This window comes from Onychostruthus taczanowskii, unplaced genomic scaffold (genome assembly GCF_017590055.1).
Source record: "Onychostruthus taczanowskii isolate IOZ18803 unplaced genomic scaffold, ASM1759005v1 scaffold12, whole genome shotgun sequence".
In the NCBI taxonomy this organism is placed as follows: Eukaryota; Metazoa; Chordata; class Aves; order Passeriformes; family Passeridae; genus Onychostruthus; species Onychostruthus taczanowskii.
In genome coordinates this window covers 1,503,728-1,575,816 of record NW_024498351.1, presented here as the reverse complement: position 1 = coordinate 1,575,816, position 72,089 = coordinate 1,503,728, and the positions used below count along the sequence as shown (strand labels likewise).

The 72,089-nt window shown below is 39.9% G+C and overlaps 1 protein-coding gene across 1 annotated transcript; it reads right to left on the bottom strand.

Annotated features, from left to right (window-relative positions):
• Positions 1-13,019: 13,019 nt before the first annotated feature.
• Positions 13,020-71,214, bottom strand: EGF (epidermal growth factor). The gene is made up of 25 exons (XM_041395811.1): positions 70,603-71,214; positions 61,365-61,496; positions 57,735-57,934; positions 56,584-56,765; positions 55,065-55,295; positions 53,315-53,517; positions 49,066-49,191; positions 47,953-48,075; positions 45,626-45,748; positions 44,342-44,467; positions 43,167-43,303; positions 41,143-41,291; positions 39,439-39,543; positions 37,424-37,647; positions 33,986-34,153; positions 33,099-33,248; positions 32,474-32,620; positions 31,707-31,823; positions 30,563-30,688; positions 28,305-28,424; positions 25,981-26,131; positions 23,278-23,445; positions 20,266-20,368; positions 17,225-17,327; positions 13,020-15,792 (listed from the first exon to the last, which is right to left on the bottom strand). Exons 1-25 carry the CDS (start codon positions 70,727-70,729, stop codon positions 15,566-15,568), a joined length of 3,768 nt encoding a protein of 1,255 aa, XP_041251745.1. The 5' UTR covers positions 70,730-71,214; the 3' UTR covers positions 13,020-15,565.
• Between the last annotated feature and the right edge of the window lie 875 nt (positions 71,215-72,089).

The following is a 72,089-nucleotide window of genomic DNA, read 5'->3' as shown; positions in this document are numbered from 1 at the left end:
TTCTGAAGCCTCTTTATTATTGCATAGTATAGAAAACAGCACCCAGTGCATTAAAAATGCTTCTTAGACACCTCACAGCAATAACTAGCATTTTACATCTCTTCTTATGTTCAAAGCAACTTGCACAAGTTACCCAATTAACCCCAGCTCCTTGGGATTCTCTTGCCCCACTGCACTGGCCAGCTCTGTGCCTGCCTGCATGTCTCAGCAGCCCCTGCCAGGAGAGGATGGATGCTACAACCCTGGGCATGCTGCCCAGCTGCCTGGAGCCCACCTGGCCACCCATGGTGTTCCACCGTGCCACAGAAGACCTTTCCCAGCAGGTTTCTCCAAGCATGGCCACTTACCAGAAGCTGCCCCTCTCTGGGCTGCAAAGCACTCTGTAGCAAAACTCAACAGCAGTTTGCAGGACCCAGAGAAAGAGCAAACCTTTGTCCAAACAGCAAATTCAACAAATAGGGCAGGATGGGGTCATGTGTGCCCTGGTGCACTGACCCCAGATTATAGGTGAGGATGCCCCTGACAGCCAGCACTGAGGGTGCCTCCATGCGCTCGAAACACTGGAAGAGATCTTGGTTCCCTCCAAGCAACCTCACTGTGGGATGAGCCTGCAGTAAGGCATGATTTGAAATTCAGCCCATCTGAGACCACCCACAGTCTCCCCAAAGCTTTTGCCACTCTCACCTACCACTAAATACAAAGTTTCTTTTCCTATTGCAAAATGCTGTGATAAAGAGTTTAAGCCAAACAAAGCTCAAGTGTCCCTCCTGTCCTCTGTGGAGAGGGTACCAGTTTCTCCCTTCTTTCATCAAACAGACACCTTTGGACAGCTAAGTGGGTTAATGCACATGGCTGAACCACAGGGACACTCCATGTGGGAAAAGTGAAAGCAAAAGCTTTTAGCATAAACCTTGGCAAAGGAAGTTTTTTCCTGCCAGTGAAAACTTTGAATGTGTCCTACTGTCTTTCCTCAGTCCCATTTCACTGCCAGTTTGGCATGGGTTTGAAGCACTGCATAAAATACTGGTACAAGTCACTGATCTCTTCATTAAATACACACAAAGAGCTACAGAATTTTTTAATATACCAATTATTCCAATAACTGAATTGATAGCCCATCAAGGCCCAAGTTACCTTTGATATTAAAAGGATCATGGCTTCATGATATGATGATATGTGTTAATCTGTGATAAAGGTGCATGTTTTAATGAAAGACATCAGCTAAAGTAGTAACAGCTTATCTCTGTTCTCTAAAGATTCCTTAATAATGGGTCCCTAGATCCCTATTTTATGTGTTCTCACATAAAGAGCACTGTGCTGTTTCACCTCCCTCTGCTTTAATCTTCTGACAGTCAGTGTAGTGTAGTACTGTGAGGTTTTGGGGTGAAGGGGTTGTCAGTGTTTGGGCTCTTAAATTAAATAAACTTTTAATGTATTACAATCTAGGAATGTCTAGAAAAGTTATTTAAACATCCTTGTTCGTAAACAACTCAAGCTGCACTAAATTCAGACCTCAGATTAAATCCTGGAAGATTCCAGGGAGAGTTTCAGTTCTGACTGGCTCTGTAACCTGTTCTGCAGAGCAGATCCCAAACTCAGAGGTACACGTTCTGTGTACCCCAGCACACCAGCTGGTAGCAGCACCCCAAATACCCTGCAGACACTGTTTCAGAAGTGAGCCAAGTCCTATAGTAGGTTTGATGACATGGGGCCCCAATCACAGAGAGATTAAACTGTGTCCCTTGGTCCATCTCCAGAAGAAATGACCTTAGGGGCATTACACCAACTGCTCTTGAACAGATAGACTGGAGATAAATGTGCACACTGTTGAAATGTTTTAACTAGTTTTTACTCCTTTACTTACTACAAATTTCTTTCTAAATTAGTGCTTATGCAAACAGTTTTACATTCCCTGCTCTTTTTTTTTTTTATTCCAAACCAACAGCAAAGAACTTGATTTGAAACACAAGAAAGAGATTTCATTTTCCCTTGCTTATGGCAGACATACATTGCTTTATTCTTCTTCCAATTCACACTTCAAATTTTCTTTTCTTGAGAATGACTTTTTCTGAAGGTACAAATATGTCTGTTTAGGGAAACAAAATCATAGAATCATACAATACACTGAGTTGGAATCTGTTTTTTTGCCTTTCTCTCTCTCTTTCTCATTCTTTCTTCACAACAGGCCAACCCAAACCCCTCAGCTCAGGACCCTGAACCTGCCTGCAGCACCAGTGAAGAAGCTGCTGGCGGCGCCCAGAGCTGAACACCACCTCTGCAGGGCTGGGGGATGAGCCCTCTGCAGCTCCTGGTTTTCCTCAGCTCAGCTTGGCGCTGGCCATGGAGGGACGCGAGCGATGGATGGGGGCTGGCAGCAGCACGGCCCCACCACTCTCTGGGGACTGAGCCCTGCTCCCAGCAGGATGCTCCCAGCAGGATGCTCCCAGCAGGATGCTCAGCCACTGCTGTGCACCAGGCCCTTGGAGAGCTGCTGCTGCCAGCCAGGAGTCTCCCAGCTGAACCATGCTCCTTTTTAACAGGGCCTCATGTGTAACCCTAGAAAGTGCTTGCCAGCCCTCTCCTTGCTCACAGCATTTCGTGCCTCATGCTTTCCTTCAGGATGTTCCTTGCTCGTTGTCACTGGTGGGAGGGGCAGCTGCATCACTTCAAGAGACTCTTTACCAGACACCATGGGGCAGTCGAGAGGAAAATCATGAACATTTGCTTTGTGTAGCTCAAGAGCAGGTCTGTCCAACTAAAGCCTGATGGTAAGAGAGGACAAGAGCTCTTCATTGCAAATGTACATGCAATTGCAGGGGGTTCACCTGTGGCTTTCCTCCAGTGCTCCTTTCATTTGCCATGGATCTTTGCAAAGCAGAAAGGAGATGGATCAGGCCTGAAGGTACCATCCTGGGTAACAGGTCCAAATCTGGCTAACAGGAATTACCCACTTACAGCAGGTCTACACCAGCACAAGGATATTCAGCCTACCTCTGACTGTATTTCATATGATCTATAGATACACATTATATGCAGTTAATCGTGCTTACTCAGTGATACACAAAATACATTTCTTTATCTATTAAATCTTCACCATCTGTAATTATTCCCCAGAGTACAATAGATAGTGAGTCAGCAGGCACAGATTTAATTATCAGTTTTTACTGTAAGATGATGATGTTTATTGATATCACTATCAGACAGACACTGAAATGAAGCAGATGCTAATCTGAGGTTAAGCTCCAGGAGGCGCCTAGCAGTCTGACCAAAGGGACTGATGTTCATCAGATAATAAAAGAGGAGACCTCCCTCCCTCCCTCCCTCCCTCCCTCCAGAGGCCTGCACAGAGCTTACAGATGTACAGTCTCATTCTGCAAATTCCTCCTCGCACCATTTCCAGCCTCCTCTAACAAGCAGCTTGCCCCTTTTTGCAAAGCTTTCAGCCAGCTCTTAGCAGACAGTTTAACCCAGCATCTTATTTTGCTTGCACAAGAACTTTGTGGTTGGATTTGGTTTATTTTTCCCCAGTATATCCTAAAGGGTGATGCCAGAGAAGTTGAAGACAGACGTGAGGTGGTGACAAAGCTGCTGTGACATCACAGTTGTGAGCAGAGTCTGTCATTGATGCCCATCACACCAGTGCCTGCCTTAAGTAAATCCATAGCAAGGTAAAACACTGCTCCCAAGTTCATATGGAACAATGTAATGACAGCAGCTTTCCACGGGTCTCAGAATGCCATCACTTTCTAGTGTTGAGTGCAATAATGTGACAGCCTATAAACTAATGAAAAATATGCTGGCAGCTGACACTCTCCGAAATATATTAATGTTTAACATTAGAACTTGCAAAATGACTGGTGGGCTGGTGCAAATGATCTTTTTATAGGTATTTCAGTGGTACACTTCTTTCCTAGCAAGAGCATATCTGTCAGTTTCAGTGAGAGATAACAAACCCCACATGATCTCTTTTCTACACAGACATTCATGCTGCATCCTACAGCAACCCCGTAATTTTTATTATTACCATTTGTGAATCAGCAAGGGAATTATTAGGCCATACCCTGTTGCATTCAGATCCTTCTGTTCTGCTTTCAGCCCAGAAAAGGCATGGTCCAGCCTCACCCCCTGCCTGCCACGGCAGCTGAGTGATCTCCCTCTGGCCCTGGCTTTGGCTGACATGGACAAGTCTCTGGGCACAGGACTGCAGGGCATGGCATAGGCAGGCTTTGCCCCAGAGCTGATTATCTTGAGAGGTACAAACAAGAGACACAGAAATAAAACACCTCATTGACCAAGATCAAAGAGCAGTTAAGAGGTGAACCTGGAACCAGAACAGAGAGTTGCGAGATCACATTGATTCGTGCAGTCCCTCAGGTCATTTTTGCTGTTAAGGTCAAAGTCAGAAAGAATTTGACAGAATATGAAGATCCTCTCATTGAGGTTCTGCTCTGAACACCACCCCAGCTTGATACCTGGATGCAGGACCCTCAAAAAGTTTACAGTGGTATATGTTTAAGTTAATGTACAAGGGTTGCTTTAAATGACTAGGAAGAGAGATTTAATACCCTTAGAGACTAGCAGAATTAGTGAGATGGGGGAGCAATGATCCTTTTTTTCAATTAAAATCAAAAAAAGGAGAGACCAACCTCTGGAATTCAACATATGAGAAAAGGTCATTTGCAAAAGAGTCACACTCAATCTTGGTGCCTAGCTGAAAGGAATTTGTGGTTTCATTTCAGGCCCTTTTGGACTGTTTTTCATGTCAAAATTACATGTTCGCTATACTTTGTCGTTCTTCCAAGACTTACTGAAACAAAGGAAACATTCGAATGAGTTTTGAGACAACTTCTTTCTCACCTGTCAGGAAGGTAATCCCCAACCTTCAGATAAATGTGGGCATGTGGTTTCCAGTATTCTCACTCCATATGTCTTCACAAACACCAAATAGATCTAAAGTAAAAGGACAGGTTTTTCCCGCCACAGATCAAAAGGTTAAAGTGATGGACCTCGCCCAGGGTGATCCAGACTTTCTTCCAAATAATGCCTTCACTTTCACTCCCTATAGAAATACAGACTCCCTGGCACAGAAATTAGGAGAAAGAGTGAAGACACCAGCCCATTCCAGCACTACTGATCTCAGCAATTACTGGAACAAAAGCATTATGCCCAATTTAGGAATTGATCCTTACAGGTGAACCCCTGCAACATTTTGACCACTGAAATGAGGTAGACACTAAATTGTTGTTGTTTCGTCCTGACTCTCATCCTTGAAGAAAAATGGTGCTCAATGTTTTGTGTCAGCTCTCTTCCTCCCATATTTTGGTGAAAGCACTGTACACTAACCACTATAAGTTCTAACATCTCCTGCTCACATGAAACCTTGTGCGTTTGAAATCTGCCTTCATGTGCTCATGTTCCCACTGGATTTGGGGAAATGTCCACTAAAGCAGAGGGAAGGGCTCCAGCAAAAAAGCAAAGAGAAAAGGTGGACATAGAAAGCCATGTTTGCACTACACATCCCCATACACTACACGTGTTTGCACCTCCATCCCCAGTTAAAGGAAAGCTTAGTCTTCACTTCTGGAATTTTTGCTCATAGAGCTGTTTCAGTCACAAATCACATCTCTTGGCACTCTGGCCACTGTTTATACAGTAGGTCCAGCCCTTGCCTTACCCCAGAGGCAAAAATTTCCTGTGCTATAAAATGTAACACAGGGTTAAAACTTAAAGCGACAAGCTCAGGCAGCCTGGATGCAGCCAAAGCCTCCTTGTTTCCAGTGTGAGCTATTGGGTCTGGCACTGGCATGGACAGGTCAGGCAGGGAAAGCAGCAGCTGGACTGACATCTGCCCAGCTGGCTCCACCACTCACTGGCTGGGAGTGCATCTATGCCTTTGCTTTTACTGCTACATGGCTGGACAGGTTTCCAGAACAAGGAAATAGTGGGAGAAAAAAATAAGGGGGGGAAAAGAGTGCTTTACATGGGAATTTTTCATTGGAGAAGGATGTGGATGTGCAACTAGTCCTTTCCAAGAAGGCAAAAACTAAGCTAGACAAGACTTTATCCGAAACCCCATTAAACACCAATACAACATTGAGCATGCAACATAGGAAAGTCTGTGTGACACACTGTGGTGTTTCTTTCTGACATGAATGGACAGAAGTTATACATAATGCAAATCCCTAAATGCTGACAGACATTTGGAAGAATTTTACATTTATTTTTCATAGACCAAAGAAATCGATCTCTAAGGACATTTCGTGAGAGACTGCATTTGGCCCTGAAATACTGTCCTGGGAGAGCGTGTTTCTGTCTTCCATCTGACACATTTTACAGAGGGTATCAGCCTAGGGATTTGCACCTCAGCTGTGTCATGAGCAAAGAACTGCAATTGTTTCAATATGCCACGCTGGGACATTTAAACACTGATATTGTGAGGCACTACTTTACAATTCCCATTAGGTTTGGTGTAAAGCACACATTTATGAAACAAAATATTTCTGTACTCACTCATAAAACTCTATGTTATAACAGTATTGAGCATCTGGTTTGAATCAGAAGTCAGGAAATTCACTGTTCTAGCTGGAACTCCAACCTTTCGTAAACTCATTGTGTTTAACTTCTGCGATTCAGATGTGAACAGGTTCTTTAAAAGTCTCACTGCCCCTACTGAAAGATAAGCACAACAGGCATAAGGATTTGGAATTAAATGACATTATCAGGGACATTTCTACTTTCTGGGTCTTTCTGATGGAGCAGCTTGAACAGTAGTAGTAAAGCAGAACAAAAAGACCACACAGAACATCATTGCCAATAGTCTACAAAACGAGTTAATGTTATGAAGCAGGCACATTTGAAGTCAATTTTCAAATCTAAACTCTATCTGAAAATGGTTTATTACTTTTAAAGATTCTGCTTAAATTAATTTAATGCTTCCTTTCTCTGAAATCTCATTAGGAATTTTGCCAATAAAATACAATCAGGATTGAGAACCAAAATAATCTTTTTTTAATGCAAATCTATTCTAAATCATTTTGTGCATGAGTGAATCAAAAATCCATAGATGGAAAGAAAATAAATTAGTCCAATACCTATAAACAAAGTTGTGGAAATAATGAACAAAGAGTTTTGACTGCACCATTTAATAATTCTCAGTTGATCAGCTTTTCTACTGAATAAATGAATTTTCATTTATGGGGTTTCTGTAAGTGTTCTGCAATGTATCTGGTCTTCTCTCATTCATTTCAGTCCTTGTTCTTGAGGTTTTCTCTTCTTCTACAGCTAAATCATACTATCAGCTACAAGTTTGATTAAAAATTTGGCCCCTAAGCCCTTCCCAAGAAAACGGAGCATCTAAGTATAGTTGAACCTTCAAAGGTTCCTTTCAGCTGTGATGCTACACATTCACATAACTCTTCTCTGAAGCTTAGCCAAACTCTTGTGATCTGCAAAGTTCTGCGAGAAAAATCTTTTCAGAAAAGCCTGAAGGGGCCCAAAAAACCCCTGCAAAACTCCCCTGGACATCTCAGATGCCGCAGGACTGGAGCTGTGATTGGAAATCTTGAAGAAAATTAGCCACCCTCTCAATTTTTTTTGATTAGAGATATTTATCAGGAGGGGGATGCTATCTCAAGCTCTCTATCACTTCTCAATCCAGCAGCCAAGAAGGCAAATTGTACACTCACAGTTATATTTATTTCTTAGAGTTTTAAAGAAATATGTGTCATACTGCTCAGAGCACCGGTAGTTGGATGCTGCTTTCATCTAACATCTGAAACACTGAAGCATTTCACTGCTGTGCCCCTTTCACCTGATAGGGCAGAAAATAGTAAGTTACACATTTTAACTAACTCACAGTGTGGTAATGTAAAGATAGGAACACACTAACATACAGAAGAGCCTCAAAACATTGTACTAGAAATGGTAGCTTCACAAATGGAGAGAACAGGAGAGACCTGTAAAGAAGAGCTTACATTAATTTATGTCACATGAGATATGATTTAGGTTTGCCTCTGCAAAGGCTGTTCTGATTAATCACTACTGTTTCTTCATCCCTTCTGTCTCTTTGAGAGCATTTACAGAACAAAAACCACTCCTATTTAATTTTTATGATGAGGAGATTCAAAACCTGCCAGCCATTGTCATTTGTTTCCAGTCCTTGTGGGCATTTGTTTGGCTTTTATGTTTTTGAAATAGCAGACTGTGGACTCCTGCTATCTTTGCACAGCATGCAGGATAAATGCAAATACTTAGTGGTGCACCAAAGACGACCCTTTGATTTTGCAGATGGGAAGCAGAGGAATACTACCCCTGTTACTAAGCCATCCAAATGTAAGGCTGAATGACCTGTAACAGAACAATAGTTGGTGAAAAAAAAGTAACAAAAACCAAACCAGAAGAAAAAATACATATTAAACTGGAAAAAGGTGAAATGTGAAATCTATCCCTTTTCTATAAACACATGTGGAAAGAATAACACCTAGCCTTTTTTATTCTTGGCTTCCCCCCACCACCTCCTTTACATTCCAAGAGAAGATCTGCCAACTTTTGGCCATATCCATTTCTGCGCTGCTGTTTGCCAGTATTAGTGCACTCCAGCACACATTCCTTCCTAAGACTTCAAACACGAGCCATTTGTTAGGTCCAGCTGTGAAGGACCCAGCTGCCCTTCCCTCTTGTGCTTGGAGCAAGCTGGGTGGTTCCCAGGCATGCACATCCTCCCAAGGCTGGCACGCCCGGGTTTGGCTGGGACCTCGACTGAAAGGGCTCCTGAGCCAGACTCCAGAGTGTCACTGGAGATCAGGAGACCTTGCACCAATACATCCAGGTGCTCCTAATGCTCCCTCTGTCCCTAAGGGCACACTGAGGCAAACATACCTGTGCTCTGCTTATTGAAGCTCCTCGTGCGGGCCTCCAGGACTTCTGTTCTGTAAAACATTTTGAAAATCTTATATCTGGATCTGCTTAGCATTGCATATATAAAAAAAGGGTGAATTCACCTCTGCACTACAGTTTAGCACAGTATTAAGATTTGAGTTGGACTCTAAGGCTCTAAACAAAGGGCTGAGTTTTTACCAAGAGAGATTAATTAACATAATTTAAAAAAAAATATATTGAGTAGGTTAGGTTGTACTGTACTCTCTCTTTGCACATAATAACGTGAGAGGGGGGTAAGATTCAAATCTCATGTAAAATGTGCCAACGCAACATTGCCAAAGCTGCATCCACTTCAAACAGGTTTTAGTCTGTCCCTGGAGAAGAAAGAAATACAAATCTCAACCAGCTTGATTCCAAGCATACTGACTTGAATGTTAGCTTTGTTTATAAGAGTAGCCCTTCTGTTGGAATTTCTTTCTGGGATTAAAAAAATGCCAACTATCATACCAAGAGCTATTGCAATATAGGCAGCAATTCTTGTGTCCTTCTTTCTCTCCCTCCCACCTTTATTTCTTCTAGTGGAGAGGAAGCTTGCAAGGACCTGCTGAGTTGTTTGCCTGATGTCATCCCTTGAGCAGTGGAGCGAGGAACAGAACCAAGAGCTCCTGAGTGCTCACAACCATCTCTAAGGCAGCAGCATCCTCAGCCACACAGCCCTGGATTTGCATTTTGAGGGAACATTATATGGGGTGCAGAAGAAGAGTAGTGAACCACTGGCTGGATGAAGACTTTTAAGTTTGGTTTATTTTTGCATTCAGCCACAAGACAAGACCCAGATCCAGCTGCCTCAGCATTTGGTAGTGTTCAGCTCTGGGGTCAAGATTGCCTCTCTGTTATGAAAGTGGGCTCAGAGTGTGTTTTGATGTACTTCCTACAATTCATACAGATTATTAAGTATGAGAAAAGAGAAAAGAACTACTATGATTACAACATATAACAAGCACTAGGGGGTGTTTTTTATATATATCTCTGTCTGCTGAAGGTGGTGTTTAGCACATTTCTGTGTTTGGGCCAACAAAACTCTCTTAGAGCTAAAAAAGCATTGTATAGTGATTAAAGACATTGACAACTCCCAAAAAAATGGACAGTTAATACCATGTTTAGGCTCTCATTTAAAAGATTTTGCAGAGAAGAGTGTTACTTAAAACTAACTGCTGCTGACCATTGGAGAAATGAGGAAAGATACTATAATCTTATGCAATCCCAGTTTTGGTCTGTTCCCTTGACCTGGATTAACCTTTTTCCTTTTATCTGTATTTTAATTCCAAACACCTCACTTAAATGCAACTGTATCCAGGTCTCAGCTAAAAGCTTTAATGAGCAACACTAAGGTCAGCGGAAATGTTTGAACTTTATTATTATTTCATACAAATGCTGTAGGGATCCCTGAATCTCCCACACTTATTTTGGTCTCCAGTGAGATGTTCAGCATCTGGCTGTACTAGTTTATTGATTTCTTTTTTTAAATGGTTGTCTTTCAAGAGCCATTTAAAATACATGTTTCTTCTTCTTAACATACTTGCAGACACACACACTGAACAAAGGCTGCATGGAACTGGGTCCAAATTTCTTTTGCAAAGAAGAAATAAAGAGCAAAATGGTCTTTATAATCTTAGTGTAAATATTTCTATTTCTTTCTTTAGTGAAGAAATTATAATTTTATACACAGCACACTTCCACTACTTTTACTACATTACGGTTAACTGCTGTTAATAGACTCATGAAATATCAACTGTGCATTATTTCAATTTATTGCATCGCAATCAAATGTATTATTTTGTGAAATCAATATTAACAAAGATCATGTCCATTTAAGTGTGCACACTGTTTTCCAGGTTGAATGTAGCACATAAAACTTGTTGTCTTTAATCAATAGGGACCCCAGAGCAGCTAATTGTTCTATAAATTATTAAGTATTCTTTTCATTTTCTGCATCCTACTAATATCTAGGGAACTTATTACTGGACCAAGACTCCAGCTGTTCTGTTTCCAGTATCTGCTCACACAAAAGTGAGTAATTCCCTTACATGGTGTCTTTTGACTTTCTTTTATAACCAATCCAAATTGGTATGGATAAAGACCACATGGGTGAGGTCAATATTGCAACGAGGATGGAAAACTGGCTGTCAGACAGGTACCAAAACCCACGTTAGGGGTAGCAAGGACAAGACTATCTGTGACCTGAAGCTGCAGCAATGTATGTGGTATAAAACTGGGTTCTTGGGAAGGTAACAGTGTCATGCTGCAGCGAGTGCGAGCAAAAACAGTTCTAGGACTCAGATGTTCTTAAAATTTCTCTTGGAGATGATATCCCAACTTCTTACCTGGAAAACAGACAACTGCCAGACTGCAGGGTCTTGATCTATGAAGTCTAGATATTCCTTTTAAGCTTTGGGCTAGCTTCAGCTTGCACCTAAAAGAATTGAAGAGCCACAACCATCCTCTCCAAAGAGGAAGTGGGCAAGGAGAAGATATTTTGGTTGTAGCACCTACAAATATTAACCTGGAGGAGGAAGAGGTGACAGTAGCCACAGACCCACTATAAAAGGACTTCTGCATCTTTACACATGATTACTGCAGCAGTTGCCTCAAAAATCAAGTTCCAAAGTCTTGGAGTTGTAGGATATTAAAGCTCCCTAGGTCTGGTTAGAAGGGACTAAGGCTTTCCACAGGTCTGAACCTAGTCCCCATCGGTACTGTCTGAATGTTAATCCCATGATGAATGGTCTTCACAAAGTCAGCTGGTTCTGGTCCACATCAAAACTGGCATTAAACAGCAGTCTCAATAAAAGATCAGAGAAACATAAGCGAAATTAGGCTATCATCCTTGGAGATTGTGTTTGGCGTGCATTCCTGGGCTCTGGGGGAGGCTTCTAATGCCACTAACTTTTTTCCTTTTCACATGCACAGAGATAAAGATGGCCAGTTATCAGAGAGTGAAGCAATAACACCAAGTGTGTCCTGAAGACTAATGGAGCTCTGTAGGCATCACCCTGAAGTAACATGAGATAAAACTACTCTCAATATGACAAAAACACTATATGTATTGAGAAGGCATAGGTTTCCCCTAATTAATCCAATTCTGAATAACTCTCCACTTTTTTCATATCATTTTTTTGGGGAGGGTGGGCAGAGGGTTGGGCGGAACGTTTTAATTCTGGAACAGATCAGCAAGATGAAAAATTCTTGCCTGAACAGATAAACCTCCTCAAACCTGCAAGGGACTGAAAAAGGGATGTAAAAGTAAATGTGTCATGCAGTTCTATGACTAGGACCCATTGCATCCTGTGTCCCTTACGAATGAGCATGAATCATTCCTCACTTGCTGACAATGAAAATATAGCTTTAGAGGATTGAAATGCTAATTCCTACAAAGTCAAGATTTGCTGAACTAAACAGAGTCACTTTGCTCTTTAAAATGACCTATGGTTTTCTCACTTTGGACTTGTCAATCTTATCACCCAATGTGTTTCTAAATTTCTCTTTTACAGCTTAATGTAACACAGGATCATTTCATTTTAAAAAGTCAGAGTATGCCAGTAGGATTTAAGATCAATACTAAGTTTGCTACATACACAGAAATTCTAATAATTTTAAAAAGCATATTTATTGAAGAAAGTTTAGCCAAAAAACTGAGCAACCTCCAGGATTCCACTATTTTACTTCAACAGACCTCCATGTAAAGCCTGAACAGAACATCTTGGCAACCAATTTGAAAACATATTCTGAAGTCATGGATAATATTCCCAGATGAATAAGTAGCAGCATTCCTAAGAGTCATTTAGATGTGAACAAAAAGGATTATATGGATTTTATCGGTTTATGGGAAGATATAAATAAAATATAAATGAAAGCTTGCCATATTCAAGGTGGGAGCAAGGTGTGAGCTGCAGCAGATAATCCTCATTAGTATAGATTCTCTAGATGGAGAACAAAAAACCCACAGCACCTGCATGTGCTGCACCAACACGTTATATACCATGGCTGTATGAAACCAGTGGAGCTTTCAGCTTGCCTGACAGGAGTCAACTGAAACCAGAATTGTGCACTCTCATCTCTTAAAACAAGAGGGACACCAGGAATTTTGTCTGGTATTTTTTAAATTTTATTTTATAAATCAATAACTTTATGAACATACAAATAAACCAAATATATTATATTTGTATTGAAATATCATTTCAAGTTTTTACACTAAAGATTATTTTGAGTTTAGAGCTGAGTTTAGGAAACATTTAAAACTCCAAACACTCTAATTACAAAAACATATCAGCTTGGTTTCCCTATCTTATTCTGTCGAATACTATCGAATTTAAAGTTAGATCCTTGGAAGGAAAGCAAAGTAAACAAAACAAAACAAAACAAAAAAAAAAACAGGATAGAATAGCAAACTAATTTTTAAGTAGTCTGAAACATCTTTATTCAGGCAAGATTCAAAGTTACAGATCTTTATTCCTTTTGGTTGGGGAAGCTTCCAATGAAATGTTGACTGTCATTTGACACAACACTTGCATTTTAAGCACACAAACATACTTCACCAGAGAAACTCAAAGTGCAGGGATCAAAGTCTTTTTGCTGGGTATCTCTCATGGGAACAAAATGCATTTTTGAACTGGGGCCTTTAGACCTGGACTCTCTTCACATTAAAATAGAGAAGATCAGTAACTGAAAGACCAGGGAATCCAAGCTAGATGCTTTGAACAATGTTAGTGAAATTAAACAATACCAAACTTAAAATCAAATCTATCAAATCCTAATGATCCAACACAGTTGTTGCCTGCTCCTGAACACAGTTTAGTATGCCAACACCTCTCAACCATTTCTCTTTCTGTGGAAATACCCTTGCTACCATTCACACATGTGAATGGGTCTTCACTGCTGGTAGTTCCAACTCAGCTTTGGAAATGAGTATTTTACAAGTTTGTTCTGAATCCAGAATTGATGTGGTTAGAAAACAGACTCAAAAATTCAAAATCACTTTAGAAGTTAAATAATTGATGACCCTCTACAAAATCAGGACTCAGTGTCATTACTGTTTCAACAACATGAAACAAAACTGACTTCACAAAGTTACTCCAGTGTATAACTAGTTTGGATAAGAGGTAAGAGCCTTTCATTACTCTTTCCCTTATTGGCCTACAGAACTGGTAAAAAAAAAAAAAAAAGAAATACAACATTCCATACCTTTCTGGCAGGACTCAAAAGGAACCCAGAAAAGCAGAATAGTAAACACAGAAATTAGTAATATTTTCCACTATCCTTCATCTTATGAATTACAAGGAACATTAGTGGTGGGCATCATAGCAAAGTTTAAAGGTTACAACAGCAGGCTTCAAAAACAGAGGACTGAGAGATCCCCCACAAATAATAAAATCACTATTAGTAATTCAGCTGATGTTCAGGTATCTTCCAAAACGTTCTGCAAACAGCCTTAGGAAGTCAAGACAAGTCGGTGAAAATCACTTGATATCACTGAATGTTCTGGGTTGGAAGGGACCCACAGGATCATCAAGTCCAACTCTGAAGTGAAAGGCCTGTACAGAGACTGAACCCACAACCTTGGTGTTACCAGCGCCAGGCTCTCACCTGCTGACCCCAGCTCTGCATACTACAGAGCTTTACAAGAGAGTAGATAACCTGAAAGGCGATAGGAATCCAGAAAAATTGGTTCAGTTTTCCAGTGGTTCCCTCAGATTCAACAGGCAGTTGAGTGGAAGTCAGTCGAAACTGAGGTGGCTTTTTTGTGGTTTTGTCTCACTCCTCCTGTTCTTCTGGAACAGCAATTGGCTGGACTTCTGTCCTCACACTGAGTCCTATATAATGGACCAGGTTTTGGTGCCAGGCACCAAAAAGACAAGGTGCTCCACTCTGTAAGACAAGGACAGCTCCAGCACATGCCTCTCTGCAGGGCTGAAGACAGACACAAACCCACTTCCTCAGCCCAGAAATAATCCTGTTATGCTCTGAAGGACAAGTGTAGGCTGGGAGAAAAATGGAGGAATCACCTTTCCCCTCAAATGCTGCCCATGATTAATAACATGTGCCTCCAGTACACAAAACCTGAGTAATTCAAGATCCTATTCGGTGCTTGCTAGACACAAGAACATCTCAGGTGGAATCCAAGAAGTTGGACTGGTTTTCAGCAGCACTGGGGAGAGGCATATAGTGTCCATAAAATCTTTTCATAGTAAGATTATTTTGAACTAATTTTTATGCATTATCCTCCATTCCTGTTTCTCTGCAGCTGTCCTTGTGTTCCATTTTCTAGGCAGTTTCTAAACTCTGTGTGTGTAAAGATCACTACTTGCAACAAGGTCCCTTAGAAAATACTTATCACTGATTAATCACCCACTTGACTCTCTTCCTGCCAGTGACCTTTCAGCAGGCAGCTAATGAAGTCAGCAGCAGTGATACTTATAGAGTACTCATTGCCAACACGTTGCTCACAGTAGTTCTTCCAAGCAGGGATGACAGGGAAGGAGTGGCCAGGACTTCTCTGTTTTGTTCTGAATAATGGTGGGTTTTTTATAAAGCAGATTTTAATGAAAAAAAAAATGAGTGTTGCTTCAGTGTTTGTGAGTTCACATCCTTTGCTGACATCTTCCTTTTCCCATTCAAACACAGACTGCTTCTAGTCTGGCTGCATCAGCAAGCTGGCTGGGGCAAGATTGCAAGGCTCCCTTTCCGGCAGGGGATTGGGATGGATGCTCCAGGGAGCCTGGGAAGGGCACTTCACTGCTGTTGTGGACTGGCGCGATTTCTCATCAACAGGATGATGGCCTTTTTGGTGGCCTTGTTCTTTCTCCTCTTCTGCCAAAGTCTCTGCTGATTTATCACATGTTACAGGCTGTTCTTCCTCTGGAGAAAACAAATATGTGTTACTGAAAGCCATGTGAAAAGATTCACAGCAGCTCAGCTAAAAGAAATGTAGTGACAGCTTTGAGAGAAGAAAACTGTGAAAGAATGCACAGAATTAGGTTCAATACCCGACAAAAGAGCAAAAAAGCAGGCAAAGTCAAGAACTTCCTTCAAATTTTAAGAATTGGTTGTCCTAGGCTAGATTCATGGTTTTCTCTTTTAATACATAAGAGAGAAAGGCATGCCAAGACTACCTGCCTGGCAAAATTAAAGTCTCTGCTTCAAAGTTAAAAGATCTTAGAATTATTCATTGGCATGGCATAAGAACTTCCCTTAACATGGTAAAAAACAACACCAGATTATTTACTGATCTTGTTGTCTAAGAGGGTGAAACCACTTCTGCTAAAATTTTTATGAAAAAATCATACACCTGTCATGGGAAATTTCTGTTCCAATACCTGTATCTGATAAAGCTGTAAAAGAAAAGAGAGTCTCTTAATGGAAAACATCAATCTTCCTTTGCTGGACAGTAAGGTTCTACACATGTTCCCAATATTAGTGCATCAAGTAGTGTGAGGCACATTTTCTACTGATGAATAAAGTGACTTCTCAGTGTATGTCTAAGGACAGGACTGGCAATTTTGAAAATCTTGCAAGATGCCTGGATCTTTATATCCTCAAACATTTGTATTTGCATATTTCTAAGGAGCTGAGGCAAAGTGGCTTCTCTAGTAGCTTCTGCAATTAGGAAGTATATATGTTAAATAAAACAAATGTCTTAGGGAATTAGTCTTTCTCCATCAGTTCTCGCCATCTGAGCAATTAACAGATCCAGCTGCCCCTAAAAGGCAGTAGTTCCTAAAAGTCAGTGTGGTTCAGCTGGTAATTTGAGAGCCATGGTAGCCCATCCTATGCTTCTGTGCCACCTGCTGCCTTTGGACCAGTGATGGGAGGCACATCTCCTCCATTCATCTCATCTTTGTTTAAGCACCAAACACTGCCCGAGCAGTGAAACACCTTGTTTAACACAAAAAGCAGAGCTGCAGTTGCTGCCATAGACTCTTCACACCTTTCCAGTTACCCTGCCTGAATGTATAAGGACTGTCAAGGTGTTGATGTTCCATGGACATCCATTCCCCAACTGTATGATGGGCACAACTTCACCTGCAAAGCTCTGCAGGTCTATATTAATGCAAACATCCGATATTACTCTATCACAAGAATCCTCTGGCTTGTTCTGTGTGGAAGCACTGTTGTAGTGCAGTTTCTCATGATTAATCTGCAAAATATAGGACTGAATGGTCTCTTCACATCAATACAAACATGGGCTCTGCCAGAAATAAAATCTGGATTTCTCTGTGTCCTCTAGCAGCCACTGCTCCTGCTGGTACAAGGTGAGGAGAGATCTAATAAGGAAGGACATCCTACTCACCAGATTCTGAAGGAAAGACAGGATGAAGATCTGCTGTCTCACACTCAATTAGATCAACTGCTTTAGTCTCCAGAGGACTGTTACCCTCCTTAAAAACCGCAAACTGCAAATACATACAATATGCACAAAATATGCAGAGCCCAGATTAATAAAAAAACAAGCTGGTTTTCTGAAACCCAAGAGGCAAACTAAAAGGGCCACACACATCAACCACAGAACAGGGAAAATGGTCATCCTGGCTTCTGGAATGACCCCTCCCTCTGCAGGTAATTAAACATTTGAGTTGATGACAGCCCGAGCCTTTCTTTGGAAAGCGCACAGTCTCAGTTTAGCTAAGAACTACTCTCTTCCTTTGCAAATCAACATCACCAATGGCAAGGACAAAAGTTAATGAAAATCAATCCTCTCCATAGTACTGAGGACCATTTTAAAAGTATTAAAGATATCTGCAGGAATCTAGACATCAGGAAACTCTGTCAAACACAGGGAAGGAAGCAAGCCTCCTAGCTTCCTAGCTCTCAGCATCTCCTGCAGGATGTGGTTCCATCACGCCACAGTGACAGTGGAGGTCAGAAGATGAGACCCTCTGGGGTAACATGCTGAAAGAACCAGGGGGAAAACAGAAAAAATAGGGGCAGAGGAAAGCAATGTGAAGCACTATGATGAAATTGTACAGAGGGAAAGATGAAAAACCAGTAAAGGGGGGAGGTTTAAAGAGACAGGGAAGAAAACATCTGTAAATAAGATGTACCAAACAAAGCACTGCCAGATTCAGAAGACCAGGTGGATAACTGGTGGATTTAAGTGGATAGAATAGACATATAGCAAGTGCACCTATTTAGGCATCAGTTTATTTATGTAAAATCTGTACTCTTACAGCTGCTAAACCACATGTGACTGAACCCCGGCAGAGATTCAGCTGCACACAGTTCTGCAAAATATATTTGACTGTGCAAAGCAAAACAGTTGGTGGATGAAAAGTCTCAGAATAGCATCAAAATCCAGGCACATGCAGAAGTTTACCAAGGCTTACATATCAGTAGGACTAACCCAGCCTGGCTCATGGAACTCCAATATGAACGTAAAAACATATGCAGGCATGCACTCAGCTAATGTATCCTCAGCTAACTGCACCCTTGCCTGGCAGAAAAGATGTAAAGGGAAAAGTGAATGATGCTTGGTCAATTGGTAGGTATAGTTTCAGTGTCATGATACCTAACTTTTGATGTGTGTGATAGCACAAAATCTTGTTATCCTCTGCATCAACCCAGACAGGCAAGAACAAGCAAGTCTTTGCACTCTCTCTCAGCAGCCTCACAAATGAGCAGTGGCAGTGAGGACCACCAAATGTGAAATTCATGAGCTCCTTATAGTTACTGCATACACAAGATACAGTCCCAACATGAAATCCTTTGTTAAGATCATTAACATCGTGTAGCTCAATAGTACCCAAAAACCTTAGTAGTTGAGCAGCTATAGTTTTCTGTCCCTGATGTAGTATAATTTTTTTTAGTTTTATTTTTTTTTTTTTTTACATAAAAAAAACAATAATCTACTTGAAGTGAATAGTACAAATGGACAACTTCCCGCAGCTTTTTGGCAGCTCTAGATGTTCTAACCTGAGTGCATGCATGCATGAAGCTCTGGTGAGCTTAACAATCAATGGCTACATCAGCACAGAGAAAATCACATGCATGAAACCACAGCAATCGTTACTGAGTATGCACCAGTAATTAGCAAAGGGTCAGTGATTTCCTCTTCCAGTGTGCAACAAGCCATTGCAATAAATTATTGACGTATTCAATGTCTCCCGGTGCATAGTGAAATGTAACACAAATGTATAATAGATGTAAAAGCTTGATTTGTTTTTGTTGATTCAGTCCATTGCTTAGCTGTTTGGTTACCCTCTATTCAAGTAAAAGTGTCACTGGTGACCAGCATTAACTGCAGGGTCAGCAGAAGGTGGGCACAGAGCTGATGGGCTGCAGGCCTCACAGAGCACAACTCTCAGGCAGTGAACTGTCCCAACAAATATTTCTGCTTTTCTCAGCTTCAGGTATTTTACAAACTGTGGATTTTACTTCTGCTGTGAACAAATTATGGCATTGCCATGTCTCAGCTCATATGCTGCCCAATACCTGAAGGAAAGGTGCTGATAATTAAACGTGCGTAAGAAATGCAGCTCACCAGCTAAGGAACAACGTGCCACAACCAGGGTCAAGTCGACTCAGTACTACCAGCATATGTTTGACAGTGTGCTGCAGTGGCTACCATCACAGGTCCTGCCAGACACTCTCACTAAACCATTTGCAAGGCCGTTCTAAGAGTCTCAGACCGAGCACAGAAGCAGCCACAGATGCCAATTATGTCACTTGACAACTTCAAGTTCCAACTGCAATCACCCAGCAGTGTAATGTTATTCTAATGCCAGTCAGAACCAGATTCTTAAACCAGATTTTATAGGGCTAAACACAGCTTCAAAAACGACAACAGCCACAGGCCTGTACAACCAGACCGTGTCGGCATTTTTACCTACACCAGTGTAAAACTGGAACTTTATATATCCTACCAAGCTGCCTGATAAAATCTTGGTTGTTTTTCTTTACAAGGCAGCAGCTTCTAATACAAGACATTTAATTTCATCAAGCCTCAAAATAGAGTTCAACTTCTCATGTAGCACACACAATACTTGGCTTCCAAGAAGGCATTTTTACAGAGGGCATACTTTCCTGTGAAAATAACTGTGTGATATGCCATGTCATCACATTGCCATTTCCTTAATTTAGAACACAGTTCCCCAACTGTTGTGTTCAAAGCTAACAATAACACTGGCTAATGGTTGCAATACATCCAGGCAGCTGTGAACTTTGAGGGATAACAATGAGGTAAGATGAACTAGGGTTCACAGCAAAGCACTTGATGACTCTAGCAGTTATTTAATGTATTTAAGATGTGAATTATTTGATGGATAATCTCAAGTGGATCCCTAACACTCTTTGATCCTTCCTGATTCCCTCTCCACTCCACATTAATATGGTTACCAGAGAGTTGTTGCCAGTAGGTGTTACGCTCTCGTTGTCAGCGCGGCTGCTGGCAGCTCTTATCGCTTCTGCACAGAGATTCTTCTTATACAAATTCTGACTTCTGCAACAGAACAAAAGCTGAAGCCAATTATTTTGCTTTGAGAGGAACAGATGCTTTTTTCACACATTATTCTATCAGTATTCACAGAAGTACATCTATTTTGTTTTCCCTCACTGGTTTGTGTATTGCTACCCATTACCACATAGTGATTAAAACAAATAGCTTGTCAGAAAAAGAAGTCAGTAAGAAGTGTAGGAATGCTTGTTCCAATGTGCCATCTTGTAAAGGGTCATTCATTGGAATGAACAATAGGCCTCATAATTTTAACCAGACCCTTCCATTTTCTTACACTACTCTAATTATAATACGTTTATCTTACAAAGATTTGTTTCAGCCAATGCAATGAAGAGTATTTGTGGGTGAAGCTCAGAAATAAAAAGCTGGCTGTATTTTTGTACAGTGTTGGTAGCTACAATCATGAAAGTCACTTTTGTATTCATCTGTATCATTTATACAAAGCAACAGTTTCAGAAGTTACTATGAAATAAACAAACTGAAAGTCTCAAAAAGCTTTAATAAGCTCTTCCAGGAAAAATTCATGACCCACAGAATTGGCTTTGGGGGAAAAAGCTATGGGTACAATCTGGAGCCAGAAAAGGTATGAATAATCAGCTCTAAGAGGCTAGTTCCATAAATTCAAAGACAGTTATTTTTGCAGTTAAACAGCAATCACTTATAAGGCAGTATTAAAAGCACATATGGGCCTAAAGAAAAAAACCTATTTTACTTCTCTTGAGATCTAAATCAGTACATTTTAATTCACTTTACAAACACATTTTTGCCCTTCTAAGCATCAGCTAAAAAAATTCATGCTATAGTCTTCAAATTCTGGAAGTTTGAGTTTATATCATCCCTTTGCTTGATCTATTTTAAATAAAATTCAGTAGATATTTACCAATGAAAATTTGAATTTTCCTTTTATTTAGGAACTTTCCTTTTATTTCTACATAGCTTTTATATACTAACTGAGAAAGGTCACATGGCATAATTGCTCCCTTCATGAAAATACAGCATAAATAAATTTTGCTTTGTGTGGCCTTGGCCAACTGAGGTGGAGGAATTGTCGGTGTTGAATCTATGCTTCACGTTTGGCACTTTTTTTTTGTGGAAAAGAGTTGTTTCTTTTCTTTCCAAGAAAGATAAGAAACTTGGCATACTGTACAGTCAGACTGCATAAACCTAACATTTAGAATCACACAGTGCTCTTCAGCAGACAGCAGTCACTGAACAAACCAACAAAACACTGCAGCACACTCGGCCTTCGGTTCCCACATTTTCAAATTGGCAGGTGTAGACCTCCAGCTTCATTTCCTTCAATTAAAAGGAGATTGGCATCTCCTTTTTTGCAGAGGAAGGAACAGGACTATCAAAGACTTAATCAGTACATTTTGAAATTCAGTAGATTATCTGAAAAAGTGCAATTTCAGAGTCTGGGTCCCAGACTCCAGTTAAACAGGGATTTTAGATCCGCGGTTTAATTTTGATCTAGTTATACTAGTAATTGCTGCAGTTCAAACTCAGTCAAGTGTGTAATTGAAAACCTGTTGTTGTGGTAAATAGTTATATTGATCAAAAGCATTTGGCAAGAAATAAACATAAATCTGGGAGAAATTACAAAAGAGAGAGGAAGGGAAGAAATTTAATACTTTCATACCTTTAGACAAATCATATTCTATTTTTCATAAGACAACATATGAAATATATGAGAAATATAAGAATCTCACAATTTTTCTGTTCTTTATATATCCACTGATCAAAATCTGAACCCCAGGTTATGAGAAAAAAAACAGGCTGCTCTTAGCTTTAATTATGGACCCCTATCACTAATTAATAGAAAAACAGAAATGTTGCTGCTTCCTTACCCTTGTGGACTAAATATGCCAAGAACCATTAAAAAAGAATGAAAAATACTAGCTTGCATAGTTAACTTCTTTTGTAACTTAATTTTCGATGTCTAGGAGAATCTAATTTTAAAATTGACCTAAACCACAAACAAAAATCCTGCATTTAAATCAGCCTCTGAGAACAGCTGTCTGCCAAGGTCATGGCCAAAAGACTCCAGCTTAAATGCTTAATACTTTCCAGTCTAAGGGACACCGATGACATTTAATTTCACATCAGACTGAGTTCTTAAATAGTGGCCATTGGAATTCTTTTTGCCGCAGGAAGAATCCCAAATCTGCGCTATTCATTTCAGCCATGGAAAATGCCAGGGAGTACTTTTACAGCAGATGTGCTTAGACTCACTCCCCTGATTTTACTCTCTCTACTGCCAGGAGAACTGGTTCCATGTTCACTGCTGGAAGCATCACTCTGTACGTTTGCCTTGGGAAGGTTAGTAGGCAAAGAAATTTTCAGGTGGAATTCTACACTCAATGGGAAACAAAAGCCAACTCATCGAATAGCTGGCAGAGAAGAGCCAACCCCTACCATGAGAGTTTCTGACATCTAGAGCTGTGAAGGGAAAGGCAGGGAAGAAGTAAATGGCATGTTCCTGAGCTCTAATAAAGCCTGTTCTCTTCATGAGACGATGAGAGTTTTAGATATTTAGAGCTGTGAAGGGAAATGCAGAAAGAAGTAAATGGTATGTTCCTGAGCTCTAATAAAGCCTGTTCTCTTCATGAAACCATGAGAGTTTTAGACATTTAGAGCTGTGAAGGCAAATGCAGGGAAGAAGTAAATGGCATGTTCCTGAGCTCTAATAAGGTCTATTATTCTTTCCAGGCATGTTTGCTCACTAACACCAGTGTGAGTTCTGGGACATGCCAGAACTTTCTGTATTATTCACAGAACCAGTTACCAAATAGGAAAAGCACAGGAACCGCCACCAGCTGCGGCTCGCGTTCTCGTCCCCAAGCCCTTGGTGAAAGCAGCAGCAGCAGCAGCAGCAGCAGCAGCAGCAGCAGTACCTGCGGCAGTAGGCTGCCAGCCCGGCCAGCAGCAGCAGCAGCAGGGCCAGCCCGGCGGCTCCCGCGGTGATGGCGATGCTCCGCACCTTCGCCCGCCCGGCGCGCTGCTGCTCCCACCACTCCAGGTCGCTGAACTGGCAGCGCTCCCCCACGTAGCCCGTCACACAGCTGCCGGGGAAAGAGGGCACACGCTGCAGGGGTGGCAGGGCACGGGCACGCACCGCCACCTCCGGCGCCTCGCGTCCATTCACCACCGACCACCGCTGCAGAAACATCTGGCTCGCTTTAGCATGGGGGAGACAAAATCACTTTAAAGGTATGCGGTTGAAACCTGTAGAATCCAGTATTAAAAGGTATTAAAAGTCTCTATTTTTCTTTTTTTTTTTCTTCTTTTTTTCCCCACCCCCCTGTACCGCTATTAGGTATTGAATCGCCGATAGAATTGTACAGCGAGGTTGTCGCTACCAGATTCCTATGGGTTAAAAAGTAGGGAAAAAAGTTTCTCAAATCCTGTAAATCCTGCTGTGTGATTAGTGTTTCCCTAGGATTTTCCATTAAATTTCTTTCAGCAGCAAGCTTCCCTTTCTTTAAAGGAGGCAGGACTGACTCATATTTTCTGAGTGAGTTGATTAAGAAATAACATTTTAATCTGAATCTTTACTGTAAAATTCAAGATGAATGAAAGTGTTTAAAAAACCCATGCATAAGAAATATCTTCATTTAGAAATATCTTCAAAACTTAACTTTTAATATAAGCTTCCTCTGTAGCCAGTTTTTATTTGATTGCTTTTACCACTGTAAAACCCAACATAGAAATATCCTATCGATGAATGAAACCCTCAAATCAAAATTACTAGAAAGTGAGAAATACATCAAAAAATAATCTCAGCCTAGTTTTGCTACACAAGGCAAGACATAAAGAATAAATGGAAAAAATGAAAAGTCTGTTCAGTTCATAACAATCCTTCATCAATGTAGGCTCAACTCATCACAATTCTAATTCGTCTAATTTTACTCAAGTCCAAAAGCTAGTCAGATGAGAAAAAAGAAGCAGGATTTGACCTGCAGCAGCTTTTACCTAATGTCATGAAAACGTTATATTAGCATCCATTATTAAATCAGGCACAAGCACTCTCATTCTGTTAAAATTTAGAATGCGTGTGAGCTGGAAGGCAGAAAAAATGCTAATTTTTTAATGCTAAATTACAATGAATTTCAAACATGCAGGCAGATCTACTTTCTAGTGTATGATCTTTTATTAATTAAAATACAAATCACATTTGGTATGTTATTTTTGCTGGATAACATTTTTCCATTCCTTCTCTTCTGTAGTTAATAAATCAGAGCCTACATGAATGAATGCTGCCATCTAGTGAGGATTCAGTAGGGACAGAATCCAGCAACACCCACACACAAATCCCAACAGCATAGTTGCTCTTAAATTTTTTAACAGTTTCCACTTCCAAAATTGAAAAATATGTAGGTTTCAATTCTCATTATGCACGAGCACCTAACAAATAAAAGAAATGTGATCCAATTTGAAAGTTCTGCAGGTTTAGACACTTTGATTTTTGAGAGAAGAAACTTCTGAAGTGAAAATAGATAGTTTACTATGTCTCTAAAAGTTACACTAAAAATTCAAAACCAGCACCAGAGATGACCATGAGTCTGTCTCCCATAATGTCTTTGCCCAAGAGCTTTGCTGAGCTCAAGAGATCCACAGCACAAAGCATCGACTTCATTCCCGTATATGCACATGAGACACATTCCTTTCATATTCTTATGGGTACAGAGGGCTGTAGGCAGGGGAGACCACTCATATTTCAAAATAGAAAAGGCTGAGACACACAGAGAGATTTCCCTACTCTGGAACAGCACCCACCCCCTGTACAGGTCCTCATTTACCACCTGTGACCCTGGGGGAGGAGGCAGGCATTGGATTTGTCCCATTACAAAGATTTTATTCTTGATTTTGAAGAAAGATTCTGAGTATGGCTTCAAATATAATCAGGTTACACACTTAAATGCCAGCACTAAATGTTTTGAAGAAATTATTACCCCATGGGACAAGGTTGTGACATTGACCAAGCCAAGGCTGACTTCTGGAGAGATGAGATTCTCCTTGCTTTTATCAGTACCTGCATTTGGGGAACCCAGAATTAGGCTTCACAAAATTATTGACAGGGTTAAAAATATTGACAGGGGAAGTTGGTCTCAAATTTGAGGTCTCATTGTAACCCTCCTTGTTTTTAAGAGGGCAATTATATCCTACTCATTTCTGGCTTTCTGTCATGGAAGATGCTGACACCAGAAGATTGCTGAGAAGACAGGACAGAGGTGTCCTTTTCCATCCCACTGTATGCTACAAGAACAGCAAGGCCAGCAGGACATGCACAGGAGAGAGAGCAAGGACCTCTTTCAAGTCATTTAACAACTTACCTCCCATTTCCAAAGTAAAGAATCAGGTGCTTAGGGAACAAATCCAATCCTTGCAATATTAATTGCTATGGGTGTGAATGGAGTGGCCATGCACTGAAAATTACACTGATCATTTATAGGAAAGAGGGGATTTGAATGCTAATGAGCGACATGATGGATGAACAGATCATTCATGGGCAAACTCTTCACTGCCTGCAGTAAACTGAGGGTAGCATTCCAAGGGTGCCATTCCTCAGCAGAGAAAATACAAATTTCTGTACTTACTTGCAGGCGTAGTCTTGTAGGTCAGAAACATAATTGCACACTCCACCATGGAGGCAGTATGACTCGTAGGAAGGAGGACATCCTACAACATCACCTTGCACAGCCTTTGTAGTGTACTCATTGCTCACAGCAGCTGGGGGAACAGTAGATTCTGAAACAGAGGGTTTCACAAGGACATCTCAAACCTTTGGCCTCATTGGCAACATAATCTTCTGAGAGAATTCCAGAACTTCAAGGTACGAAACTAGATAAAAATATCCAATTTCTATTAATTACTTGTGTTTACCTATTTTCTTATGCTGTTATCAAACTTAGGCAAGCAGAAATATAGATAAAATTACTACATATGATCTATTGATATATAAATATTATTTCTAAATATATAATATTATAAAATATTAATATTATTTATAAATATCGTTGTGTTTATATATTATATATAATTTATTATTTATAAATACTATCTATAAATATATAAATATACCATATTATTAGTATTATGCAATAATATATTAATATATTAAGATAATATATAAATATCTAAATATTTTATATTTACAGTGAAAGACCTATAGAGATGGACTGAGTTCTGTGTGTTTAGATGTATGAGCCCAGCCCTGAAGAAAGACTGCAATGACTGTCTAGATGCTTCCTCTGAAATGATTTTTGCAACTTATACAGCTTTGACATATCTCTACCATGCATAAACCACAGGGTAAGAGGTAGAGGTGAAGGGTGACTGTATTTCATGCACTTGGATCCCAGACTCAGAACTTTCCCAAGAAACTTGTCATTCTTATGCAGATTGCTTCTACTCTGCTGCCATTCAGCTAATTGCACCTAGGTGTGATGGCAGATCACATTTTTTACTGTTTCAGGCCAGCTCACGTACAGATAACAGCATCACTGGGGGAGCAGGGAGCCCTATGGTTCTACCAAAGCATTCTGCAGCCTGCTCTGAATCACACATCCTGCCACCTACACACCTCTCCAAACTACCTGGTTTTAAAGGTAGCACTAATATCTCTGCACAACATGACCACAGTGCAGACATGCCCTTACAGAAGAGGACTGCTTTCATGCCTACTTTGGTGCTACAACAAATCTATTTGTTCTGTTAAAACAAAACAGCTACATGGCAAAGAATTTCCAGCAGTATGGATTGGCAGAGACACACCTAATCATTCCCACACAATTATGGGGTCAGTTCTATGACTCACACCAGTTTTATTGCAACGTGACCTTCAATGGCATTTGGGTTTTAAAATTTCATTTGCAGGAGAGCTGCCATGGCAAAGAGCCTGAATGGAAAGGGATGAGTGATTATAGTGAACCCCAGGTGCGCATGCATTGAGCAAAGAAAATTTCATCTTGCTAAAAGAGCTTATTAAGCAAAGAGCTAAAACAGTGTGTTAACATCTATAAAGACATGGGATCAGACTGACACATGAAGGACCTAGGAAACATTACTTCCAAGTCATGCATCATTTAAAATCATAATTTCCTGAGTGACACCTGAAACTACTGAAAGATTAAGTGACTGAAATGGGAGTGGGAATCCTGATAGGTGCTCTGTTTAAGAAAGCCCTAATTTCCTTGTTTTCTGAAGAAACAGCTCTGTGACAATCACACAATGTCCCTCCATCGTCAGAAAGTCACTCTGGAGTAAAATTCACCCTGACCAAGAGGGCTGACACAGAGTAAAAGAATGAGTCACTTTCATTTTCAGAGAATGATGGGACCTCATTGAGGCACCAAAATGAAGGTCAGATAGTCACTAGCGCTGAACTTTTAGCAGTTCCCTTCAGTAAACTGATAATCAGATTTTCTTAGGAGTTTCAGAGCTCTTTTGAACATTAGTGACTGGAACTGAAAGACAAGCTTATACTGAAGAATCAAATGGCACATCATGTGCATTTCCTCTGCTTCCCTTCTGCAAAGTGACAGAAGGTACAGGGAGTTTGAAAAATGGCACAGACTGAAATTACCCTCAAAAAATGTTACTTCCAAGGAGCATTTACTTCTGCTGTAGATTGTAGATGACATTTGATAGATTTGTTGGTACATTTAGACAGTAAAAAATTTACATTTATATAGATTAATGTAGATATTTCCTTAATGTAGATATTTCCTTACTAAACTTAGATCTGCTCTCCGTAGTTCACCACAAAACAGCCTCCTAAAGGCAATGCTAAATGGATCCACAATCTGGTCAGGATGTTACTATACAGGGATCCTTTAGTTTCCAGGTATAACAATTTATCCAAGGACACAGCTCTTAACTTAGGGCCACTTTGTTTTATTTGCTCGCTCCGTTTACTCACTGCAAGCATCGCCAGTTCCAGAAGCGCAATCAGCACACGAGCAAGTGAAGTTTCCTTCTGTATTTGTGCAGGTCATGTTCTCTCCACAGGTGTGGGACCCCGTCTTGCACTCATCAATATCTGTCACCCAAACAGTCTGCAGTTAGAAGAATGAAATGCCTCAGAGCATCAGCTAAAAGGGCAGAAGTAGCAGCTCTTCTCCCCCCAGGCAGTGGGGGAAAACTCCAGAGACCTCTCCCTCTGCAAATATGCCTTCATGGAAAGCCTAATGGAAAAGCAACCAGCATGGTTTCTATAGCAAGAGCATGCTGTGATGCTGCAGAAGCTCACTACAGGGAGAAGGAGGGAAAGGCTTCCCCATGAAATGCAACAAGTACAGCAGAGTAGAAGAGGAGACTTATTTGTACCAGATGTATTCTCCCAGCATTGCTTAGTCCTAGCTTGCAGCCTGGATCCTTATGTTGGCATTCTTGCAGGGGCACAGCAGAAGGGTTTGGCAGTGGGGAGCTGCCCACCCCTGTACCACCCACTTAGTGCAGCCTAACAAGAGTTTGGGCAGAAGAAAAGTGTCTAGAAGCCTACAGGTCATTCAGTTTGTGCAAACACCTCAATAAGTGAGGTTTTGAGTGACTGTGAAGAGGCTCCCTGACTCCAAGAGTTTCCAGGCTCAGAGACCATGTTAGGTTCGTACACATCTCTCACCCCCATTCTGCTGCCCACCCTCCTCATGCCCCCACACTTTCTCTCCAAAGCCCATGGCAGCAGCTCCAGCAGGCTGGCCACCTGCACCTTGCTAAGTGCCAAAGCACCCCCCTCAAAGGTGAAAACTTTGGTTCACGCAGCAGAGTTTGGGAGCTTCTCATTCATTTTATGAACTGTCAGCAGACCCTGTGCTGGGTCTGCTTCAGGGAATCACAGATCTGCTACGCCAATTTTTGTGAAATTATAGCTAAAGGTGATGGGAATTTTTCTACAGTAAAATTAACACGATCTACCTCAAAACAGTACAGAAAATTCAGAGCACTTAAATAAAAAAGGTGGGGGGAGGGGAACACAACTGCTGCAGCATATTTCAAGAAAAGTGATTTCACCAACACCACATGAACTCATCGTGTGCTATCACTGAAAATACTGTCACATTCCTGGACACTGTGCATGCATGCAGGCGCTTACAGCTGAAGCACAAAATCACTTACCTGTTTCTGGCTTTCATAGCACATTTGAAGTCATCGAACACAAAACTAGTTTCAGTTATGTTTTCATCTTTTATCAGCTGAGAATCTATTTTCTGGCTTAAAGACTTCAGGAAAACAATAGACTGTTTTTCAATGACAGTGGAAGGTCATCCTGGACAACTATTCTGCAGTATAGTAGTAAGTAAGACAGTAAGAGCCCAGGGCTGTTTGAGGGCTTGCCTTCTAGGTTGTGCTGGGTCAGCAAGAGGACCTTGTCACTTCTGTGTTCATTTCCATCTGCACTTCCAGACACCCTCAAAGACATGAGCTCTGGATCTGACCCCTGCAGGCAAAAGGCCATCTCGATTCTTCTACCTCTGATACTGTCCACACCCTACCCATAATAGTGATATTGTTTTTAATTTTTCAGTCATCCTAATAAATGTTGAAGAACCAAGTCCAGTAAAGATTATGTAAGAATCGGTTCAAATTTATTGGGCTTTGAATTAGGCTATAAAGGAAAAAAAGGTAAAAGAAAAGGACAAAAGAGAAGGCAAGACTCTCATAAAGCTCTGAACAAACTGTGTACTAGTCAAATACTGGAGAGAAAAATCTTCCTGTTCATATTTACCACTAAAATGGATTAAGAATTTAAGAGACGTAGGGAATGAACTAAAGACCTGGCATTAGAGCTGGATGGGAAAATCAGTGGGTCTGATTATTAACAAGACTCTAAATGTACTCAAGTTGTCAGTGTCACACCTTGAACCTCATGCCTATTAAACAGACCTGGAATTATTTGATGAGTATTATGACACACTCAATACCTGCTTTCGTTTATATTCATGGCAACGATTTCCAATAAAGCTCTACTGCTTCACCTCCACTTCCCTCCTCCTCTCCCTCCTTCTATAGCCACTAAAAAGAGTGCAAACACTGAGAGGAGATATTCACTGACAACTACAAGCTTTGCATATTGATCAGTTGCTGATGTTACCACACTTCAAACAGGGAGGAAGGAACCACAGAGGCAGAAATGCCTCAACTTTCCAGAGAGAGCAGAGCCCTCCTACGTGCCCATACCATAGCAATGGACTCCATCTCCAGTGTAGCCTTCCAGGCACTCACAGACGTAGCCCCCGTCTGTGTTGATGCAGCGGGACATGCTTCGGTTGCACCGGTCCATGTGCGCAGCGCACTCGTCCACATCTGCGGGACACAGCAAGGGACAGGACACTCGGATCAGGAAATGGGTCACATCCATCAATACACTGAGACATCTGCACCACGGGTCTCCCTCAGGCTCTGCTGGCACTTGGCTTTGTGCGCATGAAGCAAATGGGAAGAGAAGGACTTTGTGGTCATTTTTGGAATGAAATTTGATGGGGGTGTTCTAAAATCCAAGAGAGTTAACAAAATCATATCACAAATATAATTTTCTTAAAAAAAACCTGTTCAGAGGAAATTATCTGATTCAAAAACAGCTTTATGTTATAGAATCATAAAATCTATTAAGTTGGAAAAGACCTCTAAGAGGATTTTGCAACTTTGTTTTATAAAAGAACACATAGGCTTAAAAAAGGAAAAAGTACTACAGTAGAAAAAATGTATGCCCATTTCAGCTTACAATTTTTTCCCTTTCCATAGTAACACAGATTCTTCTGACTCTCTTCATGCTTAGCCACCACATAATATTTTTTTCCTAACATCTTCCTCTCTTGACCTTTGTGAGAGCAAAACAGTTATTCCATTTATGTTGCAAAAAGTCCAGAAACTTAAAGACCACACTGAGCAATGTTTTGCATGGCTGTTAGAGTCTTTCTAGTGCTTGAAAGAAACGAGAGCAGCACTTTTATACAAGTAATACATCATGAATACTAATTTTGAAGAGATTCCTTATGTCTAAATTGTACATTAACTATCATGTCTATGGACTGAGCTTTCATATTTAGTCAATTTTTACAAATAAATACATTATACTTCTATTATCCATGTTATTGCTTGTTAATATTAATAGGATTAACACTCATGGCTCAAGGGAAAAAAAAAAAGGCATGTGATGATTAGCCACTTCATCTCAAATGTTTTCTGCTCATCATCCCTTTCATACTATTGACCTTTCTCTGATGCCTCACACAGCCCAGCTGCCAGTGTGAAAGGAGATAAATTTTCTTCCTCCCCCAGCAGTCTACAGTTTTTCAGAAGTTATAATAATGTTTTTTATTACCATAGCATGATTTCCCCTTCCTGGTAAATCCTTTCAAACACTGGCACATAGCACCATCTTCCAGCAAAACACACTCTGAATTGACGTAACATTCTAGTGCAGTGCAGTCATCTTCATCTATAGCATAAGCAAAACAAAACAAAACAAAAAAAAAACAAACCACTAGATGTATTTGGAAATATCAAAGGAGGTAGTGTGTATCTATATTACAGAAAAACAAACTAAGAAAACCAGAACATACAGTCAAAGTTTGAAACTTAGCTCTCCAGAATTAATAATGACAAGCCAATACAATCACTGCAGCTGTTCTCTTTGTCTAGATGGAGATGACATGTCACTTGGTATCATGATTTCTGAATATTTTATTCAAAACCTATTGTAAAAGTTAATGATCTAGTGTCATCAAAGATATGTACAATTCAAAGAGCTTATTTTAACTTTTTTTAAAGGAATGCAATATCCTTAAAAACCTAAGGGAGAGACTTTCTCAAGTGTTCCAAATGTCTCAAGTGTTAGAAATGTTTGCTCTCTAGACCAGGATAATGTCATCAATTTTTGTTGATATAGCCAAGGAATAGAGAAACAAACAAAAAAAAGCAGTCCTACCTGGAATAATTGCACAGACCCAAGTTCTTGTTAGAAGCTTAAGAGCATGAATACCAAGTCTCAACAATGAACCTTTCTTTCTTTAAGGTCTATTCTTTCTGCTCTATAAACCTGTTCAGAGCCTCAGAGTAAGCATAAGGAAGATAACCATCAGACTATACCTGATACCATGATTTCAGCAGTAAAAAAAATTATTTTCTTCTTTTCCCCATTGTCTGCATCCTTAAAAATCCCAGTGTTCCGTGTGTTCTGGAGCACAATCTCTGGTGGTGGCAATGGCATTACCTCCTTGCGCACAGAGACACTTCCTGAAAAAGACAAGAAAAAAGTGACATGGACTATTAAATCTACTGAAATAGCCATCTGATTTTCCAATACCTGTCTATTTTCCAATAATCATGGTGGTTTTCTTTTAAAATAAGCATCAGTATCCTCCCAGAATAACATGTTTCTGACTTCAAATTATTCCTAAAATTATTAGTTATTAATTCCTAAAATCATTCCACTGGTGAGTTTTCTCAAATAGAAAAGAGAAGAAATGTGACTCGATGCTCACAATAATTGTCAGCATTGCACATGCTTTTTTCACTGCTAAAATGCCAAGGGAAAAATTGCAGTGGTCAGACAACAGGTCTGTTGTCCTGTCCCAAAAACAACACTCCAGCATTTTCATTCTTCAGAGAAACCATCATTCCTTATGTTAGAGCAAGGTGAATTTTCCCAGTGCTATCTGCCAGGATCCTCAAGGGTTTGAGAGGGGGCTTTTTGGGAACTGGAGGACTGTACCTGCTGTTGAGTTGGAAGAATCCAGAGCATGACAGGATTTTCCACCGTGAGTTTTCACAAATCCTGGATGGCACTTGCAGTGGACAATTCCAAAACTGTTTTCACAGATCTGATCACAGCCTCCATTCTCATAAAGGCAAGGATTTGCCCCTAATGAAGAAAAACAGGAAAATTAACAAGCTGCTTCTTCAGTAAACATCTCTGTTTAGATAGGCAGAGTTGAAGCAGTTGGAAAAGCAATAAGGACTGACAAAAACTAGGATTTAATTTATTTTTTTTTATATAACAACAAATGCATATAGTAAAGCATATATATTATCACCTAGCCCCTGTCAGGAAAAGAGATTAATGTACTCTGTATCTAATGCATGTACCAGATTTTTAAATTTTATTTCCTTCATTGTTTCTCCTTTGATATTTAGAGTCCTAATATTTCAAGGACATAAGGAACTGTGATTACCTTCTCTCAATCCTGAGCTATTGAATTACTTGTTTTTGCTTACAGGGAGATTGTTCCCAACAAAAAATCAAATTGTTTGATCAAAAATGAATAAATGTCACAAAATCTTTCCCTATGTCATTTGTTATTATTTTGGTGGGGGGGTAGGGGGGTGGTGCTAATAGACTAGGATAAATAGGAATTAGAAGACTGTGGTAGCCTCATGGCAATTGATCAGCATCTATTCTTGGGCATGAACATAAATCTGTCAGCATTCCTGGACACATGCCCAGATGATGCTTTCAATAAATGCCAGTCTGACTATGCAAGGCTTTTTAAAGAGCCTATTTCTGAGAAGATAATCCTCTATCCAAGGACATCTATTCTACTGGTATCAGTGAACAAGAGGAGGCTGGAAGGGAATGACTGCTTGATTTTTGCAGTGTACCTGGTTTCGCCAAAGGATGAACTACAACCACTGATGAGGGTCTCAGCATGCTGCCTCGCAGACGTACCCTGTTTTGGCCGGTCTTCTTGTCCACCCTCACCAGTGATGGCCTAGCCCAGTCAGAAAACCACAGGTGGTCCTCAAACACCGCTACAGCAAAAGGGTGGCCTACAAAGACATTAGGTTTATCATTTCCACAGCTGTAGAACACACACAAGAAACCCTGCGAAGGAAAGCGTTGTCTGCACATAGATCAACTTCTAACACAGGGGCCTAGCCACAGCCAGTGCTCCCTTTGGTTTCCCATGGAGAGGGATAAGTGTCTGTGAACAATGGACCACAGGTTACTTGTGCTCTTAGCAAGGGAGTATGGGACACTTGCTTGGCTCAGTACATGCTCTGTACTTCTAGTGACTTCCAACCAGATCTAGTTCATAAGATGCTTCTACCTCACACATCACCTCACATCTTGAGGCAGCTTTGGGACCAGCCTTTCAGAACTAGAGTACCTCCCTCCTCTGCCACGACATGGCCTGGCAGAGAGCAGCTGAGGTGCACAGCCCCTTTGGCAGTCTTCACCTGACAAGGAGGAAGCATAAGCATAAGCATCCTGGCACGGGGCAGCCTGCGAGCTGCAGACCCTGCATTACCGACTCCTGCTAGGGCCACAAAGCCAGAGTGTGGCCTCTGCAAGTGCCAAAAGTACACAAAGTGCAACGCAGAGGGGCATACAGACAGCTAATATAAACCACAGCAGGCAATAGCTCATCCAGGTAACTTCTCTCTTTTCACTGATGACAACAGGATCCTAGACACCAGCTTCAACCAGGCATCTAACAATTACAGGACTAACTGTAGCTGCAAGAAATTCCACCCCAAGTTCAGAGCACAGGAACTTTTCCTTGGTAGCACAATATAATCTGTACTAGGAAAACTCAGATCCCTAGTTTGACCTCCAGACATAATCTCAGCAATTCAGAATCCAAAGGGCAATTTCATATAAATAATGGCAGACATAAAGATCTTTACAAAATGATTCTGACTCTTTTTAATCTCTCATGATAGAAAATTGTCATTAGTCCATATGGGACTATGCATTTTTTCTATACACCCAGAAATCTCCTGCTTTCAAGGTAGCCTTTGGATAAGCTTTTAGCAATGGAAGGTAAGAACACATGCTATTCTTCCATGGATGTATGCCTGGCTTCAGAGTGGATGGATCCTGGCTGAAGCAGGTTTGCTTTGTTGTGGTCCTTAGAGCCTCAGTGGCACTGCACTTTACCACTGCAGTCTGAGCCTCTCTGAAAGGTATGTTTTTTAAGCACATGATTTTTATGGTCTGTGATTTTTCTTCTTGATGTAGACCTCAACTATGCGGTGTTTAATTTCAGTAATGAAAATGGATACCAACATGTATTAGCTTAAAAAAAAAAATTAAAAATCAAAGGCAAGCAAACAAGAAAACAAAACAGATAACCAATACAGATAACAATTAGAACGGGAAAGGAGTATGTGTTGGTATATCTTAAATTCACCTCACAAATAAACTGAAAAACCAGTCCTCTACAGAAAGATTTCTAAGGCATTGTGTAAGTGTTGTTTAGTGTTATTTGAAGAGTGTATTACTGGCACCTAACTACCTCCACTGACCCATGCATAATCACTCATCTTGATTCTTACATTTTCTTCCCATTAACTTTGAACAACTAGACCAAGATCTAGATACTGTCCCTACCCAAACATTTCCTCACAGTTTTAGGATCTGTAGTTTTCACTATTCACAAACAGGGGCTTGCTTGCTACTTTGGCCAGCAATTTATTAACTTCTCATTTTGCAATAAAATCAGAAGCATAGTGTCAGTCAATGGATGCAGCAGTAAGAGTGGAAATACAACCCACTGCATAAACAAAAGGGATGTTTTCTTTGTTGCCTCGGGCAGGTTATTATGGGCTGTGTTACTTACAGCTGAAAACGGAGTTATGTGGAAGAGCAGAAATAATTTACCTGTTTTGCATGCAGCTCTACTGAACGAGCTCTCAGTACAGGAGCACTAGAGGGAGCTGCTGTAATAAAAATTCATGTTACAGCAGAACACCTATGAAGAGGTGCCACCTTCCCGTCTTCCAGTGTACAGCTGTTCAACAACAAAAACTGAATTCCAGTCTTCACTAGCAGCATTAGCAAATGATCAGGACATGCTTCTCTAAATTCATACCCCTACAGGCCTTTATCTCTTTTCACTTCCTTGCATACAGACGTTCATGCCCTTTCCTCTCACCTCCGTGGATTATGAGAAAGGAACTGTATCACTGCTCCTTTCTCATAATCCATGTTTCTATAGTGCTCCTAGTTCTCCTTCTCTGTTTTCTCCCTGTAAGACACTATCTTACTCCTCGTAGAGAAACAAAATGAAACTTTGATTAGATTTCAAGGTCCTCCTTTGGAGATCTGCCCCATTCCTGGCAGAGGCAGTCGCCACAGAAGCAAAGGGAAGAGAGAAGAAGGCTGGAAAGTCTCTCTCATCAAGCCTTTTGATGTCTTGTAAACTAGTGAACACTGATTCCTTCAGGACCTCAATTCACTCACCTCCAAAGGACTGGGAGGCTTAGGTGATGAACACAAGCCTTCCCAGAGAACAAACTAGAACAGAAGCTGCTTGACAGAGTATCCATAAGGTTACCCACAGCAGTCATGGTATTGAGCTATGAGTCCTCACTCTGCCCATGTCTTGAATTCACACCTACAAAATGGTCCCCAGAGATCCCATGATCAAAAAGAATTGTCCTCTCCAGAAACTAATTTGCCATGTTCAAGATTCTCAAACACGTGTTTTACTTTGGACGTGGTACACATCAGTTCCTTGTTGCTAACACCTCTGTTCTCTTGCTCCAGAACAACACAGTTATGTGTCAAGCAGTGGAAATCTTAGCCATAAAAACTATCAGCACATCATAAAATCATTTTTGATTTGGTATCTATTGTGTGTTTAGAATCCTTCCAGTGCTCAACATTGCAGATACAGGTTTGCTGGTCAAGGACCTTAATGACCCAGATTAATTCCCTTTCTTCTTATGTCAATATAACTCATTGATGCAATATACACAGCAAAACCTGAATTAAACTAAGCAGTCATACATGGGAAAAGCCAACCACATTTTAAATTTTTTTATTCTTTTCATTTTTCCGTGAAGGCAGAAAGAAGGCATCACGTGGAGTTCTCTGTGTCATGCAAAGTGACTTGTTAATAAAAGCAGAGAGTGTTAGAAAGGCATGCTTTTGCTAAAATTAATAAAAGTCAGTTGGGTAACAGAATGAAGAACCTCAACATAGCATGGGATATACAGCACAGCAGCTGGCCAGTAGTTTTCATGCACACATGCAGGTACACACATACACGGACAAATAACAGCAGGTAATTATCAACCCCAAAGCCTCACCTACATCATTCTGTGCAAGAATTCGACGACCAGAACCATCCAGGTTTGCAGTCTCAACCAGGGCCCGTTTAGCATCACACCAGTACACCTTGTCAGCCAGGTAATCAAGAGCTATTCCACTGGGCCACACCAGGCCAGTGCTGGCCACGACCCGGCGATCGAAGCCTTCTAATGAAGAGCTGTCAATCCGTGGATTGACCCCCATGTCAGTCCAGAATAATCTCCTTCAGAAAACAAAATGAATACAGGAAGTCAGTAAGTAAATGTTTGTCCTCCTCTCCATGGAGTTCTTTCAAAGCAGAAAGGTCGGGTCAGAGCAATACGGCCCTGACTCGCAGGAGGAAAAGTGCAAGCTTCAAGCAAACATATTGGCTGTTGATCTTTTCACGCTTGGCATAAGACTCCAGGTGATTGCAGTGATTATGCAGAATCCTCCCTCTGTTCGCTGGCATGAAACCTTTGGAAAACAACTCCTGACTATGTTAACTGTCACAGCTCCGCATATCTGCCTTTTGATTTTCCATGTGACAGCTGATGGTGTTTTAGCAAACCCAGACAACAGAAAATGATGCATTAGGCAGACTCTTGTCTAAAAAGGGGTACAACAATAAACAAATGAAACTAAAATTACCCATTACCCACAGAAAACAAGCAAAAGTAGGCAAGTTGTTAAAAAAAAAATCACCAATATCAGGTTCAGAATCCTTCTTCCTTTAATAAAATCGTGATTCTCAGGGTTTCCCTCTGGAGTTCTGTGTGTTACTCACTGAGTGTTAGCAGTTTTCAATGAACAGACAAGGCTAGAAGGCAACTCAAAATGGAGATAGCTATAATTGCAAATAATGTCTGAAGTTTGGGCTCATCTTCCCAGGCACCAATTGCCTCTGTCAGGTTTACTGAAGTAATCCAGGGATTCACTTAGCTTTAGTTACACAAGCAGTTTTGCTCTAACTAATGCAGGGATCAGTATTTTCAAGAATTCTAATTGTGTTTCATAACCCTCTTTAACATTTACAACTATGGTCATTGCCATAATGTCTGTTCATCCTTTCACCATTAACTTTCTAAAAAGTTAGGTTTTAATGATGTTTCCTCCTCCCTTTCCCCTTGCATGCTTTGCTTCTATCAGTAATTCTAGTAAACAATCTGACAGAACATACATTTCTTCAAAGTTTTTCTGCAAAATGTCTCTATAGCATTCAATCTCTACTGAAAGATTCTCTCAGGTCTTTTATGGGCAGAGGCAAGCTAGAAAAACACCCTCCCCAAACCTGCTTCTTTCTCATTTATCAGTACTTAGTTATAGCAGGATATGAACATCAAAACAAAATTTAAAGGACCAGATTTAAAATGCTCCTACTACAAGCATATTGACTAAAAATCTATGGCACTTTGCCATTGATTGAAACAGACAGAATTTCATCAAGAGTTTAAACACATGGGATCGTTTCAACACTAGTTAAGAAGATACAAGGTGCATTTAAAACAACAAATCTCCAGAACAGTAAACTAGGTTTAGTTTCCTCTGAAACTGAAACATGGACCAAAAAAAAAAAAAAAAACAAAAAAACCCCAAAAAACCCCCCCAAAAAACCAAACCAAACCAAACAAACAAACAAAAAAAAATTAAAAAAAAAAAAAAAAGAAAAAAAAAAAGAAAAAAGGCAGTTTTGTAAGCACTGCTGGTTAAAAGTGATTACCTTCTTCACACTACTAGATATGGAACCATGTCAAGGTTTGTAGTGTGGCACCTACACCTGTCATTTTAAACTGCATACAGTATAATTAATGCTCCAATTACTTTCTTCTAAAATCTATATGAGAAATGAACATGTCCCAGCTCATGAAAGAAACCCTGCAATGAAACATTACAGTTCACACAGCTCTGCAAGGCAATGACTAACCCAGCATGAGATTAATGCATATTTTGACTGCCAAAAGGGCAAAGCTTGCACGCTCATTTTTTAAAATCATCCACAAGAATTACGTGATTTACTGTGTTTATCACTCCTTACTTGACAAATGGGTGAATGGCAATCCCTCGGGGCTGGGAGAGATCCTCCCAGATGATCATTTTTCTTTGCATTCCATTCAGATTGCTCCTCTCAATGCACACCTTCCTGCAACACACAGAGCACTGTTAGGTCCTCCCTGCCATCTTTTTAATTACCTTCTTGGGCTGAATGCACTAAGATTTTGCATTGCTTTGGTTTAGCTGTAATAAATAATTTCACAGTGACAGGAAGTAGTCCTGCTGATGTGGGATGTCTAGTTGTTTTATCAACAAGTAATTCATGTTACAGCTTCATTGTCTGGTCCAGGGCATGATGATAAAATATCTGCTGGTCTGCAGAAGACATGAAGTTCTCCTTCTTTGGATGAATAATGAATTGCAAGTGAGAGCACTAATAGATAAATGCTAGCTTTCAAAAGGAGTCAGGAGGGAAACCAGCTCCTAACTGAATACCATTACAAAATGTATAAAGAATTTTTTTAAATAGTACTTTTACATAGCATTTTTCATCCAGAATTCAGTGGTCATTTTACATATTGCATCTATTTTGCAGGAAAGAATGAGGCTAAGGTTCTTAAGATTACTCATAAAATCTGTGGCCAAGTCAAGTATAGAATCTACACTGCCAATCTTTCAATTCATCTTTTTTTCCAGAAAACTGATTTTATTGCTGCAATATTCATCTTGCCAAACAAATATCAGGCTCTACCTGCAAGGAAGCCTACAGCCTTCCATGCCTCTTTGAACCTTCAAAGAAAGGCCCCACAGAGATGGAAGGAGGAATATACTCCTGCAAATGTGGAATACAAACTGGTAAATTCAGTCGGTGAGAAGGAATTTGCAGGTTCAAATTCTCATATTCCCCCTGAATATGTCCTGTCTTATGGAGGGAAGCACCATAATCTCCCATTTCACAAGAAACACTGGCATATTCCTACAGCAGCTCAATCATGTGACAATATTGCACCTAAAAGCAAGGGACTGGACTAGCAGAATATTTTAAATGGAGAAGGAGAGTGATCTAAACACTCAAAATTACTTCTTATTGACTAATGAATTATGGATCATGTTGAAAGCTCATGACCACTCTTCAAGGAGTCTTCATTATCTGTTGTGATCTGAAACTGCCTTTTCATCAAAGGTCAGTTTTGTACCCTCTGCATATAAGGTTAGGCATCAGCTGGAAGGTGGTCACATTGTCTGGCAGCAGTCATTCCTCTTTTATCAGAGAGAATTGACAAAGACTCTCCAATAACATGAGTCTAGCTACCAGCAACACTGACTTCTGCCCAAGATGTACTCAGTACAGCATTACTCTTTTTTATGTGTATATATGTATATACTATACACACACTCTCACACAGCATATGTATATAAAAAAGTGTAAGGAAATATATTCACATGCACATGTGCACATGCATATATGTATATATGCAGTGCATGCTTTAGATTCCTTGCAACTGAGTCCAAACCCTCTCTTCTTAGAAAGACAAAGATAAAAATACAATAGCAGACTGCAAGTGAACTTCCAGCATTTTGGTTTTAAAGGACCTTCCAACTGTATATACTTGAGACTAAAACTACCCAATCAGAATGTGAAGCACTACTGAACTAGAGTGATATCTCAGCTATTTCTGCTTCACCAGTCATTTATTCCAAATATTTTATGGCGTGCTTCAGCATAAATGCACTGTGAAGCATGTACCCTCTGTCTGTCCAGTACAATTTACGGTTAATCCAGTCCACAGCAAGGCCTTCGGGTGTATCTATAGCTCCATGAATAACCTTTTCACGGTCTGAGCCATCCAGATTAGCTCGTTCTATCCATTTCAAGGCAGTGTGGGCAAAGTAAATCTGTGAATAAATAAGAGACAAGGTGTCATTAGCTCTCATCTCACTTTCTACTCTACCTCCTCAGTCTAGTAACTCCAGTTCTAAAATACCTTTTTCATCTGGAAAATTCCCTAAACTGCTTATTCACAGAAGGCTGCACAGGTAACCCATGATCCCTGATCAAATAAAAAGACACTTATCCTTCAACCAGGATGACTTCTACAGGCAGCTTGTGCTTAGCTGTAAATCCTGGTTGTCCTATATACAGCCCTCTGAATATCCTGTAGTTTTGTTTCAGCCAGCAGCTACTTCACATGAAGCACAGCTGAGGAAGCAAAAGTAGGAACAGGCAGAAAGAAGCATGTTGCCATTTCACTGGATGCTCATGTTGGAAAGTGAGAAGTGTGGAGAAGGTAGCATCACTTTATGTATATCAAGGAGCTGGGAAGGGGAAAAAGAGTTATAAAATTTACTTGTAGTTTTTCACTCTTTTATCCTGCAGCTATCTTAATTTTTTACTAGGTGTCTATTCTGTAAGGCTCCAACATTTCCAGAAGAAGTTTCTTAGTTTGGGGTCAAAAGTAAAGTTCTTTGCTGGTAAGGAAACCAGGTTTGCATTTTCCAAGGATGTGTGAATTTTATCTTGTATCCAAATGCCAGAGGGAGGCAAACATTGCATGGCACAATCATACCCAAAGCAGTGCTGAGGCTTTCTTTGGAAACAAATAACGTTGCTTTGATGCTGGCCATGAGGTCAAACAAAACAGGAGGGAGCCTCTGGCCCTAGCCCAGCTAATTCAACACCCTGGGAGCACGAGGGGGGCTGCCTTGCCACTCAGCTGACCCCACCAGGCTCCTGCAGCCTGGCTGGTCCCTGTCGCGTCCCCCCACCTCTGTACTGCCACCCAACACCGCAGGAGGGGATCCCAGGTGTCACCAGAGAAACTGGCACAGCTGACCCACACTTGGCACCCCACAGGGCAACTGCTGCCTCTCCAGCAGGGCCCTATTTCGGGAGCAAGTGGAGATGTTCCAGAAGTGCCTGAAGTGCTCCTCCTGTAAATGCAGATCTGGTAACATTCACATTTGTTTAGCTGTGCCCATCTGGGCCTTGAGGTGCTTCCAACAACTTAACTGAGCCCCTCATCAGCTTTCACTGAACCATCCAGTATTTCTTTGCAACACTTTTACAGTGGAAATAAGTCTCTCCATAGGAAAATGTAACTTTCTGACACGACAGGTTTAGCAAAGCACAGCTGAGCTCCTATTCTTCCCAATTCTGCAGGCAAGGAGGATGACATTAGGATGTGGCCACACAGACTAATAGGTCTTTATACAGAGAAGATTCCTGTTTCCAACAGCACTATCTAGTATGTAAGGAGTGCATTTTAGAAGAGAATAGGCTCTGTGAACATTCAGCAGTTTTGCTCTATAATATCAGGACATGGGAAATAATTCTTGTTAAGATTTCTCCAACATTTAGTAGGGATCCTACAGACTTAGCTGCTTAGGATAAAAGATACTTTTGCTTGTACCACTACACAGTGAAAAAACTCCACAATATGTTTCCAGAAAACAGCACTGCAGTCTTAATGGAGAAAACTTATCAATCACACAAAAGTTCTTTAAAATTTAAATCATGCCTGAAGTGAATTTAGAAATCCAAATTCTCAGTGAATTATCATTTTCAATGTACAAAAAATAAATAATTCAAGGATGAAACTCTCCAACTAATGTTTGGCAGCCTTTACCAGTTGTGCTCCTAGACAGGCGACAGAACAACGATCAGCATAATGCGTAATCCAGATCACTGACAGAGGAAAGGTTAAGGCACATGAAAGCTCAATCCTTTTGTCCTTGCAACACTCCAGAATCCTCTCATTTTTAATGCCTTACCTTATTTTCCACCGGGTCAGAGTCCAGTGCTAAGACTACTCCCATCTGCCAGTCAAGTAAACTTGTGTAATCTGTTCCATCAAAACTGATCTGGCGGATATCTTGCCCATTTGCAAACAACAAAAATGGCTTAGGACCTGTCGATTAAAATTTGCAAGTATGTTAATTGCTCTAAGTTCAAACTGATCCCTAACTTGAATTACTACCTAAGTAGTGTCATAAATAAGTAAAAGACAAAATGAGAAACCAAGGCAAAAAGAAATTACCGCAATTTTCCTACACTCCGCTTGCCTAAGAAATTAAAGATGAATGTGAATATAAGTTTACAGCATCAGCCTCAACATTTCTACAAAAGCAGTCACTAGTCCTGCTGCATTTCACACTGAGTGCCTTAGCCTTGAAGCAATCATCTCTCTACATTTCACAGCATCACCATAAATGCCAGAATATCTTGAATTTTGCATATGGAAAAAAAAAACGTAGTAAAAGCAAGAAAGATGCTTTTTCCCCCAAAAAAAAAAAAACCACAAAAAAACAAAAAAACAAAAACAAAACAAAAAAAAAACAAAAAAAAAAACAAAAAAAAAAAACCCCCAAAAAACCCCCATATCTTTCCCTTCTTTCAGGCACAAATCAAAAACTTCCTTTTCCTCCTCTCTATTTGGCACTTGCTCATACCTTGCTGATCACCTGCCCTTTTCTCAGACGGAACAGAAGGGTCTGGAATCCAAAAGGGCACATCAAACACCTCAGCTTCTCAGCTTCCTGGGGCCAGTGGGGAACAATATCCTCATATGGAAAGTCCTTTAACAGACTATTCCCTACCTTGTTCACCAAGTAGAGAGACTTCAGCCCCAGTTCTGTAACACTGGGCAGGAACTATGCCCATTTATGCGAAGGCACAAAATATTGTGTACTGCAGGACAGACCTTCAGTATGAGAGCCCAGAGTGCAATGCTGAAGATGGATCACAGATTGAACTTTTTGTGAAGGAGACAGAACCATGTACTGGTTTATTTCCAAAATAGGTTGTTTTTCGTAACAACTAATACTTCCCAAGTCTCACAAAGTAACCTAAGATCAGTGCAAAAAGGAATCCCTGTTGATCCACCCTAAAGAACTCAAAAAAGTTTGCTTTTACTGGCAGAAATATGCAGGCATACCAAGACACCAACCTATAGCAGTGCAGTGCTTTCTGTCTCGCTGAAGCTTATATCCAGGAAAACAAGCACACTCCCAGGAGGATGGGCTTAAAGAAGAGCATATCTGACTGCAGCCACCATTATCTGGAGATGTACAACCTTAAACAGAGCATTTGTAAAATTTTACTGTGCCGTTCTAAAAAAAAAATAAAATACAATAAAATCAGAGGTATAAGAGAATGGTTCACTCTGCTCAGGATTTCTACAGTGTAAATCATCTTAGTGACTGCTAGATTTACCAAAAGGCCTCTTGCTGAGAGCAGGAGCCAGTGAAATGGAAACAAATTAGTAATAACTTGTTCCAGTTTTCCTGAAAACTTACAACACAAGATGTTGTGTTGTAACACAAAGTGGGAGGGTGGGATACGGAAAGAGGAGGGTCTTTAATGTGTTTCAGGGCCTCTTCTCCCATGCAAATCTCATCCCATCTACAACAGAGTAATAAATTTTATCAGACTTTGCACTCCATGCAAAGAAACAGCAAATTAATGCAATTTTCTCCTCGGAAGTTAATTAGGCTAGGAAGACAAATTGATACTTTCTAAGAAAACAAACCAAGATGTAAAAAGAAACCATTTTTTTGTTATTTTTTCTGTTATATTCTCAATACCAACATGAGCCAGCAAAACAGAAATAATGACTGAATCTATGTATAAAGTACAGTCCACAATATGAGAGTGATTAAAAGGGAAAGAGGATTTTTCACAGCATAAGGCTGTCAGTAATGGAGCTATCTTGACCCCTAAGACTGAAAAGATGCAGTTGAGAAGCTGCAGTCCCCTGAATTTGGAAAATTGCTGAAGTGGGGAATGACAGATTGAGTGTAGCATCTTCAAGTATTCTGACTGCAAAAATTCTATCTGTGGTAAGTTAGAGTGACTCTGAACCTGGGCTGCACAAAGTCACTAAAATTATCTTCAGGTTTCATCCAAGCCTTAATTTTGTACATTTATGTTCCTCCCAAGTATAAATTTTAGATGTCTCCCACAACAAAAATCTGAGACATGCCTTGTTCTGTGCTGACAACAAAAGAACTTTGCCAGCAAATATTGGATGTTGCTGCTACTAAAAATCTATTAAAAAATGAAGATTAATACTGCTCATGTCAGCAATCAAATCAGCTTACATTCTATTATCTTGTGCAATCATTTGCAGCTGTTCAAAATTAGTATGAAACGCCTTCATTCACTTCTGGCTCTTGGTGCCAAGAATAAATAGAGCCTGGCAGCCACTACAGCCAAGAAAAATGTTCCTTACCTGTGCATGTTTTGCCATCCACTTTGAGCACAGATCCCTCTGGGCAAAAGCAAACAGGGCCTTTAGATGTTTGAAGGCAGCCGTGACTACACCCGGTGTCATTACTTGTACAGGTGATTAGCTCTGCAGTAATTTAAGGAGGAAAAAAATTCCTAAATGGTGATAACAATTTTTACTAAGCCTCCAGTAAGAGATGTTAACACCTTCTTAAATAGCAAAAGAAGAAGTTAAAAAAGTAGAGAAATTAAATATAAAAATAAATAGAATTGTGATGTTTAGAGTAAAACACTTCTGCAGTCTTTCTGTGATTTTTTATGTGTGTTTCTGTTTTTCTTTTCCAAATTTTTTCCACGCCTCTTCCTAATTACAGCCCAGGAGAAAGCCAAAATTGCTGAATCCTGAAGCCATTATACTTATCAACTTAAATTTTCCAAAATACTCTGAAGATGTCTTATCAAAATTGAAGTAATTTTGAAAAATTTCTTTTTAGTACTTCATCAAAAATAGATCAGGTTCTAAAAACTACAAGGAATCTATACTGAAAGAATAAGTATAAAAGACCAAGAGAATGGGGAAGTACTACTTTCCTACTATTCCAAGTATAAAAGAGCTAAGACCAATCAAACAGGAGATGAACCTTCCAGAAACAAAACTATGTTCCTTAGAGTCAATTTTAGAAGGTATAAGGGCAAAATCATCTGAGGACTTGGCAATATCATTCCTTTACTTGCTATTAGAAATACTGCAGTGCCAACCTTTTTTCTAGTATTTCTATAATGCAGTTTCACATGATGTGCTCCTTCCACCTTCTGCATTGCAGTACTCCCTTTGTCCCAGTTCTAGTGCCATATGACTGGAACCAATACAAGATTTCCACAAGATTTCCACTGCCTCTGTGAATCAGCTGCACACATTGGCCTAAATGGTTCATATCTCTTGCAAATATTGCTTCTGCAGGACAGCTGCATTCTGGACTGGACTCTGCTAACCACTTCAGCACTGAGAATAGGGTCCAGAAAATTCCTTCTGACCAGAGCTTGTGGCTTTACATGAAGAGCTCCATAAAGGACTTGGAGGACAAAGCATCAAAATCTTTGGCCAGCATTTGGACTTCTCATCTTCTGTGTGTCTCAAGCTGCATAGTTGGTGAACATCTGCCTTGTGCGGCAGGTCACACTGTCCATCCTGCATCCCTAGCCTGTGCTAGAAAAACATTATTTTCTATCTAATTTGAGCCACCCCAAATGTAGGCATACAGTTCAAGCTGGTCATCCAAAGTAGGACTGAGTTGCACAGTGTCTAAATGTTGTTTTGGATGCAAAATGATATCCCGTCTCCCAATAACCTCTGGCTGCAGCCCTCCCATATTTCTTCTGCTGCTGTTGGCTGCCTTCTGCAGGTCACACACATCCTGGACCCCCATGCTGGGGTCACTGAATCCTGCTCCTGGCTCCCTCTTAATAAAGAGCAAGAAGTGGCTCTTACAGAATCACAGAATATCCTGAGTTGGAAGGGATCCATGGAGAACATCAAATCCAACTCCTGGCCCTGCCCAGCACTCTTGGAGTCCAAAATAGACTGACTGCTAGAGTCTGTTAGATTCTATGGCTATATTTACTCTCCTGTAGTGATATTTAATATACCCTAGATCCTTTTCCTGCCATGATCCACACAGAACTCATTGGTGTGCACTGGCACTCCTAGTTTGGCCTTACACCAATGTTTTACTTCAAATAAACAAAGTAGAAGGACCTTTTTCTGTGCATAAGCTTCACTTCAAAAGTGACTGATAATATTCCAAGACCTCAAAACTTGGAAGCTTTCCACATTTTATGTTCTAGACTTATTCCAGAAAGCATTCATTCATTTGTAGACTGAGCATACACATTTAATTCCACTTATGTCATATATATCAGCAATGCTGTCGGCCCTGATCTGAAAAGAAAATACATGATGCTGTGAGCTACTCTTTCAGAGACTGGCCACATCCTTAGAGAGTGAGCCAAATTCAGAGATCACATTTAAAAATACATAACTGCTTTTCCACCTGGAATGTGTCACTGGGTCTAATCTGAGAAGAGGTCTCTGGAGACATGACTTGTATGTTTTTTCCTCCTCTGAAGAAGTGTATACAATTTCTCACGTGTAACTTCTGTTTCCTTAAACACGACACCTGAAATCAGCTCACTCACTTTAAGCTGATCCTGCTTACATAACATGGGATTGGAAGCAAGCAACGCAATGCACAAAACTTTCGGCAGCTCCAGTGTGAAATGAGGACTCTCTCCAACAGGATATTCCAAGTGTTTGTGTATTCAGCTCCTTACCATGGCATGTTTTCCTATCAGGCAGCAGAACAAAGCCTCTCGGGCAGGTGCAGTAATAGGAGCCAGGGATGTTCACGCAGCCTAAAGTGCAGCCGTGATTCCAGAAGCCACATTCATTAATGTCTGAAAAATAATGAACTTGTTGTGTCAGAATAACCTCATCAGCCAATGTTAGGGAATAGATTAATGGAACAAAGTAACAGTCTGAAAAAGTACATCCTTTTTTTACATTCATTTCACAAAAACGTGGTTTTCCTAATGAACCATAAGAAAACAAGCTTGCGGACCTCATTCAAATCAGTTAAAAACCCTCTAGCAAAACATACTCATACTTTGTGTGTCCAGCACAGATGCCTAGAGGACTGTCAAAAAGATGCCTTTCCATACAGACTCCAGTGCCATTTAAATTCTGTGCACATTCAAAACATGTACACTAAACACCATCTTAAAACAAAAGTTCTTTTTAAAAATTTGGGTTTAATGTGACTTTAGCAAAAGCCTCAAAACACAAGTGTATTAAAAGTAGAAATTCAGAAATCAAACCAGAGAATTTCCAGAAAACTGGAACTCTGATGCTCAGGCAAGTTTGTAAATCCTGTAAGCTAGGAATTCTGATGCCATTATGTCTTATAAAATCTGGTCATGTAGTAAAAGAGATGTTTTAAAAAGCATTATGGTATCTATTATTAATATAAATTTTAGATTTTTAATAAAACAATCCAGATTAAAATATTTAGAAGCATGTTAAGAATTTCTGTCTTTTTTTGAATGATAGACAGACTTGTTGCTGGATTATTCCATGTTTCACCTTTGGTGGTGCATCCAGTTTCATCCTTCTTTTAAAATTAAATTAGCACACATGAGCATTTCTACTTGTCTGAAGCTTCTTTACCTACTCAGACTAAGACCAAAATTTCTCACAAGAATAGCACGTGTGACACTTTCATTGGTCTCTTTTTAAATTATTTCAGACTTGGAAGGACACAAAATTGAAATGGCACACTGAAGTTTTTAACAGCTCATAGAAATTTTTCAAGATCAAGATACTAAGTAAAAGAATAGAAGAATTTTTTCATGTGATGGAATAAAGCGGATGAGAAATTCATGTATTACCTTCACAAAACTGTTTATTTCGACTTAAAATAAAGCCACTAGAGCATTTACACCGATGAGTCCTTGAGTCTGGCCTGCAGATTCTTCTTCTGCACTTTTCTCTGTTCAAATCACAGATTCCTTTTTCTGAAAGAACAATTACAGTGTAAGTACACTGGAGTTCTTATATTAACCCTCGAGTAGAAAGATGGTAAGGGATGTATTTTCTTCTCAACATCTGCGTGCTCAACCAGGCTGAGGAACTTCTTAATAATGCAAAATAACTTCATTTTTTTCCATTAGTAAAATCCGGCAAAAAACCAGTCACTGTAAAAATGAAAGTACTTGGAATATTAGGAGTAGGTGTGTCCAAATGATCATTTTGAGCTCTATGCCAGCACAAGCAGATTTAGAGAGAGCATGAACTAGGGAATGGTTTGGTTTGGGTCCATACCCAGAGTGACTATAAAAGGGAAAATTCAAGTTCCCTATGCGCCCAGTCTGCACAGTATTATATATTACTTTGTAAAACACTCAGATATAAGAACAACAGAGAGGGAGCATGTATGCAAAAAGGAGAGAAAAGAGAGATTTTTAAGACACAGCATACAAAGACTGTTGTTGTTGTTATTATTATTATTACTGAAGTATCATTACCACATTACTACTCATATGATTTAACAACAAAGATAACGGGAGGTTATAATGACCGTGTGCTTCATTTGGGCAAAAGGTATTAACGCATTCTAGAGAACCTTTGTGTTGGTGTGGCTCTATGAGAAATACAAGCATTATAAAAGTTGAGCTCAAATTTCAAACTCAGAACCTTTCTTCAAAGAAAGAAGAAAAAAAAAAAAAGTGCCCAAAGTTTTTTGTTGGTCCCCAGGAGTCTTCCTATTTCTCCTGCTTCACAGGAAAAGCTACTCCAGTACCTTTTCTCATGGGAAGGATTTGCAGAGTCTCATGTCTGTGCTCAGCTATCTTTCACAGACATGCAGCACTCCTGATTTTGTTTTTGTCTCCAAAATGGTTATTTTTGTTTGAACTGATGCTTCTGAGTGTGGGTGTACATCCACACAGAATGCTGTCTCTGCCCTGGCTCTGTGTGTAAGACATCAGGGGCTCGTACAGGCAAAGAAATGAGTACAGGACCAACTTTCTTCTGCTGTTTCCCATTCACAATCTAAACTCCAAGAGTTGGAAAACTGCATAATATTTAAGCTCCAAGTTTATTCTTCTGCCAGCCACAACAAAGAAAACAATGGCCCCTTGGTAGAAAGACAGACCACATCTATAAAAGTAATAATATATTTCCCAGAGAGCTTGGCTACAGGCACAGACACCTTGCACATATTTGGTTAACTGTTTAAGTCTTCTCTAGCAAAGGTCATACCATTAAATGCAAAATCGTGAATGGATGACTAGGTAGATATTATCTACGTTATTTAGCATGTTATCTTTTAAGAGACTAGAGTTTTGTGTGGTTTTGTAGAATTCATTTTGAATTGGACACAATCTTTTTCTACTCCAACTGAATCAAGAACACACAGTAATGGAGAGTCTAATCCTCAAATAAAGAAATCATTAGAATGACAAAAGTGCAAGTGCATGCAACCACAAAACAACAGAATCCCCAAACAAGACCACATTCAAGGCTGCATCATACGCTTATCATTGTTTCTGATTTTTCTCCCCATGGTTATACCATTATTGATCTAAGTGGTCAAAAAAAGATCTAAGACACCTGGGAGTTACAGAATAAATAACAGAAGCTGTAGTTTTGCCATATGGACAATCCCTAGAAGATAATAATTTTTAACTGATAAATATTAGAACTCTATGTAGCCATAACAATACATAAAAACCCAATCACATTTCAAAGCTTAATGGCGATTAAATTATGAATCACAAAGTTTATAATGTAATATTTTTTTGGAAGAACACCATTACAAACCACTCTTACTAACTTATTTGTGTTTTGCAGGGTTTTTTCCCCTCCCATCACCTGTCTTACATGGAAATAAATACACTCAGATATTAGCCTGATGCTTGTATCTTACACTGGAAAGAAAGGCAACATAATTTCTCAAAAAAAAAAAAAAAAAAAAAAAAAAAGAAAGAAAAAAATACAAGAGTACTGAATAGCATTAATCTGTTAGGAAAGATTCCTTCAAAGAATTCCAGAGGCAGTATTTGAGATTTTAAGGTATTTCAGATATTTTATGACCTGTTATTAAAAGTGACACACCAAAGTTGTTCTGTGGGGTTAAAACGAACCCATAGATGAATTAATGCTCTTCTCTCTGCTAATTGGCCCTGACCAATCCAAGGAAGTAGTTTAAAAGAGAAAGGGAAGAGGAGATCTGAGGAATTTAAGTAGCAAAGTAAATAATTCAGATGCCAATAAAAAAATAAAATCATACCAGTTGCACACTTCTAAGTTCCCTTTTCATCTGAAGGAGCTCACTAGTTATCTGCTTTAAAGAAGGCTTGATAATTCACAGCTGACACTACATTGCAATGTACATTTTCTTAGCTTGTACAGAGCATCCAATTAGTCTAGGTATGCTTTTATCTGCAAGTTTCTCTGTTGTAAGATCAGCTATAAATCTCATTTGAACTCCAGGCTCATTAGTCCTCCTTTCATCCCCATTCTTGCATTGGATAAGCAAAGCAATCCGCATACAAAGTCCAAAAGGTTCATCTGGATTCAGCCTCTTAAGCTTCTCTCTACTCCATCACTTCCCAGACATTTTACAAGAAGTTATTTGGAATTTTTTTTAAAAGCCTACTGCTGACAACACTTCCTATGTACAAAAATTTACTAAACATGTTGGAAATACACATACATTTAAAAACATTGGTAGGTCATATAGGAAAGAGAAATGCCAGAAAGCAGAATGTTCCAGTGGAAGAAGTGGAGTAAATCTTCTGAGAGGAGAATAAAGGCTAAGTGCCCACAGTCACTGAAATTAAGCGCACATTCTTGCCCTAGTTCCTCTGTGTGAGAGCACCAAATGTGTCAGTAGAAAAAAGTGCTTCCATTTGCCAGGACAGCCATTTTCCTCAAAGTAAGGACAGATCAAGTATTGTCTCTGAATAGAGACTCCCTGTGCTTACAAGGGTAAGCTTGATTTCCAGGAACACTCTCTTCTGCATCTCAACACGTCTTGGCACTGCAAACAAAGCATGTAAGGGGGAAAGTTCCTTTGAAGGTTTTGATTTTTCCCGCTCAGACCAGTCTTCAGAGGGCACAGACTGCATGGTACAGCTGTTGGTTGGCATGAAGAAAGACAAAGCCTATTTTATAGCAGCTATTTAGGAATAGTTCAAAGATACATTCACAGTTCGATTTTCGCTCATATGAACTAAAACAAGCACTATATCCTCCCCATACCTTTATACCTCTGGGAATCCATGGCTGCCTTCCCTTGGGAGCTGTGCAACCATTGCTTTGCACACAAATGCCTCCAAACTCTTTGCTCCATTGCTTTTATCCAAGAAAAACTGGCGACAAAAGCTATTCCACTAAAGCAAGAATGCTCTGCTTCCCAGAAATTAGAAGACAAGACATTATTTGCCTGGATATCCCCCACTTCCTCCTGCCTTAGCAGGAATCCCCAAGGAATGTGAAGTATTGATAGTGAATTACCGTCATTTCTGGATCCACAGTGAAAGGCAAGGAGATGACCAGCTCATGCTGTGGGCTGCAATTGGTGTCAATTAAAGAGGCAGGAGTCTCTTATCCTATAGTTGTTATAGCAACTTCAAGACTGCCTAAGACTTGCTGACTTTTAGTTGAATCATTTCACAGGAAAGCTGAGACTTATAGAACATACTGTGTGCTTAAAATCCTTCGCTGCAGTAATAATCAGAGCTGTTTAGGTGTGTTTTAGACTAAAACTTCCAGAATGAAGCAGACATTTGGTGAGGATAATGTAGACAGTCGGTTAAAAATCTGTATGCTTTGTGCATTTAGGAGGAAAGCATAAAAATATATTTGTGTAAAGAAGATGAGAGAATGAGAAAGGCACATTTATCTGTGTGTGTGTACAGATTAACGAAACAAGCAATTCATGCTTGGCATGCTTCTACCCTGATACTCAGGTGGAGCTGCACACAAGTGAAACTGTGGACCACTGAAGTGAAAAAAAAAATTTTTCCTTCATTTCACTGGGGCCTGGAATTTTGCCAGAGAAAATTCTCACTGCAGAGAATCAGAGTGTATGACATTATTATTCTCACGCATAGCAGCATTACATTTACTTACCCAAATCCTGAGAATCAATCCTTGCACCTGGCTGCTTAAATGGATGCACTATTTTTATCTCCACTGGTGGGAAAAATGATGGCTTCAGGCTAATTGTGACTACAACATTTCCAGTATATTTGTTGGCTCTCCATATCATGCCAGACTTCAAATCTGAGTAGTACAGGTGCTCAGCAAAGAGAGACATACCAAGCAATTGATGCCTAAAAGAGAAGAGAGCAAAGTGGCACATTACCTGATTCCTACATATTTACTCACTCAAACATTTTCTGAGTGTCTAGTTCAGTCAGGTTCACTGAAAATTACCTTTCTTTGTATTGTGTATATATGTATACACACACATATATACACTATAGTATCTTCTATATATGATAATCAGAAGAGGTGAAGAGACATACCCAAAATATTTCAGCACTTAATCCTGCAAATTTGCAAGAGACACAAAATGGATAACCTGCATTTCTCACAGGTTCAATGATCTATTGGTCAGGACTGACTTAACTGGGACAGAAAGCCTAGGTGTGACCCTGCTTCTGGTGAACCAAGCAACCAAAATGGAAAGTTGGTCTGTGGGGGATGTAGGTCAGATAACTTCCACTGTTTCCCAATATCCAGTGCCTGCTCTGACAATTCTGACTGTCTGAGGAAATCAGGGTGGAGATGGAGTGGTAGGAGTAGAGCACTCCTAAAACCCATCTTCTGCTGTTTCCCCTATCTCAGGAATGTAGTTTCCATTCACTGGTCAGTTATAGCAGCTAGCAGAAACACAAAAGGGCCAAGTTTTAAATAAGAGAGAAAGCAGAAAAAATACTAAAAGAGGTATTTTTGTCTTCTACTTTCCAGGAAGACACAATCCAGGTAGAAAACAGAATCCAGATCATCCAGGCTAAAGGATTAATGTTTCAGTGAACAGCAACCAACTCAAAGGAGAAAGGGATAAAAAAGTAAGGAAAGATCCAAACTGACTGTTGGCATTGTAGGGAGAAGCCAACTTCATGTTCATCATATAAAAATGATGGACCGCATATTTAAATAAGCAGGCCAGCAAAACTGTATTTTTCTCAGTTTACTGCCATAAACACATGGCAGCCCAACCATACTGAAAGACACTGCAGTGACAACCTTTTCCTGATCCCCTCACCGACCCCACGGCCACCACTGGCAGCCATACCCCTGCACAGCATGAAGACCAAAAGGACATGGGTCTAAGAGCCCCTTCAGCCATGCTCAGCACTGGCACTGGGGCAGGACAATGCTCTTGCACAACACAGTTTTCACCACATCTGCTGATGCTTCTTGGAGAGCCTGAGCACAGGGCCGAGCCTCGCCAGCCAGCAGCTAAGGAGGACAGCAGGCTCAGATGAGGATGGAGTTCCATCTCCTGAGCACAGCTCAGACACCTGAGCCCACCCACTGTGACCTTGGATAAATCATTTAATCTCTCCTTTCGGCTCCTCTCTCTGCAGAAAAAGGCCACTAATAAACACCCAGAGAGGATTTTTAAGGATTAATTAGTTATCATTTGGCAAATGCTTGGAAGATGGAGAGTGCTGAGTGGCAGTATTATCCTTATAACAGTGACATTTTTCCATTTTCCTATTATTAATGTTACATTTACAGTCACAGGCCATTTGCATTACACTTCATATTCCTCATGTTGTGAACTGACCCAAAAGGGAGTATGGGGGAGAGAGCTTAATTGCATCCCTGAAATGAATGTTTTATTTCTGACAAGCTGAGGAAAGCTCACCGGACAGAATTTCTGAGGAAACGGACAGCTCCACCGTCATAGTCACATGATCCAATATGGGAAATCTCTTTTCCGTGGTCATGTTGGATCCAGTAGAGCCTTGTGTCAACCAGATCTAGTGAGATGGCCTTTATTTTTTCTGTAGTTTTCAAAATATTTATCATATTACTTCCACCGAGGGACGCTCGGTGTATGCTGGAAACTGTACCATCTGAAGACAAAAATAACAGCCTGCAGGCAAGAGAGGCATGTTTGAAAAATGAAACAAAATAAAACACCCCACAGCAAACAAACCCTACATTTTCAAAATCACATCACAGATACACACTCTTTATTAAGTTATTTAGTTGCTCCTGTATACAGAATTTCTCAGTGTGGTACTAGAACTACAAGTACTGCTGGAGGTACTAGAAACTAGCATTACTAGAGGTAGAAGCAATTTCCCTCAAGTAGGTCAAGCAGGAATCAGCCCAGCTTAACCACAAAGCACTATTGTCTGTCTCTCTACTTTGTACAGCCGTGCAGTCAAGGAAACTGGAATTACTTCTCAAATCTATGGGGAGCCCCTGCAAATTTGAGGAAAGGCAGTTCTGATGTCCAGACCCGAAACCTCACTGGGATGGCAATATTCCAAAGAGTAATAACAAAGCTACTTCATCAGAAGATTGGTTTATGTACAAAAAATGTGGTGGGAATGGACACATGAGCCTTAATATTAAAACAGCTGCACACACCGCTGAGCAGCTTTAATGCAAATCAAAAGTAGCAACAAAGAGATGCTCTTGCTAAATAAAACAGAAGCATTTCCAATTGTGATCAAGCTTTCTTTTTGTTTTTGTTTTTGTGTAAGGGGAAATTAGCATGGAGAGACCACTGTGATGATTCATACTGGTAACCCTTGAGGAGCCAGGCCTCTCCTGTGAGCATGGTTCTCCATGTAAATTACTTGAAGCTGAAAGGAGCATCTCTATGAAGGCCAAACTACTAGTGATGCTAAGCAGCAGCAGTGGATTCAGAATCAGTATTTGGTGACACTGATAAAGAAACGAGGGAAAGAGCAGAAAACTGTCAGTTTTGGCTTTTTTTTTTTTTTTTTTTTTTCAGAAAGCACAGCAATTTATGTTCTAAGTCTGCTGGGTCTGAAGCACAAGTGACTCCCAGCATTTTTAGTCATCATTCCCTTTGCTTCTCCAATACTGCTTTCTACCCAGAAACTTTGCTAAAAGAAGGTGCATTGAGATTGGATATTAGGAAGAAAATTTACTGTGAGGGTGGTGAGGCACAGGAATAGGCTGCCCAGAGTTGTAGATGCCCCACCCCTGGAATTGTTCAAGGTAGGTCAGATGGGACTTTGTGCAACCTGTTCTAGTGGAAGGTGCCCCTGTCCCCGGTGAGTGGGTTGGAACTAGATGACCTTTAAGGTCTCTTCTAACCCACTTCTGTGATTCCATGAAACCACAATAGTACTTTACATATTTGGAGTCCATTTAAATGAAATTACTGACGCCTTTAAAATTACCTTTGTTCAGCATCAATGGTAATCCTTGTGGGACGACCAGCAGCTCTTAGAAGAACTCGGCGTTTCTTCCCATTCATGTCGGTTGCTTCTATGGTTCCTTTCTGTCTGTTGGCCCAGAGAATGTCTTGATTTATCCAGTCAATAGCAAATCCTGAAATGCCTTTGTCTATGTAACATAGTCTCTGTAAAGAAGAAAAAATGAGCTGGGAAGAGGAATCCTAATGACTACTCTAAACTTGACTTTTGTTACAGGGAATAGAAGACCCAGCTGAAACTTTCAAGTTCATTTCTTTGCCTGCTTCATTTTCTTTCAGACCTCTAGCTATTTCTCTTTCTTTTTCTTTCATCACTTTTCATTTGGTCTTTGTACTGGCATGTACCCCCCTGAACTGAGTGACTCCCTGCAAAAGGAGAAACTGTTCTGCACAAGAAATATACTGGATTAATATTTAGCTACAACTTTTCGCATTTGGTGCACTACAAAGCACCCAGGCCTGTTACAGATGGAAGTCTCCTAACACACCGCTGCTGGACTCAGATCCCTTAAAATCAGTGAAAACACATGAGTGAATATTCCACATAGGTAAATGATACTGGCAGTCTCTTTCAAACAAAAGAACACTCTCAAAGCAATAGAGTTCAGCCAGAACAGCGTCTGCCCTTCTTAATCAGCCAGATGCAATGAACTACACAGGGTTTTTTTCTGAACAAAGTTCTAATAGCATTTATGCAACCATAGAAACCAATAAAAGGTTTGAGAAAAAATGAGTAGGAATTCAAGCACATTCTTCTCATAGCATTTGTGTTAGTTTGTGTTACAATAATCTCAAAGACAATGTTGTAATGCCAGAGAATAATCTGTAACTGATAGAAACATTAAAGTTTACAAAGCCTTAATTTGTTTGAATTTCCTCTCCTGCATTTTTAACTCGATCCTCTCCTGCATTCATCTGATCCACAGAAAATACTGTATGTACTGAATGCGAATGCCAGTAAAACAGCCTACAATCATGATCAGGACTATTACAACAGCAAAAGTAAAGTGATAATTTATGAACATTGAAAGCAGAATTGTACCCAAGGAGCAGGTGGTTTCCAAAGAGGGGTTTGCACCATCAACTAGGAGAATTCCAAAGAACTGATTACTTTACCTCTCGTTTTGTGCCATTTAGATTAATTCTTTGAAGTAGTCGCCTTTCAGAGTCTACCCAATACACTTTCTCTTCTATATAATGAAAATCCATAAGTGTTGATGGACCAGTATCAGAAACCAATCTTTCGTGATTTGTCCCTTCAATGTCAATTCTAAAGATGGCATTTCCATGGCTAAAAAGCAGGAATGGTGCTGGGTCTAGTGTGGAGAAAACAAAATTAGACCAATTAATTGATAACCATTGCATTTTTGCTGCATTAAATTCTCATCAGTTGCATACTAGTCAAAGAGAAAGTTCAAGATTTACATGTCTTTTTCCTTAATAGCAACTTCCTAGGTGTATCACAGAGAACCAGTTATACATAAATGGAATGGTCCTTTCACATTTGATGCTGAAAATTATGGCAAAAATCTGAGTTAGGAAACTGAAATGGCAGTGGATGTGACCACTTATCCCAAATCCTACAGCCTGGCCAGAGGTCAGAACAATGGCTGCACGCTTGCCAACTGAGGTTGAAAGAAATTTGCCATGGATGTGCCTCCAAGCTGAAGATCACTTCAAACTATTGTGCTATAGCAAGAATTTATCGCAGAGAGGTAGTCTGGAACCTTCCTTTAACTATTCAAAAAGAGAAATTGAAGACCCCATGGACAAAGGGATCCCAGGAAAAAGGAAGAAACTGGAGACTGAGGAGGTTTCTTGTGCTGCAGAAGGCTGAAAGAAAAAAAAAGACCTGTACTTAAAACTCTGACAGCTCAAAAGTAACAACGTTTTCCAGACAAAATCTCGATTTGTAATGAGAAAAGGGGAAGAGTATAACAGTAACTTTACATAAAATATGTTAAAATGAAAGGTGCTCCAGTTATGCCCCATACTCCAGAAAACCAATTAAGGCTGAAAGTGATGAGCAGCTAGGATGATCCCAGTAGCCTTGATGCAACCTTAAAACAAGGTGATAAGTATGAAGTACAATTAGAATGGCAAAATGATTGGGGTTGATCCAGTTTTATTAAGTCCTCTTTGTTATTTTTAGGGTATTTTAATTGTGCTCACTGTAGAGCACAATTAAGATTGCTCAAGAAGCCCTAACTACCTTTCTAAACCACAAGGGTTTTCATTTAGGCTGTCAAGTGCATATAGGAAAGCAGTTCTTATGTAACCAACACATTTTAACTTTCATTTTGAAAATAAACATGGGTGTATTGTTTGCTTTTTGGTTTGTTTATATATAAATACTTGTTTGTGGTCATCGAGTCTATTCTTTCATTTGATTTTAAACTAAAAAATAATACAAAACAAAAATCCCATTGTGTTAGTCATGTTGGAATTTCAGAACATGGTTGTCTGAAACAACAGATCCTGGCATACAAGTAGCACTCAAATCAACTGACTTTGAAATGCAATTTTTTATATAGATCAAACAGGATGACAGCTTTCAAGCCTGTGTAATCAATTGCCAAATTGTTCCGCAATGAAGAAGCAACTCTCCATTAACTGGGAATAGATGCCATCAAAGGTGCACTGCCACCAGTTTTCTTACACATATATATTTGAAAATTAAATTGGTTTTATTTACAAGGGTCATATATTTTTTTAACTAAATATCTTTACTATTAGCATGAAAACCGAGGCTTTAAAATCAACAAAAACTCTTCTACAAAATTGAGACAGATACTTCACCTTCATAGTTGCAAGGTTTTTTTAATTCTCCTTTCAAAGCAGAGGAATTAGACAAATTTTGATTTCTCCAAGTGAAGAAAGTCCTGATGAGTGCCCGAGATGTAATTTTGTCTTGTTCACAGGGAAGATGGACAGTACAGTGTTTCTATGTTAGCAGAATGTTTTGTATCTCAAATTTTAAAGCGATCACCTAATCACCTAATTATAACAGCTGGTTACAGGATTTTAATTACTTCCTTTTCCTGCTGCTACTTGAACTGAGCAACCTCATATTTGAACAATGAAGACTTGCTTCATGTGAATGTTAAATGAACACTGAAGAGTAGCCAAGCTGATTTATCTAAGGGATTTGACAGCTACTGCCTGCAGTTTTGCCAATTAGTTGACCAAGAACATTTATACACTTTGGTTTTGTCCTTTCCACTCTCTGAATTCCCTTACCAAGCACCTGTGAATGAGGGCTCTAAATGGAACAAGAACTGAACAAATGTAATTTTTTGCTACAGAGGCACCAGTCAGATTTAGGACTCAATTTTATCAGGGTTTTAATTTCCAGGTAAACCATATCTGCACCAAAGATCTTCCTGTCTTTATAACATGAGGGTATTTCACCTGGTGCATCCCCCACAGAAGGGTTTATACCTGACTTAAGGCTTCCTTATCCATCACAACAGCTCTATCTGCCACTTTCTGCTATTACTATAAATGTTAGTAATAACATGTTAAAAAGTTGAAGTACTCCAATATGAAGGAAAGATTGTTCTTTGAAAGACACCTGTGCACAAATATCACTGGGAAGGAACACGTTGGTTTTCACTTCAGTTCAGAAGTGGAGAGCTTGCAAAGGAACTATGGATGTTTAGGCAGGACCACAAAAAATCCAGTCTGGATCTTTGTGAGTTACATGTTGCTGATAATTATGACGATTCTAAGGCCTGGACTAAAATAATTGTGTTGATGACAGTCTAGGAGCTCTACAGAATAATTTTGATTATGTTCATGGTCCCAAAATCTACACACAAAGGGACTCAAGAACAACTCACACTTCTCAGGTCAGAAACATGCCTTGTCACATCCCATCTCTGCATTACCAAGATAGTCCTGGGTAAATACTAGCCAAAAAATAGAAAACTTGAGGTCCTGGATCAGAAGGGAGCTATGGTGTATCCCAGACAGGAGCCAAAGCCAAGCATCCAGGAAGTCAAAGTGGGGAGGTAAGAGATGAACTTCAGAGCACCCCCACCTCATACTCTAGATGCAACACAGGATTAAGCTAATCAATAAAACCCAACTCTTTTTTTTTCCCCTGGGTAACATCAGTTGATGACAAAATGAGGGTTAATCAAAGGCTGTAACTGCAAATATTTTCTTCTTAGAAGAGCTAAAAACTTTTAAATTTAAATGCATTCCCACATTTAAAAATCAATTTATACAATCATGTCAGAGGAAGAGAGAAAAAACACAGTAACACTTGTTTTAGCTGCCAATGGATGGAACCAAAAATAAGGGCTTCCTGCTTCTAATCTGTCCCTAGAACCTAAACATACTGCGAAGACACCAAGGCCAACAGACTGAAAGCAGCCAAGGTAGCAGAATCTTGTGTACTGCCATGTCTTCTTGGAAGTAAGGATGGGATAAGAGAGTTTACAGTTTTAAACTGGCAGAGAGGGCAAATAGGAAGTAATTGTTAAGTTTAGTGGTTTGTTTTCATATGTTCATTCATCTTTCTACCACCACATGAAGAAGTTTACATTCTTCACCCTCATTCTTTCGTGGCATCCATTTTTGGCCTTGTCTCTTACCCACACAGTAGCAGTTTTTTGTCAGCAAACCAGAGAACCCCAGTCACTGACCAGTAGGAACCAGCAGGCCTGGTTCACTTTGAAAAGGAATGCTAATGAATCTCTAAAGCCCTTTTTCAGTCTTCAAAAAAGAAAATGTGCTTACCGTTCACATAGCAAGACTGCTTGTCAATACCCAAGGAGTAGCCGGGCAAACAGGAGCAGATGTACGACCCTGGAATATTGATACAGGTTTGGCCACAGGTTCCCAAACCACCTTCAAGGCACTCATCAATATCTGAAATAGGTATTTGAAAAAGATCAGGAAAATTCAGCTAGCAAAAGCAGTAAAGAACAAGGAGAAAGAATACCTTTGACAAACTTATGTAATAATAAATTATCACAAAATTTAATACCCCATCATCAAAAATGAAATGAGGACAGCTGTGTATTCTTTCATGCATTTGTTTCAGAATTATTGGGGAGGGAGGGTCTAGGTAATTTATCATGGTCACATTCACAGTGATTTTGGATGGTGTTGTATTTTTATTTTGGGGGGGTTTTTTGACTGTCAAGGAAAATTACCCTTCTCCCCAGTGTCTGGGCATTGATCTCTAATTGCTGAAACACAGGGAACAGACTTGTCTTGATTTGTGTTATTATTTGCTATGCAAATGCAGCTTGCAGCTGCTTGCTTCTATCTTTATCCCTTTTTCAACAGTAATAATTTTGCCAACAAATTAGCAGACTTTGCAAAACAGCAAAGCAGAAAACAGACTGTCGCAGAACTGAGCTCAACATTGAGCTCATTTTTGTTTGAGTCAAATCTCAAACAGACATACAAAACACAAAAATTCTCACTGTATTCTGACAGAAACAAGCCAAAACCAAGGCACTGAGCAAATTAATTAGAAACTAGGCTTTTAACTGGTAGGTTAGGCCAGAGCCTTTAGGAACTGAAAGACATCTGAAGTAATTATGGTGTTTTGTCTGGGCTTGAGGAAGTGACTATTAATTAAGTCCTAAACAAAGGAATCTGTTTAAAAAAAAAAAAAATATTACCACTGAGGACCTTATTTTATACTAAGGGGAAAAGAAATTTGCAGTACCATGGATAATTGCCCCACAAAATTGCGATAAATTTTAGTTCCTGCTGAAAACAAACACATCCGATAGTAACTTCTCAAGGTACTCGATATCTGACAGTACCATATGTTGGTATATTTTTTGTATATTTTCCTTCTTCAATTACTGTGTGATGGTTGCTTTAAGGAGCAGCTTTTCTCTTGCCCAAGTTCTCATTGATGTCAGTGGCTTTTGTTCTGTACTTTACCATGTGACTCAGAACATGCAGGAATAAAGGAACCAACACATTTTGTTTTAAAGAGATACACTTGAATAAGTCACTAAGGGATGTGGATTCACAACCAAAACTAGGTCTGTGTGTGTTATGTGAGAATTCCCTTAAGTTTAAAGAAGGGCACCTTGACTACAAGGAACAGCAACTTAACCAACTCACAAAAGACTTTGGAAGAAACTTTCTCAACAACTCAGGGAGACCTAAGCAAGCAGATCTCTGCTATCCCGTGGTTCTGCAGACCAGTTTCCTGAACTGCTTTAAGAAACCATGCTTAGAATGAAGTGTTCCAAAGGGTTTCATCTGTGCCCAAGTACCAAAGGTGTTCAAAAAGAATGTCAATGCTTTTCAGCACCTAATGTGTCTGTACTGACTAGGGAAGGCTTCCATATTGTTTAGAGTTTTCCCACACGTGGGTGCTCCAAATAGCAGCTGAACTAACTTGACAATGTATGAAATGTTATCAGAGCACATGCAACTGATTTTTGTTGGATTGCAAAGATAAAGCAGGAGCATTTTCAGCAATGTAATTCCATAAAGTACTCTCATTCTAACCCACAATTTTCTCCCAACAATCAGCTTTCAGGAGCATATTTTCCCACATGCACCAGGATTGTACATTCCATTCTCCACGGCATTAAAAGAGAAACTCTTCCAAATCCCCTCTAGGAAGGTCTGATGGGCTTAGAAGTGTGTTAACGTGCTACAGACACCATGGGCTGCAGGTCACCATTAAAACTAGAGACTCCTGGCAAACACTGCCAGGATGCCACTGAAGCTAAAGGGCTCTGTGATAGCCATGGGACGAGGGCTTTGATGACCTCAGCTCCTTGTCCAGCTGCTGTCAGTGTCTGACATGAGCACTGTTTGCCTCTCTCTCCCTGAGGCACTGGTTATTAAATCAAGAACTGACTGACTAAGCTGGACACTTGACCTGATCCAGCCACCAGCACCACAGCAGGTGTAAGAATGTGTTCATTATGTAGTTTATGTTTGTCAATACACTTTTGTGACAGTAATAGCTTGCTAAATGAACCTGAAGTTATTTCTCTGTGGAAATCACAATTATGGGTGAAAAAGGCAACTGTGTAGATATAGGATTGCTAAAGAGAGAGGTTTTTTGATTAAGCAATGTGAAGCACTGATGAGCTATTATTCCATCACAATAAAGAGCACATTAACTAAGAGTAAAAAAAATGGGCCTGGCCTATAGATTGGATCTGAAAGACTTCTTTCTCTGAGAAGGATATGTGTTCATACTGGACAGAAAGCTGATCTCTTAGCTTGCTACTGGGCAAGAAAATTCAAATCACAACACAAACATAGGAGAAATTAATGACTGTGAGGAAAAAAAATGCTTTTCTATGTGGCAGTGGTCAGACTATATTGGCATGTTGCTTGTATTTCTTAGATAAAAGTTTTTAAAGGATCATGAAAAATTAGAAAATGCATACAACAGGGATAGAAAGCCTGATCTGAAGGTAAAGAAAAGTGCCTTTCTATGAGAAATTCAAGAGCTCAGAATGCTTAAATTATCAGAAAGAAGCTTGGAAGAAGGATTAAGCACCACAAATTAACACCTTCACAAAGAAAATGTAGCAGATTTTCTAAAAGACACTATAATCTTTTTCAGGAACAACTTAACAAGGACTGATAGCTGAGAACTAAAGCCAGGGAATTCAAATTCAGACATTAAATTCACATTTTAACAGGAAGGGTGAATCACCAAGGGAACTAGCTACCAGGGAAAACCCTGAAGGCAGTGAATATTCTAAAGTCAAGGTCAGACTGAGAGGACATGCTTTACCAAACACAGGTTTCTGAGCAACAGGCCAAGGTAAAAGGACAATGACCTTTTATTTCCAGGGGGCATTTTCCAGATTTATATGAGTATACAAAGCTGTCTGTCTAAGAAAGAGAACACTTATTGATCAAGCTACAGGAATTTACACTCTTTCCTCAGTAAATGTACTTGAAGAGAAGATTTCAGGTTATCAGCCTGTCCGTTTTCATCACCACCAAAATTCACACAGTAAAAGCAAATCCCACACATATTGAAAAGCAAGCTGTGGCTCCAGCTGAGGAATGGCTCTCAAGAAGGAGAGCTGCCCAATAAAAGAGCAGGGGCACAGGGCTACGGGCAGCTCAGCCACTGGACAGTGCCCTTCCAGTGGTAAGCAGGAAGAGCCAAGAGACACAGTGTTATTGTGAAACAGGCCACAGCACTGTGAATGTTCAGCATTTATGGCTTTAACAATGGAAGAGGATCCTCTGCTTAAGACCCTCTCTTCTTTGTTTAAAGTGCAAAAAAACAAAAAAAAACAAAATCCAACCAAAAACCCAAAACTAATCAACCAATCAACCAATCAAACGACCAACCCCAAAACAAAATAAACAAAAAAAAAAAAAAAAGCTGTTTTTTGAGGTTTAGGAGAACTCAGTGACAAAACCATCCATCAGGTGTAACTAGCAGTGCCTTCATCTGCACTTTTAGTGCCAAAGGAAAGCATGGAGTTGCATCCTGTTGAAGCTGTTTTACGTGTCCTGGCAACCACACCCCCCAGTGGGAACTTTACCCTGTGAAAGAAATCGGCTTAGTGAACACAAAAGCTGTCTGCAGTGCCCTGACAGCCAGCCCTGAAAGGAAGAATGAGGTTCTGCTTAGTTCTCAAAGACTTCTTTATGCAAAAAATGCCTTGAGAATCAGCAAAAACGATGAATCATGTCATCACGATGTTGGCAGCTCTCAAAGACTTTGCGTACAAATATACTACTTTATTGAGAGTCCTGAGAAAGGCTCTAGTTGCAGAAGGTTGAAGCATTAGTATGCCTGGCAGGGACACAGAGAAACCACAGTTAGCCAGAACTTGAATTTCATTATGGCCCCAAATACATACATTATATACATAAAGTATATGTGCAGATACATACACTCAAATAACCTCATGCAAATCTAGTTCCTGGTGAGTTGGACTTGTGATTGATTCAATCAGCTGTATCCAACCACCACCATAATCTTTTCAACAAGGCTGAATATGAAAATTCATCTGGGTGACAAAGAAAGCAGCCCATCGCTTTTATCTACTGTGTTTAAAGCATCCAGCTCAAAGAATGGAAGATGGAAATGGAAAAAGACACTCCAGATACCAGCAGGTCAAAATGAAACAGATGATGCACAGTTCAGTATGTTTTATCTCCAGTTTTAAATGAGGCTTAAAATAGAAGGTGATCATACACAATTTTTGAGAGGGTAGAGGCTGTGAAATGCTCACGTATGATGGTGACAAATACAACATGAACACAACGAGGACGTTGTAACTCCTGGTGTCTTCCAGCCCAGAGGTGATCATGTCACAGGTATGGCACCAAGTGAGAACATGTGATTTATCAAGTATAAAATAGAATCAAATTGAGAATTGAAATACAATTTAGAAAACAGTAGCAGACATCTTGTCGAGAAAGGGCAAAAAAGATCCCCAGGAACAACAGCATCTTTTTTTTTTTTTTCCTTTCTGAACTCTGATCTCAAGTGTTTGCTCACTAGAATGGAAAAAAATATCTACCTTTGAAATACATTATATGTGAAATAAAGTCTATGTGTAAATTAGTAGCTATAAAATAGACCTGGATCCTGCAACTTCCAACATATTATTACTGGCTTGCCTTTCAAAGAGAGCGGCTGTGAGACATCATCAAATACCATCATCCAGCTCCCGTTAAAATCAGATTTCAAATTAGGTACTAAAAAGTAGTCAGGTTTTTTTTAGAACAGAATATGAAATTAGTAACTGCTGTTTTATACAGGGCAAAACAATGAGTTTTTTAATATTAGTCACTGGCTTGGGAGTCTGCCCCTTAGCCCTCTTTAGTATTAGGCATCATGTGATGGGTGATGCCATTTCTGTCTTGTAACATATTTGCCTCTTTCCTATTTTGATCCAAGCTTTTACAGCTGAAGATAGTATTTCTCCACATTCAGCTGGATCCATCAGAATGTGAATCTTCTCATGAATTGGTCTGTGGTTCAGACCCATGCTCAAGAATGCCTGACTACTATGTGGTAAAAATATTTACAACTCCTTTCCCCAAGTCAGTATAATAAGAAGTGAGCTAGCTGGAAGACAGCTACTGAAAACAAGGGAAAACCACACCTCCACTGCAGCTCTTCTGAAATACAGAGGGAAGCACAGGCATCTTATCAGGCTTATCCCTGTCATGACAGGGGTAGGAAACAGTTGCCCATTTCATTAGATCTTACTGCTCCTCATGAGATGCTTGCAGAGAAAGGAAGGAGAGTTAAAAGGGTTTTGGCATTTCATATTTCTCAGAATACACACAAGAAGTTTTAACAGCATATCTTCAGAAGAATGGAGTAAAGTGAAGACAGGATTTAGATAATTAAAGGGAATTTAAAGATGTAAAACAAAGACTAATAACTTTACGTTCCTCATCTCTGTGGCAGGAGAGAGGTGAACAGGAAGATAGAAAAGAGTAAGGCTGGACACACAGAAGGAAGCATGTGACCAAAAGAGCTGACCTAGATAGCTGCAGTTGTCACCTTCAGTTGCAGGCTGTAGCTCTGTAGGAATGAGCAGCATGTTAGCCCTGTAGAACTGACAAGGCCTCAGCAGTTAATGTCAAGATTTGGTAGAGATGTGCTGAGTTTAAGAATCTATGATGAGGCAAAACCTCAAAAATATGGGTTTTGTGTTGCCTTCTTCCAAGACTTTTTTACAATACCGTTTGGTATCTTAAAAATTGTTATTTTTCTTCATTTTTCAAGCTTACACAATACTTAATGTCAGCCCTGGAACCAAAGTACACTTCCAGTCTTGCAGTATCCAGAAGATAATATATTCACCTAGGGTAGCCCAAGACTAACAGAATTTAACTCTAAAAGTGATAATGCCAGAGGCTGCTCTAGGGCCTTCTTCAGACAAACATGGAAAACTTTTTCAGTCTTGAGTATCTAAGCATCTGTGCAGCATGAGAGAATAAAAAATACTGTTGTTAACGTGGTGTTTCAGGAGGGCACAGGCAATTGATTCCAGCAGGCACAGCCCCATCCTCTGGTACACTGTGTTATGCTTATGTTGCCAAATATGTTACAAATCAAAGCTCTCCTGGGACAATCTATGCATGTGTTTTTTTCTTTGTAGCAATAATAGCTCCTTTGTAGGTCAGAGTATTTTTTTTTTCAGAGGTAGAAGGTTCTATGTTTCCACTAGGGTCTTCAAAATATGAATTATTAAAGGTGACTGATCCACAGTCCTCACAGCATCTTAAAACAAGCTCTTAATTCAAGATGGCCTGTCAAAAATGCAGAAATGCTTCCAATTCTACCATGACTTGTCAATATATTGATGTATTCATTCATCAGACAAGTTTTGCTCTGACCTTGTGATCTCTTCTCCCATACTTTCTTTCCTATAAGCCTTGCTGTTTTGGGACTAACAGCACCTTAGAAAGGTCCCTTCTCTCTTGTCATAACAAGTCAGGATTCAAATAATCTCTCTTAAAATAACTGTATAAAATTATGTGAGACATTTAGGGTTGAATTTCATTATACTTCCACAGGATGAGGAGGTCTTTGATCTTTGAATGTCCATAGAAATAAAAGGAACTAATTAAGGAGTAAGCTATTTAGCAATGTAAGAAGATGACCTAGACCTTCATCTTAAGCCACAGTGTGGAAAACAGATCTAGAAAAGCCTACACACATTCTGGCAAGTATCACTTGTAACAGTTCACTAACAAAGAGCAGACACCTTCTCAATTCAGGGGAATCCTTATGGCTGGCAGGTTGCCACCACAGCCTCAGATGATTAAGAATATTTTGCAATTGGTGTATCTATTACAGCTCGCCAAGAATGGTGGCCAGGCCACGACTCAGCTTGCTGTCATTGTTCACAGCTCAGTGGTATGAATCACATCTCCCACTCACCACTTTTATCTCCAGTATTACCTTCAAAGCCTGCCTCCAGCTTCCTGCCACTTGCTTCCACAGCACCCTCTGCCTCATATAATTACTGAACTAGAATTACTGAACTAGAATACCACACGTCCGCTCTTCTGCTCAGAACATCAGTTGTGTGTCCAGGACACGGAGGAAAGAGGAAGGGAAATCCCTTACACCAAAGCATCCTGCAGTCTTAGATTTCATGTCAAAATTTCACCTTTGCTTAATCCTCTGTAATCCAGTGGCCTGAAATTGAAAAATTACCGTAATTTCATTTTTCACTTATTCTGTGTCTTATGGAATTTCTCAGAGTATGTCACAGTAACATCAACTCTTATGCAGGAGATTTCTTTTGCTGCTATTTATTGGAGAGTTTGCTGAGCTACCAGCCAATCTGTTTCAGTGTTTTATCTAGTTCTTCATTCATACAGCAGCTAATTTTCAACAGAAAATACTTTATGCAGCCCTGGTTATGTCTTCATTAATGGAAGAGTAATATGCATCAATGTGCAAAATATGTCCACTGGGAAAAAACCAGCCTTTTCAGCCTTTTGCATATTGATATTTAGAGTGGGTTTTTGATTCATTGAACAGTAGCCAAGCAATTCCCTTCATCTCAGTAGAATTCTCCCATTATATATGAGCTCTTAATTGGGAAACTCAGTAGTGCAGAAGCCATAACTAATGGACATCCTAAAGAGCTCTTGGAAGCTAAGTACATGCTAGCAAATGGTCTGGATCTATAGGAAAGGCTGTGTAAACAGCAACAGCCTCTGAGTATATGGCACACCCACTGCATGTATTTCAGCCTGAACTTACAGAGAACCAGGCTAGGCTGTCCCCATGGCCACCAGCAGCAGAGAGGGAAAATGACCCCTACAGGGACACCCTCTGGTTTGAGTTTGCCTAAAGGGAGTCCAGTCTGTGCACTTTGAGAGTGCTTTTCTACATGAAGCAAACATAGTAAGAGGTGGCAATATGGAGATTAATTTCAGAAGTATTCTTGTCGTTTGAACCAGCATCAGGGTAGGAGCACTCTAGGTGTGTTTTGTTCTCAGATAAACCTTCAGTCAGGTTTACAATTTGTACACAAGGAAATGCCCAGCTCCTCCCCCCTCAGTTTGACAGCATTTAACATGCAGGCTTCTATTTTGTGCTTAGGAGATGGTATTTCTTGGCAGAAAGCACAGAGGAAGCACCTGTTACTGCATCACTAGAATCATGACAAGAACTGAGTCAGAGCCTCTGAAGCCCAAGAAATCCAAGGCAAAAGCATTAACTCCAAGTATGAGGAGCTGCTTGAACCCTTTCAGAGCATTTCCTCATCTCCTAACTGCAAAGCACACAACTTCATTGGCTCTGGATTTCTTGAAAAAATTGGATCTCACAGTAGCAGGGGAGCTGCTGTCATCCTTTGTCTTACACTTTGTAAAAAATAGGAACCTGCATTTTATGTGTATCATCACTGAAGATGATTACAGGAATGTTAGTGTTGCACATTTCTCCCAGACCTCCCTACCACAGTATTAAGCACACCTGCTGTTCATCTATTGTATGAGATGCATTATTAGCATGAGCACACACTTATATGTAATAATAAGCATAAAAAAATAGCTTTTAAAGTTATTTAGCACACATCTAAATGCATATTAATACATAATCATTAAAACACTCTTCATATATGTATACAGAAATACAAAAATACACCTATACTCAAAATTTACATATAGTGATGCATGAATACATGCATGCTCATATACTGAAACAGTGGAGACACTAAAGCTGTGGCTAGGACTTTTGATAACTGGAGAACAATTCATATCTCTTAATGATCATAATGATCATATGAAAACCTATTCTGTTTTCTGATAGTTAAACCAACAGAAAAGTGCTGATTTCTGAAAGAGAAAAGAAAAACAAAGTTCTGTTCATTTTGAAATGCAACAGATATTGAGAAGCTGATTTATCAGTTCTGCCAGTACAACACACAAGCAATCTGTAAAAAAACTTTTTGAAAATTATAAAGCTAAATTAAGAGAATATAAATGCAAGGGGTTTTTTTTTATCTGGGAATGTTCAGTAACTTACCTACACAAGCAGAGTTTTCAGGCTTTAATCTGTATCCATTAGGACAGTTCCAGTGCTGCAGAGCTGAGAGGCTGACAAAACCAATTTTAAAAGCCACTGGCAAAAAAGCAACAAGGAAGAGAAACATAATCTTGAGGGGTTTATGAGCTGTCACTAGAGAAAAACTAGCTTGTATTCAGTCATATCCAGGACAAGATGAGCATGTGTAATCCCAAAAGTTTTCTGCAATCTGTCACTTTAGACTCAGACATCTTATCACAATTTCAAGTTTTATCTTTGCCTTGCTTTTCTTGTCACTTTAGACCTTACTGTGTCTGACTACAACCTTGAAGAAATTCCTGGGAGATTTCTTCCCCACACACATGAGGGCTTTTTTTCTCTTGCTCTTTTGTTTCTTTTTTTTTCCTCTCTTTTGGAAGCCAAGTATGAAATGCCTGACACTCTTGCCACAAATTTAACACAGCTTAAAAGCCATGCTCACAAAGATCACTTCAAATTTCCTTGCAACAAAGCTGCTGTTTAAATCTTTAAAGCAGAGAATTCAGAAAGCTCTTCAGCACAGCTTTCAATGGAGTGCAGGGAGCAAAATCTCCAGGTACCGTCCTTCTCCGAAACGCAGTTGTTTTTTACATCCAGACTTGGATGGACTCCTCTTTTCTTTTTAAAGCTCTGCTTGCCCCACCTCTTCTCTTTTTAGTACCACTTGAGTGAGCCCTGTGTTTGCACATAGTAATGTGGTCAGTTCCTTACTACAGGGAACCGAGCCAGCATGCAGATACCCAGCCACCCATAATAAATACAGTCTCTTTAGAAAAGCAACGCCTCCTGCTTAAGAAGTACCTGCAGCTTGCCAGCTTAGATTTTTTTCCACAGAGATTGTAGGCAAATTTATTCAATTCCTGTTCATTCTCAATTAGTTGCATTCCTCTTAATAGCATCATATGTTTTACCACCAGAAACGAATTTTGTCATCAAAACATTTCATGCAAAAATCAGCAGAAAAAATCTCTCTGGTTTCTCTGATATATTTTTACTGGAAATCCAAATCAGCTTAAGGTCAAGTTCAGATCCAGGGTATGTGTTTGCAATTTTGAACTTAAACTTTCTCTCTCTCAGGTCTGAATTTGGCCCTTATGCATTTCCAGAAGAGTAGCTGTTGTCAGAGACTGAAGTAATGTGTTCTGAGCCTGTATCACCCACAGAAGCTGCAGCCATTTACATGGGCATTGTTGCTGCACAAGGCTGCAGCAACATTGGGGTTCAATGCTCTTTTACACATGTTCCACTGAGGCATAAAAACTAGACAAATTCCAGATGCTGGCAATTCTTCAGTATTGAAAATACTTTCTTTTTCCCAGTCCATCAGCCTAGATCAGCAAAGCTCTAAAGCACAAGCAAAACTTTGTGCTTCTGAGATTTACTGAAATACTGAATACTGATTTACTGAAAGCGCTGAGATTTAAGCATGTGTTTAAATGGTTGCCTGT

Excerpts from the sequence above, each read along its gene's own strand:
- EGF (XM_041395811.1), bottom strand. The coding sequence starts at position 70,729 with ATGTTTCTCTTCCTTGTTGCTTTTTTGCCAGTGGCTTTTAAAATTGGT. Across the intron at positions 45,749-47,952 it reads TGATAGGAAAACATGCCATG|AGCTAATCACCTGTACAAGT; the intron begins GTAAGGAGCTGA and ends AAATTACTGCAG. Across the intron at positions 26,132-28,304 it reads TGGAACTGGCGATGCTTGCA|AATCTACTGTTCCCCCAGCT; the intron begins GTGAGTAAACGG and ends CCTCTGTTTCAG.